Below are 60,948 nucleotides of genomic sequence, written 5' to 3'. Positions count from 1 at the left end.
GAGAACCCTGCCTTTGTAGCCTCTAACAGCTAAACTATAAGAATAGGTAATAGTGGGTGTCACATTGAAAAATAACTACAATATTGGTAACAATGTTGCTTTATTTCTTGGTAGGGTTAAGGTCTACTTTGTATATGCCCTCAAACGGAATGCTTGTAGTTAAATCTGTTTTCTTTTATTTTGTTTTGTTTTGTTTTTTGACAAATGCCTGTCAAGGCTGATCATTTCTTAATCACTTCAAGGACAGGAAAGACTGCTCAGTGGTTAGAACAGGTGCTGCCATATCCTAGAATTTGGTCCCCATCACCCACGGAAGTCAGGTGGCTCACACCTATGACGTCATCTCCAGGACCCAACCTTGTCCTCTGCCCTTCAAGGGTACAGCACTCCCATGGACATGTATGTGCATACTCACACAGAGACTTCCATACATGAAATCGTTTAATCACTTCAGTAGCTCATTTCCTGTTTGCTCTCTTTTAAAGCATCCTCCACGGTGCTGAATAATATTTCATTATCTAAAGAACAGGCAGTCTTTCTATGACTATCCCCAGTTTGAGGTGTAGACACTCCTTAATACCTTCATTGGATTCATTTCTATGGGCTTTTGTTCTTTGTCTCCTGGATAAACACTTACTGACTGAACATGAGAATCCTGTAATACTGTGTACTTCACTGTGATAAATTCCATCAGGAATGCCCGTCCTATCGCTTGGAGGAATGGGGGAGACTGAAGTTTCCTCAGTGTGATCCACAGTGTCTGGGGCTGTCAGCTACATTTTGTCCTGGTGACTGCGCAGGAAAGCCTCATTGTGCTTTTACTGGGCATTTCTCTAATGTCTACAGAAGCTGAGTGCCCTTTTCAAGTGCTTTGCACATGTTCTTGCATATAATATCTGCTCAGGTCTTTATTGGCTCTCTTGTCTCTTTATCACCCAGTTATGACATTTTCTATATCTTCTGTAGGCATGTCCTTAGTCAGTGATCGGCTTTGGACGTGGCCCACCCCAGCCCCAAGTCTGTGGCATGTTTATTTATTTTCTTAAAAATGCAGTTAGGGGCTTGGGAATGTGGCTCCATCTGTAGAGTGTTTGCCTAGCATGCACAAAGCCCCGGGTTCAGTTCCCAACACTATATAAAACTGGACGAAGTGTGCACAGGAGGGAAGGGCAGGAGGATCAGGAGTTTGGAGTCAGCCACAGCTACATTGCAAATTCCAGAGCAGCCCGGGGTAAATGAATTTCTATCTCAAAAAAGTAATAATTTAAAGAATAGGTGTATTTAAGGCAAACACATTGCCAGCTGTCTTAATTACATCTCTGTTGCTGTAATAAGACACCTTGACCAAAGCAACTTATAGAATAGTTTATTGTGGGTTTACAGTTCAGAGGGTGAGTCCACAACCATCATGGCAGGGAGCATGACAGCAGGCAGGCAGGGAGCTGAGGAAGTAGCTGAGAGCTCACATCTTGATGCAGGAGGATGAGGCAGAGAGTCATACCTGGAACAATGCAAGTCTTGTGAAGTCTCCAAGTCAACACCCAGTGATACCGCCTCTAACAAGACCACACCCCTCTAACAAGGCCACACCCCCTAGCAAGGCCACACCCCTCTAACAAGGCCACACCTCCTCTAACAAGCCCACACCCCCTCTGACAAGGCCATACCCCTCTAACAAAGCCAAACCTCCTCTAACAAGGCCACACCTCCTCTAACAAGGCCACACCACTCTAACAAGGCCACATCTCCTAATCCTTTCCAAGTAGTTCCATCAATTGGGGACTAAACATTCACGTCTATGACCCTGTGGGGACCATTCTAATTCAAACCCCCACAGCAACTGGGCCATCCCATAAGTCTTTTAGCAGGTATCATAAGATGAAGCAGACATTTTTATTTGGGTGAATTCCATTCTATTTATTATTTTTCCATTACTATCCATACTACACAGACCTTTCCTAAGAAATCTTAGGCCATCAGACTTAAAAGGTCATCATTTCCTGTTTGCTCTCTAGAACATTCCTAGCATATGACCAGTCTTGTGATCATTCATGAGTCACGAGACACACCAGTGCGTAGTCTCAAGGGCCATCCAGTCATCCAGTGATGGGAATCTTTCCATTGCCAAGGAGGGGGACCTTCCTTTTGCTTTTTCTTCCTTCCTCTTGTCTGACACTGATCTGGAGCTGACAGCTGTGTGTTGGATCTGGATTTGACCAGCAGATAGAAGAGTCTCCCACTGTGGTACATGTAGAGAGTGTGTGGAACAAGAAGGGGTTAAGGGGAGATGGTGGGTGTGGACAGGAAAGACATGACAGGGAGGGGAGCTAGGTGGCTGTTGAAGGCTGGGTAAGATGCAGTGTTCAAGTATGAGGAGAGAAGACCTATGGGGAAGGAAGTCACATGGGCCAAGGCTCGAAGGCTGCCTCCGAGGACATTTCTTCCATGTCAGTGACCAGGGCCAGCCATGGTAATGCTCACAAGCTCTCCTCCTCCATCTGATCCTGGCACTGTTGTGTGAGCTTGGCAGTGCCACCAGAAGGGCAGAGTGCTTTCTCCAAGTGAGCATTTTCTCTAGTCAGTAGACATTAAGGGAAGAAGGCATGCATTCCAAGCATGGGCCTCAAGCAGACCATATTCTTCTGTATCTGTCTCAACCCTGGGATCTCACACAGGCCTCCTGGATACTCTGCAGAGCACAGCCAGCTAGCTCTGGCCATCTAAATGAAACCAACGACCACCAGCCAGCTTGTCAGCTGGGTCATTTAGAAATGAGAGACATGCACAGAGATAGAAATGAGCACAAGATGTATGTGGAAAATCCATCTGGGAGGAGGGTCTCTGGCAGGGGAAGACTTCAGACCTCAAGGAAGATGTGTCATCTGTGGTAGGAAGGGTCTGCTTCAAGCCTCACATCACATCCCGGCTCAACTATGCCAACCTGATACTGAGGCAAAAATGTCCTCTTTGGACTCCAGTAAAGAGCAGATATGGCTGGGCCCTGGCCTCTGCTGACTTCAGTCACTAGCTAAAGGCTTGGCTCCAAGTCTATCATCTTTGCCTGGAGATCCTAGAAGCTGGGCCCCACGGAGTAACCATGGGCCTCATTGATAATGACAGAATTCCTTCTTAAGCAAAATGCATAGCTCAGTACACAGCCTTCACAGAGGTAGGCAGGAGAACCTCACCGAGACTACAGAACCAAGCCAAGGACCTTGCTACCAGTTCCAGGCACATAAGCACTCCGCACAGAGCCCTGCACGCTCTTGGACTGTCACGAATGTTTGTTATACGGCATTACTGTGGCCAAAATAGCTGTACAGTGAATGAGTTTTGTAGTGCATTTACCATGGGCTGTGGGTCAGGCAGAAGCTTGGGGCTCTGCTCCAGCCAGATCAACAAGTACACAACTGTTATTTTTTTTTATTGCCAGGAAGCCCGGCTCTGCCAGGCAACCCTCGGCCATTTAACAATGTCTATGCTTCCAACTTCATTAAGCATCAATTTGTAAAGATGAGACAATTGTGGCGCTCTGGCAGCCTCCAGGGCTGGGGAGGAGGGGAATGAGAGCAAGCAGCTGAATGCAGAGGCTGTCAGGAACCTTAAGGTGTGTGTTAATAATTCATGCCCATCACTGTGCACTTTCAAGCTGGGGCATAAGGTTGGTGTGGCTGCTGTGTGCTCATTGAGCCTGGGAAATGGCCTCAAGGGAGAACAGGGACTTTAACTCTCAACCTGCACAAACTCTCAGAATTACTGTGAAGTGGCCACCACGGCAAGCAGAAATGCCTGCTGTTTCCTCTAGACATCGCTAGCACCGGTCTCTACCACCTTTGCCCGGGGACTCTAGACTCTCCAAGTGAAGGTTGACGAGATGGTGCAGTCTGTAAAACACTTGCCTTGAAAGCACAAGACCTGAGCTCAATACCCATAACCCTGACCCCCCTAAAATGAAGCCAAGTGTGCAACATGCACCTATTATCACAGTGCCCTGGATGCAGAGACAGAGGGAGCCAAGTCTCGATGGCCGGCCAGCTGAGCCTAAATGGTGAGCTCCAGGCCAATGACAGAACCTGTGTCAGAATAGCAAGGTAGATAGTGTCAAAAGGCATCCTCAGATGGCCTTCACTCATGCACAAGCACACACACACACGAGCACACTTTTACACACATTCACACCTCATGCACACACACTCACACACATCTCATGCACACACACTCACATACACACCTCATTCATGCACACATATACACACACTCACTTCATACATACACAACTCAGATACACATATCTCATGCACACACACACACACACACCCCTCATGCACACACACATACACACCTCACATACACACTCACACACACACACACACACCCCTCATGCACACACACATACACACCTCACGTACACACTCACACACACCTCATTCACACACACACTCAGATACACATACCTCATGCACACACATACATGCATGGACACACTTACACATACACCTCATGTACACACATGCATGGACACACTCTACACACACCTCATGCACACACCCACTTGCACTCACATATCTCATGCACATACACACTCATATACACATCTCATGCACATATATACACTCACACACACACCTCATGTACACACATACACTCAGATACACATATCTCATGCACACACACATGCATGGACACACTCACACATACACCTCATGTACACACACATACACACATCATGCACACACACATGGCTGGGGCAAGGGAGAGAATACCTCTCTGCCATCCACTCCCACCTGCCACCTAGGCACAGTCCCCAGCAGAGAGACTCCCCATGAATGATGTATGTGGTCACTGTTCTCCTAGACCCTGCTTCTACACTTAACCCCTTGGGGCTGTCCCATTCCAAAGTCAGAGTGATTGTGCTAAAAATAAACAAGTCACATCAGGGCACTACCACACTCACATCCTCCCACCCTTCACCCTGCTGGATTCTGCTCACCAGTAGTTGTGGAAGACCTAACTGCCCACCCTGGAGCAGCTGTAGACACAGCATGATGTCACCTGCAGTTCTCCATCTGCACGTCCCATCTTGATGGGACAGAATAAGGTGGCTCATGGTGAGGGCTGGTCACTGTGGCTCAGATAAGGCTTCAGCAGGATTCCAAGTTGGCCTCCATGGCTGCTGGTGCCTCTTCTATGCAAGGAGACTCAGTCAGAGTACAGCACTGGGAAAAAGAACGATGAAACCTTGGGAGTTGCATGGTGAGCCTCAGGGCCACTGTCTCTGTACCACTGTCTCTGTCTCTCATCTGCTTCTCTGTGTGTGTATGTGTTATGTGCTGTATATATCGAAGGACACCCATCTGCATGCCTTTGTGTGTATGTCTGTTTGTGTGTTTGTCTCTCTGTGTATACATATGTCCTGTGTATCAAATGACACTCATCTGCCTGCCTCTGTGTGTGTGTGTGTGTGTGTGTGTGTGTGTGTGTGTGTGTGTGTGTGTGTACATATGTCCTGTGTGTCAAAGGGCACCCATCTGCATGGCTCTGTGTGTGTGTGTGTCTGTCTGTCTGTCTGTCTGTCTGTCTGTCTCTGTGTGTGTACATATGTCCTGGGTATCAAAGGACACTCATCTGCATGCCTCTGTGTGTGTGTGTCTGTGTTTTTGTTTGTCTAAGTGTGTACATATGTCCTGTGTATTGAAGGACACTCATCTGCCTGCCTCTGTGTGTGTGTGTATGTGTGTGTGTATACACATATGTCCTGCATATCAAAGGATCAAAGGACACAGTTCATCAAGGGATGGGGCATCACCAATGTGGTGGATGGTGGCTGGGGCCATGAGTTAGCCCATTTCTGTCCAGTATAGCAGCTGCACAGGGTTGTGGGTACCTTAGAAAACAGCTAATGCAAGCTCATATAAGCCGTGAGTTTCGGGTACCTGCCAGGTTGCAAATGTGCAGGTCACATGAAAGAAACAGAGAGTGCATTGTTACCAACTTTATAAACATTAAAACACAAGTAAAAGCCTTTTGTTATATGGGGTTAAACAAATTAGATGTTGACATCTGTCCTAGCCAGTCATTGAGCAGTGATGCTAGTGGACGAGGGAGGTTGCCAGCGTGAGACTTGTCAACAGTGTGTACCTGTTACCTCACCATCACAGCTGCTGCTATGATTAGCTGCTTCCTGCAGAAATGAAACACTGGCTCTCTTTTGCATTCCTGAATGCACATGAGTGTGCACATGTCCACACACATGCACATGTGCACAGAGGTGGATGGTAGACATCTCCCACTATTGCTCGCCACAATTTTCTCTTTTAAATTCTCCACCTTTTGTTTTGTTTCTGAGCCACTCTCTCACTGAGCCCAGAGCTCGCAGTTTCTCAAAGACTGGCTGAATGAGCACGGCATCCTCAGGATCTTCCTGCCTGGTCCACCCAATGCTGAAGGGATAGATGCATGACACCACACCTGAGCTTCCACATGGATGCTGTAGATCCAACTGGTGTCTCTGTGCTCACACAGGAAGTGCTGTCTCCACTGAGCCATCTCCCCGGCTCCATGTCTGACTCTCTGAAGCTGGGATCTACCATTTCATTCGACCACTGTGGGGTTCCAAACAGTAGCAAGAGTAAACATTCATCAGCACCGTGCCGCACAGAGCCACAAACATGCAACTGATGTCCAGATGTCAGAGAGTTTTCTGGTCATCTCTCCCCTGCTTTGTGTGTGTGTGTGTGTGTGTGTGTGTGTGTGTGTTGTGTACTTGTAGCACACCTCTATGTCTTCATGTGTGTGCACATACCCCATCCCGCAGGTGTGACCAGGCCGCAGATCAGGGAGACATGAAGTCCACTAGAGGACATTGTAGCAGTGGAGAACAAAGCCGCCAATCTGGAGACCCAAGAAACATTTCACAGTGGCAGAAAGCCAAGGCTAAAGCAAATGGAAGGGCAGAGATTTAATTTAAACACAATTGTTTCAAGTGCTGCAGACACCAGATCTTGGTTTTAGAAGACTGTTTTCAATGCCAGTCTGCACCGGACTCAAAGGTCACATTTGCCATCTACTTAGCTGTCGTAGGGAGTGAAGTGTATTTATCCCTGATAAGATAATGAACATGCATGCATGTGTACACTTTAAAGCACTCGGCAAATAGAAGCAATAGTTATCTTGCTCCTCCTGACCCATAGACATAGATGTGTGACCACTTCCTTCACTGTGGAATCCCCTGAGCCTGGGGTTTAAGAACATATGCAAATTGAACAGCTGAGTGGCTGGGGAAGAACTGAGGGACAGTGGCTCTGAATGCCTAAGCTTGTTTCTAGCCCACACTTCACTAAGACTTTCTGTGCCTTGGTTTCCTCCTCTGTCACCATGGAAAACAAGCCATCGAGGAAGCCCCTGTGAGTTTCAGGGCATGGAGGTTGGCCTTCAGAAAGGACACAAGAAGTCTCACAAAAGATGGCCTCGGGAAGCACAGCCCTATTTATCTGCAGTGGGAAATTAGATCATAAATCAAATGAGCAACATGAACTCTGGTTGGAGATTTATTAAAGACACAACAACTCTGACAACTCGGCTACTCACATAGATGGGAGCAGTAGAGGAAACAGGAGCCATTTACCTGTGGCTAGACCTGGACACACAAATGCAGCACAGGCTCCAGAATTGGATTTGAGCCACGGTGTGGGGCGGCAAGGCGGGTTGAGTAGGAGGATCCAAAAACAGACTGTGGACAGACAGACATTCAGAGCTCAGAAGTAACCTGGGGCCAGACTGAGGAGCAATTTCAAGGCTCCATATCCTGCAGGCCTGGTATGGAGGGAATGGAGGTACAGGCCACGCTGTATGGTGGGCATCCTAACAGTGTGGTGATTGACAGTGATTGAAGGGCAGGGAAGGAGAGCCACACAGCTCCGCCCCTTCCTGGCTCTTACTGACTGAGCACCACCACATTCACCTTCAAGCTCCTCATCTGACAGTGAGGAACAGAGACATTGCCACTCTTGAGTGTCACCACAAATCTGTGTTTCACTGCATACTCAACTTTAGTGTGTGCACATGAGCATGTGTGTGCATATATGTGTGTGTATGTGTATGGGTGCATGCTTATGTGCCTCTTTATATGTGTGTGCGTATGCATGGACACTCATGTCTCACGTGTACACTCACATGTGGATGTACATTCATGTGCCTCTGTGTGTATGTGTGTGCACACTCATGTGCCTCTGTGTGTATCCATGTGTGCATACTCATGTGCCTCTGTATATATGTGTATGCATACTTGTGTGCCTCTGCATGCATGTGTGTGTACACTCATGTGCCTCTGTGCATGTGTGCATACTCATGTGCCTCTGTGTGCAATCATGTGTGTGTATACACTTGTGCCTCTGTATATATATGTGTGCACACTTGTGTGCCTCTGAATGCATGTGTGTGTGCATGTGTGTGTATCCTCATGTGCCTCTGTGTGCACTCCTGTGTGTGTGCTTGAGTCCCTTCACGCACCCACCCACACTCATGTCCCTAGGGTAGAAGACCAAGGGCTGAGGTCAACCTCAGGTGTTCTTCAGGCCACACATCCATCTCATCTTTTCAAGATAAGGTCTCTCACTGGTCTGAGGGTTCACTAATGAGTCTATTTTGTCTTGTCAGTGAATCCCAGCAATCCCCCTCTCTCCACCTCCGCAGCACTGGGATCACAAGTATGAACCACCATGCCTGATTTGCATGCAAGTTGCAGGAATCAAACTCTGGTTCTCTCTCAAGCTTTCACACCAAGTAATTCACAGACAAAGCCACCTGCCCAGCCCGGGGTTTTAGTCTTGCGGCTCATGAAATTAATGAGGAGACCCCAGAAAGTCTGGCTGCTAATAAGTCCCATTGCAGGTTCTGAGGGTGACTTTAGTTAGATAGAAAAGTTGCCCGAAGTTGTTCTGATGAGTGAGGTGATAAGCCAGTGTCTAGGTGTGGGTTGTAGGCAGACACTCACCAAAATACACACACTGAGTGTCTATTATCTTCTGATACACCCTGAGTATTTTCTCTGTGATAACGCTCAGCTCTTAGATTCAGGCAATAGTGAGACAGTCTCTCCACTTTGCAGAGAGCAAACAGGTATCTGGGGAGGATAAGTCAGGCAAAGATCACATGGCTAAGAAAGGAAAACACTGAGCTTGAACCAAGCTTTGCACCAAGTAAGTAATTTAGGAGAAGCGGGGCTAAGATAAAGCAGCGAGCCCATCAGTCTTCCAAGCCCAGTGCTGAAGGGCGGCCACCAGGGAGCTCCCTGCTCATCATTCCTGACAAGCTTGTCTCGCCTCAGAATTACTGGAATGTCTTCCTTTACAATCCGCTGGACTTGATATGCATAAGGAGCAAGAATATAAAATGTACAACATTTAAAATGTGTGTAACAATGTAGGAAGCGTAAATGAGAGCACAGTTGAATACAGGCATCCTTCGGTGTCTGTGGGGAAGGATTCCGTGCCCCTCTATGGGCAGGCAAAGCTCAAACAAGCAAAGGTCTCTGTTTCAGTGTGGGTTTTTGTTTCAGTTTTGTTTTTTACAAACCTCCCTGACCTGGTGATACACGGACACAGGAACCACAGATTCCAAGCCTAGGTATGGATGATTTGGCACATTTCTCTCTGCACCTTAAAACACACAGAGGAGATGACCTGAGCCCACAAAGACATTCTCCCTGCGGCCAGTTCTGATCCTGTGCTTGCTGTTGGAGGAGGTGTGGCCCTGTGGAAGTAGGTGTGGCCTTGTTGGAGGAAGTGTGGCTTTGTGCAGTAGGTGTGGCCTTGTTGGAGTAGGTGAGTCACTGTGGGTGTGGGCTTTAAGACCCTCCTCCTAGCTGCCTGGAAGCCAATCTTCTACTAGCAGCCTGCAGATGAAGATGTAGAACTCTCAGCTCTTCCAGACCCATGTCTGCCTGGATGCTGCCATGCTTTGGCTTTATTGATAATGGACTGAACCTCTGAACCTGTAAGCCAGTGCAATTAAATGTCATTGTAAGAGTTGCCTTGGTCAGCTGGGCGTGGTGGCACACACCTTTAATCCCAGCACTCATGAGGCAGAGGCAGGCCGATTTCTGAGTTCGAGGCCAGCCTGGTCTACAAAGTGAGTTCCAGGACAGCCTGGGCTATAAAGAGAAACCCTGTCTCGAAAAACAAAAACAAAACAAAACAAAACAAACAAACAAACAAACAAAAAGAGTTGCCTTGGTCATGGTGTCTGTTCACAACAGTAAAACCCTAAGACAGAAGTTGGTACCAGGAGTGGAGTATTGCTGTGACTGGCCTGATAGTGTTTTTGTTTGGAGAAATGTTGATTTGGGGACTTTGGAAAGCAGGAAAATGCTTTAAGTGGGGCTTTGATGGGCTATCCTAGTAGGAATATGGAAGACTTTCTTTCTCAGTATGATTTGAACAGTATAGACCTGGCCCAAGAGCTTTCAGTGGAGAATAATTTCAGAATGTGGCCTAGATACTCTCTTTGTGGTATTCTCGTAAAGAATGTGGCTGCTTTTTGCTCTTATCTGAAAAGTCTACTGGAGTAGACTTATATTAATTGTATTGACAAAGAAAGTCTTTAAAAAGCCCAGCAGAGACTTTGTTTTCTGGTTAAGTCTCATGAAAGCATTTTGAACAAGAGTAGCAAGCTTAGAAAAGAAAAATATGAAATATATGATTCAAGTATTAAAGGGGCACCAGGAAGTGAAATTAAGCTGAATCCCGTGTTCTAGGAGATAACGGATTAAGGGATTTGGGGAAAGATCCTACCCAGCTAAGTTTAGATCCTACCCAGCTAAGTTAAGGCACACACCTTTAATCCCAGGAGACAAGGCCAAACAGATCTCTGAGTTCAAGGCCAGCCTGGTACAAAGCAGATTCTAGGTGAAAAAAAAGTTTAAATCCAGGCTTGGTAGTACATGCCTTAAATTTCAGCACTATGGGAGACAGAGCCATGCAGCTCTCTGAGTTTAAGGTCAATCTACAGAGCAAGTTCCAAGAAAGCTTAGGCAGGAAGGGAGTAAGAAAACAGAAAGCTGGTAATAGAATAAGGAGTGAGGGCAGGGGGCATGTTCCAACCCTCAGCAAGCAGCAGAACATGACGGCTTCAGCCACGTGGCTCTGGCTTTAGAGTCCAGAATAGAAGAGACTACTGGGATATGCTGGTTATCTGAAGCTAAAGAAATTAGCGGTGATTAAGAAGAGACCAGCATTACTGAGCTGAGATCTTCTGGGAAGTGTTTCTGAGAGCACAAAGAAGCTGCGTTCCAGAGACAGCCATGCATGTACCTTGTGCTGCATCTGTACTTGGTAATGTGTAAGAGTCACCCATGTGGTACTGGTTTTGAAGGCATGAAAGGGTCATGAATAACAGCTGAGGCTTGGCACTGGGAGAAGCCAGGAGGGGCTTTTGGTGAAGGTGAAGCCTCAGTTGGAGTTGAAAGCCCAGTACTGAAGGGGTCATGCAAAGGATTTGAGGCTTGGCACCATGAAGAGAGCCTGTGAGAGGCTATTAGTGAAGCCTAGTTACAGCCGAAGACCCCAGCATGTTGGGGATGCCAATATCATGGGATGATCACCAAGAACAGCAGCAGCAGCAGCAGTGGAGTGGATCAACCTGGGCTTAGGGTGCTACAGAGGGCAGAGCTGGAGAAGTAACCCAAGCCCTTTGGAGGAGCTCAGATCATTTGTGGATTCTGTAACATTGAAATTGCCTTGGAGGCCCCAAGATGGTAGAGAATCCAGAGCCATGGGCCATCTTCTGAGGAAAGCTGCTACCAGGGAGTCGAACCAGCTCAGGAGAAAGAATTTTCTTACAGTCAACATAGATGAGAAGGGAGTTGGAGATCTGAAGACCACTTTGACATCAGACATGGAGATGCAGAGTTTGGAGTTTGCCCAGCTGATTACCTGTATTGCTTTGGTAATTACAGTTAAGTGATTGGATGAATCTCAAAAGGGACCTTGAACTTTGGACTTGTAACATTGTTGAAACTGCTATAGACTATGAGGACTTTGGAAGTTGGACTAAATGTATATTTTTATTATGCTATGGGTAGGTATGGCATAATACCTACCTCACAGACTCATATTTTTTAACAAACCTATAGAGGCCAAGGAGTGGAATATGATGGTTTGTATATGTTTGGGCCTGGGAGTGGCACTATTAGGAGGTGTGGCCTTGTTGGAGGAAGTGTGTCCCTGTAGGCGTGGGCTATAAGACCCTCACCCTAGCTGCCTGGAAGCCAGTCTTCCACTAGCAGCCTTCAGATGAAGATGTAGAACTCTCAGCTCCGCCTGCACCATGCCTGCCTGGATGCTGCCATGTTTCCCACCTTGATGAAAATAGACTGAACCTCTAAACCTGTAAGCCAACCCCAATTAAATATCATCCTTATAAGAGTTGCCTTGGTCATGGTGTCTGCTCACAGCAGTGAAACCCTAACTAAGACACCTACTATGGAAAAGATTCAACATTTTCCCCTTAGACTCCATGTAAGAAGAAGCAAGGATCTGGGAGGTGGAGAGAAGAGGAGATGAGAAGAGAATAATTTGAAGTCAGGTGTTGAGGTGGAGATGATGATGATGATGATGATGATGTTGTTGTTGTTGTTGATGATGGTGGTGGTGGGAGTGGTGGCAATGATGATGGTGATGATGGTGGTGATGATGATGGTGATGATGGTGATGATGGGGCTGGAGAGATGGCTCAGCAGTTAAGAGCACTGATTACTCTTCCAAAGGTCCTGAGTTCAAATCCCAGCAACCACATGGTGGCTCACAACCATTTGCAATGAGATCTGACGCCCTCTTCTGGTGTGTCTGAAGACAGCTACAGTGTACTTATGTATAATAATAATAAATCTTTTTTTTTTTTAAAAAAAGAAGATGGTGATAATGACGATTTAAAGGTGTTCCTTATGTATGGGGTATGCTGTTAGTTTATGTCAGTTTGACACAAAACTAGATATATTTGGGCAGAGAGACTCTCAGTTGAGGAATTGCCTCCATCAGACTGTCCTGTTGGCAAGTCTGTGGAACATGTGGGGTGAGTCACCCACGGGCTGATAGCCCTGGGTTGTATAAGAGCGCAGTCTGAGCGAGCCACACTGAGCAAGTCAGTCAGTAAGTGACTTGTTTCCATGGCCTCTGCTTCAGTTTCTGCCTCCGAGTTCCTGCCTTGGCTTCCCTCAATGGAGTGTGACTTGGGGCACTTAAGCTAAATAAAGTCTCTGCCCCCAAGTTAGTTTTGGCTGGTGTTTTATCACAGCAATAGAGATCAGGCTTAGACACGGGTGTTTGGGAAAGGAGTCACTTGAAGCTGCTTCAGCACAGAAGGTCAGAGGAAGAAGGGGTTTGGTTTGACCGTCTCTGGAGGGAGAATGCTGACGACAGAGGGCACAGAAGTTATCTTCGGAGTCCTTTTAGGCGACCACGGATTTGGATTCGATTTCTAAGAGGCTTAAAGGCATATTATGCAAATTATTAAAAACCCTCACGCTCAAGCCCAGATTATGCCACACCTCAAATTCACTAAGCTGGACAAACAAACTGTCCCCACGCAAACTGCCCTCACACTGCTTTGTAAAACGCGTCTGTGTTGACCTAACACAATGTTAGAGCAGCATCATCCATAAGTTGTGAAGAAGGACCTCCCGGTGCGTGGCTCGGCACACACTGTGACCTCATGGCATGTACTGGCACGAACCCAGGGACTTACAGCCCATGTGTCATTCCAAAAACCCTTGATTCTACAAGCAGCGCCTTACCATAATCTGGGCTTGAGCGAGGGATTCTATAATTTGTATAATATGCTCTTTAAGCCTCTTAGAAATGAAACCCAAATCCGTGGTCACCTAAAAATTTCCTGAATTTTTCAAAGACTGCCTCATATTCAAAGGGCATCAGGACCCAAGTACATGGAGGATGACGGAAGCGGATGCTGTCCCATGAGGGGGAGGAATCCACGGATCCTCAGGAAAGACTGATCTGGCACAACCCAGGAGCCAACGGAGTTCAATGGAGCCCTGCTAGGAGAGGATCAGAGTACCAGGCTACAGGATATCACCTTATGACAGGACGAGTCTTAGAAGGATTTAGATAGATTTTATTTCCAAGACAGCTACTCTGGCTGCAGAGGAGTTGGCACATTGGAACCTTGGGAAGGGGTGGGGGACAGTATGACAGAGAGAAGGTGGCACTGACAGAAGGGCCAGGACACTGACTGGGTTTAAGTGGCACATTACAGGTGGATGGAGGTGAGGTGGGTTCCCAATCTGACTGCAGTTGGTTGACAACGTCAGTGTGTCTCGTCGTCCTGCACAAGGAGTCCTCAGACCATCAAGAAACTCTGCAACTGCGGAGACAGTTCTAGTCGAGCTATTTCTGAGTGCCCCGTCTCCACCCACACCCTGAAATCAGTGTCTCTCCTGGATGCTCACAGCTGTATCCGCACCCCACCCGCCCTGTCTTCATCTCAGTCCCATGCAAAGCTGCTCTCAGCTCTTTGCAAGGTTCAATAAAATGAGCTCAGAGCCCACCCAGTTTCCGAGCTCTGTGTGCTTGCTTGCTCAGGTGTGTTCCTTGCCAGGAAAATCTGCCCAGGCAGCAGAGCCCCATGCCAGCATGTGCTTCCCCTCTCCCGCCCCCTCCCGTTGCTATGATTAATTTGGATAAATGTGCTGTGGAGAAGCCGGGAGAGTTATGTTTCCTCTTGTGGATCAATTTCAAATTCAGAGGCAACTGCAGGAGAAATGGAGTGGGGAGATGGGGCTCCCACATTTCAGAGCAAAGGTGCCAAGGAAGTATCCCCACCTCTTCCTTCCAGCTTGTCAGATAAGCAGGGCTGAGGCCCTGAAGAGAAATCAGGCTTATGTTGAAACCCCCCACAGAGTTCAGAGAAAAGGCAAGCGTTTGTTAGATCTGATTTCATAGTTTTCCAGAGCTATCCCCATGTCTACCGGGATGGGTGGAGTGGAATCTGTCACTGCCACAGACTGTGGGACACTATCTTAGTCTCCTCTATAAAATGTATTGCGATAATGACACCTGGCTCATCCAGTGTCTTGAGGATCTACATGAGATATGACACACAGACATTGCATTTAATGGGTTGGGTAAGAGCACTTACTGTTCTTTCAGAGGACCTAGGCAGTTCTGGGTGGCTCGCATGTAACTAGAGCTCTGAGGGATTCCATAGGTACCTGCATGTACAAGATGTGCATATGTGTGTGTACTCAGATACATAGATAGATGATAGATAGATAGATACATACATACATACATACATAGATAATAAATATATGATAGATAGATAGATAGATAGATAGATAGATAGATAGATGGATGATTGGTAGCTAGATGATAGATAAATGATAGATATATAGATAATTGATAGCTAGATGATAGATAGATGACAGATAGATGATAGATAGATATATAGATTATTGATAGATGATTGATTGATAGGTAGGTAGATAGATAGATAGATAGATAGATAGATAGATAGATAGATAGATAGATGGATAGTAGATGGATTAAGAGAGAGAGAGAAATCCTTTTTGAAATAATGCTGGCGAAAGAGCACAGTGATCAAGAACAGCTACTGCTCTTGCAGAGCCTGGGTTCCCAGCATCAATGCTGGGTGGCTCACAACAGCCTGTGACTGACTACCTGGATGGAACAGACACTCTTGTGGTCATTAATCATTACCCTGGCACCTCAGCTGGAAGCTACTAAGCAAGACTGAAAGCCCAGTGTCTTGTGTCTTTAAAGCACTAAGTTCAACCAGGTAGGGGCCATTGTAGAGCTGTTCCCACTGCATCCCTGGCCTGGGTCACAGGCAGCAGCCTTCAGGGACATGAAGAGAATGTGATTCTCTCACTTGCTTTTTCTACACATCGCCTCGTGAGTTCTGTTTACCAGGGTGGGGAGAGGTGCACTCTGGACTAGGTTGGCGTGTTTGCAGCCTGGAGCATCAGAAAGGGACTTGTCTGCTCTAATCCTGGAGAGTGGGGTTGCTAAGGAGACAATTGTCATGTTTCATCTGTAAACACTGCGAGGCTGTGGCAGAAGACAAGAACCGTTCTTTTGGGAAGAGAGAAACCTATTCCTTGTAAAGCAGGGGAGTGTGGGCGAGGGCAGGCTTTGCTCACTGGGCTTGCTTGGGAAAACTAAATCGACAGGATTGTTCTGTCCTCTGATTAACAGACAGCAAGCTTGAGTGACTGGAAAGCCCCTGTGTGCTGCTTTCTTGCAATAAGATGTCAGGACTGAAATAAGATCAAGGGTCTGGAAGGATGGTTCAGTCGGTAAAGTGTGTAAGCATGTAAGCGTGTAAGCACATAAGTGTGCAAGCGTGCGACCATGTGAGTGTATAAGCATGTAAGCATGATGACCAGTATTCAGACCCAGCACTCACGTGGTTGGGTGTGGTGACACATATTTATCTCATTGCTACAAAGTCAGAGGCAGGCAGATCCCTGGAGCTCCCTAGTCAGCCAGCCTAACTTACTTGTTGAGCCTCAGGTTCATAGGAAACCCTGTCTCAAACAAAAAACGTTGGCATTGTCAGAGGAAGATCACCTGTGATGTCCTGTATCATTCATATGCACGTGCACGCTCACAGACATGCAGCATATAGACTCATATACACATATATGTACCACACACACCCATGCACAACACACATATATACATATATACATACACTACACATACATCCACACATGTACCACACACATGTATCATACACATACACGTATACATACATATATCACATATACACATACACCATGCATGCACATGCACCATACACATACATACATACATACACTAAACATACATACATACATACATATACTACACACGTATATACACATGTACCACACACATACATACATACATACACTACACACGTATATACACATGTACCACATACACACACACATATATTACACACATGTACACATATGCACCATACACATACACCACGCATATATACACATACATACATATACCACACACACATACACACATGCACCACACACACACACATCTACCGTGCATATATACACAGGCACCACTCACATACACACACACAGACATTCACCACACACTCATACACATACATGCACTATGCACACACACACACAATATTTTTGAGAAAATAAAACAATAATAAAGACCGACTAGATGGTTTAAGAGACATTCCAGGCAGATGGAGTTTTAGTTCTGTGACCGTGGGTGTAGGCAAATCCAGGACACAGCTACATATTTGCACAATTTGGAATTGAGTTTCTCTGTGACTTGAGGCCCAGCCACCTAGGACAAATGTCCTGCTTGTGCAGAACACGGCACAGACCTCAGAGTCTGCAGAAAAAGTGGGAGCCAGGAAGCATCAATGACTAGCTCAAGGTTAAAACAGTTATCCAGAGCCCAGGACCCCTGACTTCAAGTCCTCCCTACCTCTCACCACAACAGGTCGGGGTTCAAATCCCTTCCCTGGAGTACCCGTATCATGTGATCTCCCACACTGCCCTGACCCACCCCTCCCACCCTGCAGCTTCTCTTGCTTTCAATGACTAGGCATCTCTCTTCTGCAGCAACTTGAGCTTCTTCCTGGCCCAGGTGGCTCCCAACATTTCAGGCCCTGCTGATCCCTGCAGAGCAGAGGAGGGAGGAAGTGTGAGGAGATGGACAGCCACCTAGGACAAACGTCCTGTGATTTGGAAGCCTTTGGTGACAAACACACAAAGGGCCAGGTAAGAATAGCTCGTTGGAACTGTATAAATAGGAACCTACTGGGCCTTCATGCTCGCTGCTACAATAATGAGCATGCCTGCCTTTTGCTAACAACATTTTAAGTCAGTAATTGGCCCAACAGGGGACACAGACTGTACATGGAGCTACAGAATAGCACAGAAAATCCCAGAAAGGCTTCACCTCCCATCTGCAGAGCTGCCTGCCAGCCACACCCCATGGGGCTGCATTCCTTCATTGAGAAGGAATGCTAAAAGACATTCAACACAGATGGGGTTTGGGGGGGGGCCTCCCTCCCCGGAGCCTCCTCCACATCAGAACACTCTTTGATATCCCTTTCCTCCCTCCCCTGGGGTCCCTGCTCTAAAGGATGCAGAAGCCCAAACTGCTCTGATCTGCTCAAAAGGATGCATTTGCCTTGGATCTGTGGAGTGAGTGATTGCTCTAGTAATATGGAGCCTCTGAGAGATGAGTGGACCGTCTCATGTGAACTAATAATGCCATCAGTCAGAAGAGGACTCTGCGGATGCCCATCAGAGCCCAGGGACAGGGTTCACAGCCTCACCTCACCCAACCCTCTTGAGGTTATCACAATGCCCTCAATTCAAAATAGAGGACACAGGGCCACAGAGGGATCTGGAGCTGGCCAAGCCAGCTCTGAATTCGGATTTACCCCCAAAGTCATTCTAGCCATAGCCCAAGCTCCTTGGGGGAAGCGCTTTCAATTTCTTTTGCAAGGTTAAATCTTTTACTTTGTTCTCAAACTTAATAATTAATGCAGCAGAATTTGAGAGAGCCCCAAAAGCCTACTCATATCAACCAGTTAGCTACAAATACAGCCGTTTTAAACCTCCGTTTAAACTGGAGTCCTGTGTTCTCAGCTCTTTGTGGTTTATGGGTTTCAGCAGGTAATCATGAACACACCAAGGGAGGAGTTGATGAATAACAAGCTTGTCGCCACCTTCTTCCTCTACACCCAGGGCAGACATTAGTAATCAATCAAGGATGTCTTTCCTGCTGGAGCTTGTATATAGCTACAGGCAGGGACTCCCAGTGAACTAGATTTTACAAAGAAATAAAACCTGTTTATTTACACTGTTGAAGACCCTCTGGGTGACATAAAGGATGTGCAATGTGACTGTCTATTGTCAACATTTTTATTGCTTACAAGAAAATTCTTCCAATCCAAAGTAAATTGTTTTGCAATATAACATAGGTACTCCTATTCGAGGCAAGCAAAGCCGGAAGTGCTCCAGACTTTTCTTTTCTTTTTTTTTTTTTTTTAAGCCCATTGTCTTAGTCAAGGTTTTTGTTCCTACAAAAAAACATCATGACCAAGAAGCAAGTTGGGCAGGAAAGGGTTAATTCAGCTTACACATCCACATTGCTGTTCATCACCAAGTGAAATCAGGACAGGAACTCACACAGAGCAGAAACCTGGAGGCAGAAGCTGATGCAGAAGCCATGGAGGGATGCTGCTTACTGGCTTGCTTCCCCTGGCTTGCTCAGTTTGCTTTCTTATAGAATCCAGGACCACCAGCCCAGGGGTGGCCCTGCCCACAGTGGGCCCTCCCACTGTTGATCACTAATTGAGAAAATGCCTTACAGCTGGATCTCATGGAGGCATGTCCTCACGGGAGGCTCCTTTCTCTGTGATAACTCCAGCTTGTGTCAAGTTGACACACAAAACCAGCCAGTACACTCTGATTTTCCAAAACTTTTCAACTTTGGGCCAGTTTAGATTTGGGATTCTTAAACTTAGGATGCTCAGCCAGGGTTTTGGCAAACATTCCCAAGTACCAGAAAAGGGGGGAGGGAGGCTTGAAATCTAAACAGTTCAGCTCCCAAGCACTTCTGAGGTTTGACTTGCTCTCATGCTGATAACGGGGGAGGTCATAGGTGATGATGTCTGCCGCATCAAGATCAACCAGGGGAGAATACATGGGTTCACCAGCAAGGCACACAAGGGGTATCCATGAAGCTGAGGAGGACGGAACTCAGTCAGACCAGAAAGAAAGGGCAGATAGACAGATGGACAGCGGTGGAGTCCATGGGCTTCAGGGCCTAAGTCAATCCTGGTGGAGGAGGTAAACTTTGTTCATTTTTAAAGGATGTGGTGTAGCTTGCTGGTAGAATGTTTGCCTAACATTCATAAGGCTCTGGGTTTGACCCCAACCATTTATAAAGAAACCGTGGTGTGTATCAACACCTCTATACAGGATATCTCTTCCCTTGCCCTTCCCCCTTCTACATGTGCAGCCGTGGCAACAGGGAGAGCTGCTGGTGGGCCTGGCAGAGTCTGGCTTTGATGGGCAAGAGAGTATTAGAGTTTGTAAATGTGATGGTGACTCAGACAAAGACCTTGTCCGACACCTCTAGATGCTGTGTGGTCAGCAAGTATTACACAAATTCTTCTGAGTAAGACAGTCTGTATCCTCACCTCCCTAGGGGCCATGGTCACAAGGATGGTGATTCTTGGGGACATTTCCAGGAGAACCAAAGAAGGTGTGGAGGGGGAACCAAAATCAGAGTGAGGGAGACATTACTGAGGAGATCTGATGAGTCTAGCCTGGGCCACCTAGGCTGGGAGATGAGGGCATCTGCAGACGCCTAAATGAGTCCAAGAGACTTTTCTTTAGGGAGGTGTATCTTTTTTTCCCCCCTTTCGAGACAGGGTTTCTCTGTATAGCTCTGGCTGCCCTGGCAAGGGACATGGAAAAGTCACCATTCTCCGAACCTGTATCCAAGGCAGACATTACCAATCAATCACAGAGCTCTTTCTCATGCAGTGTGGAGTATCCTTTCGGTCGACAGGGGGAGCTCAGATAGGTATTAGCTGTGTACTGATCTTGGAGACCTGGACAACACCTCCCTGAACTAAGCTGTGATCAGCTACTTTTGAATCTATTCCAGCTTGGATCTATTGCTACTGCCTTCCAGCTCTATCCTCACCCCACCCCCCCACCCCCAAGAGAGTGGTTCACAGAATTATTCTCACAATCCCGCAGACAGCATCAGCCTCATTAAACCAATGAAAGATCAGCCCTCTACTGGAGGTTTATTATGTGCGACTCAAAATCAACCCCCTGCTGCTCACGCCCTCTGTAGAGGCTTTGGGAAGAAGAAATTACGTGTTGCCCCAGAGAAGGAGGGAGGAGGTGTGGGCTGAGGTTGCAGCATGTCGCACGTCTTGCACGTCTTACAGATTTGTGTAGTGACAGTGCAGAGGCTTGTTGTGACAGCCTGGGGCAGACGCTGCAACTCAGAATCTTGGGAGACTCCAGTTAATGCACACTGAGGTTTTAAATGTTCTATCAACCTGTGACCCGTGCGACTAGGGAACAAACATTTCCCCCAAGGACTGTCATTGTAAAGAGATCACATACCTCCCTGGCACACAACCTCTTTGACCTCTTCAGGACAGGGATCCTGTCAACAGCCCAACACCCCACCTCCCCCCAACACATACACCTCTTGGTGTCTCACTTCATTGTTATGATGAGGTAGTGCTGAGTTCTAATGTGGTCTGAGGCTTCTCTAAAGGAGAATGATATGAATTGAGTAATCACTGAAGTTGTTCTAAAAGAGCCTTGGGAGAGCCTTGTTCCTCCTCCCACTGTGGATTGAGAGTCTCAGCCATGCAAGGAGGCCAAGGAGTCAAACAGCTAAAGGCAGATAGAATCTTCTGGAGCAGAAGCCATCGGATAGAAGGACATTAGGACTGCGTGACAGAAAGCTGGAATCCCTGGCCCTGGTTTCTGAGCCCCTGGCCCTTTATCTATAGCCTGTCCATTCTGTCATCCTCATAATAACATGAGCTAATAACTGCCATCGGCCCCTGTTTAATTCATTTTAGCTGAAGCTAACTTGAGTTCACTATTTCTCACGAATGCAGACTCCTGCCTGGCAAGGAGAAAGTATGGGCTCCACAGCTTGCAGCAGGCACATGGTGCAGGTTCAAGGTGGCCCTGCTGACCCTGAGTCCTTAGCTGGCAATCCCAAGGTCAAGACCTGTGGCTGGTATTTCATCCATTGTGTGGGTCCCAAGAAGCAGGGGTTAACTATGGGGCTGGTGGCACAGAGACAAGACATCCACCCTTCATCTTTGATATCCAAGCATCTGGCTACCAGCTTGGTACCCCAGGACTTGACAATTCAACCACTGGGGGGAACTTAGGCAGGCCACCAGGCTTCCTTCTCCTCACCCCCAGGTTGTGCCAGAATTGTATTTTATTTGGATTTCTGTCTCTTGAGCTGATTCAAAACCAAAGAGATCCAGCCACAGGTGCTGTCCTCTGTCCACCCGAGACACAGCATAGGTTGGCTTGAATGGTCCTCCAACTGATAAGCCAGAGACTGCAAGGCCTTCCAGCTGTGCAACGGTTCTAACACAGAGATCTCTCATGCAGAACTGCAGAAGAGAACGGGGATCCAGGGTAAACAGTCTGTGGAAATGAGGAACCAGGGTGTGAAGGGGGCAGTCGGTGCTGCCTTCCCTCGCCAGGCTACTTAGCATCAGCAAGGAGCTCTGGTGGCTGGCTCTGTCAGTCCCCACACCATTCTCTGAATGAAGGGTGAAGACAGTTGACCCCACTTGGCAGAGAAGACTATTAAGGCAACAGAGACTGCAGTGATCCTAGGTGTCAAAGGTCACAGAGGGAAAGGGCAGCTGGGGGGCAGAAGGTGACATGCCTGGCTGGAGCCTAACTTTATTTGCCTGTCACATGGGCCGAGCTAGTTGTTTCTCTTCCTGGTTAACTGACATTCCTACTTTTTCCAGCCACTTCCAAGCACTGATGTTTGTCACTCTGGCAGGAAATGCCATTCAGCTACAAGACACGTTTCCATTCCATACCAGTCCTTTCCAGATGTGACCTGTAGAAACTGTAATAACAGAACTTAAAAGTGAACAGGGTTGGGCTGGAGAGATGGATCAGCGGTTGAGAGCACTGACTACTTTTCCAGAGGTCTTGAGTTCAATTCCCAGCAACCACATGGTGGCTCACAACCATCTATAATGGAATCTGATGCCCTCATCTGGTGTGTCTGAAGACAGTGTACTCACACATATAAAATAAATAAATAAATAAACAAATAGTTTTTTTAAAAAATGAATGGGGTGGGGAATAGAGACAGATAGATCTTCGAAGCAAATTGGCAAACCAGTCTAAACTTAGCAATGAACCACAAGTTCAGTGAGATACCCTGTCCCCAAAAAACAAAGGTGGACACCAATCCAGGAAAGATGCCCCACACAGTCAGAGCAGGGAAAGCATGTGACAGACTGACATTCAGGGCTCCTTCCAGCTGTATTGGTCAGTTTGCTGGCTTGTGTCCTGTTAGGACATCTTAACACGCCCATGAGTATTGAGGTGTCAGGAAGTGGTTAGGAACGCCGACGATAGTCCTGGGAAATACCCGGTTCATAAATAAAATTTCTCACTCACAAGTGAACTCAAACACAGCCCTTCAGACATGCTAACGGTCCCTAAAGAAATCTGATGTTGGATTTAATTGAATGCCCACGGAAGAGTCTCAGTGAAGGTATTGTTTACATCAGGCTGGCCTGTGGGTGTGTATATGAAAACCGTCCTAACTGTGTATATTGATATGGGAATACCCAGCCCCCCATGGTTGGCACCATTCCCTAGGCTAAGGTTAGAACAGCATGGCAGCAGTACAGACAGTCAGGAGAAATGTAGTCACTGATTGTTTAGCTGAGGACTGATGTGTCTGCTCAGAATCAGGCACTGATGGTCGAGTGCCAAAACCAGCCATGGCTACACCAAACCTTGAATTCCAGTCCTAAATCTTACCATGATATTGGCTAAGAAACCACCTCCCAAGCCCGTTTCCCTTGTTGACATGAAAGTGGGACCATAATACATTGGAAGTTGTTGACAGCCCAGGCTGAATCCTCCTCTTCTTTTGTGATTTCTGGAGACCTGGACAGCATTTGACAGCATGTCATATCAAACCTGGTAAGTTAACTTTAGAAAATCCAGGAGTCCAGGGCTGGGCTGTGGCTCAGTGGGTGCAGTGTTTATCCATCACTTGCGAAGATATAGGTTCCAGTCCCCGCACAGCATAAACTGGGCATGGTGGTGCACACCTATAATCCTAACATTTGGGAGGTGGAGGCAGGAGGTTAAAGAGAGTTCAAGACCACTCTCAGCTGCAGAGCAAGTTTGAGGCTAGGGAAAGGAGAGGAATGAGGACCTGGAGAAGGGGTGGGGGCAGAGAAGAGGACCAAATGAAGACAGAAAGAAGGACCAAAAGAGAGGCTGACTTGGAACACATTGGGGGGAGAGAGAGAGAGAGAGGGAGGGAGGGAGGGAGAGAGAGAGAGAGAGAGAGAGAGAGAGAGAGAGAGAGAGAGAGAGAGAGAGAGAGATGGGCTGTCCTCTTACATGCTGCCAGGCTGCCAGGTCACCCATATCTGGCAATGGTACAGGCAGTAATCTCCATTACTGACAGGTGATGATGTAATTGTTGCTAGGTTCCTGGGAGGAGCCTAGCAGAATTTTCTGTAGGCCAACAGAGACCCTGTCTCAAAAACCAAAAGGCAAATAATCAGCCCCATTGGGCCCCATGACCATGTAGGCAAAGACCCAGTTCTCAGGGATGCTCCAGTCTCTGAGATCCAGATTCCATCTGATGTGTTTATAAAAAGATAAAGAGAAGGGGGGTTATGTTCTGTGAAGGTGGAGTGAGATATGGAGGAAGGGGGTGCCTCTGCGGGTCCATGGTGAGGCATCCCTTCCTTCTGAGGGACCAGCCACATGAAGGTATAGTATAGAATAGAGTTTATTCAGGGCATGGGGAGGGGAGTCAAGAGAAGGAGGGAGGGAGAGAGAGAGAGAGAGAGAGAGAGAGAGAGAGAGAGAGAGAGAGAGAGGGAGGGACAAGAGGAGGAGGAGGAGGGGGGGAGGCCAGCCATGAGCACGTGGAGAGAGGGAGGGAAGGAATGGGGAGAGAGGGGGAAAAGGAAAGCAAGAACAAGAGAAAGCAAGGGAGGAAGAGAGCAAGAGAGCTAGGAGGGGCAAGCAGCCCCTTTTATAGTGGGTCAGCCCTACCTGGCTGTTGCCAGGTAACTGCGGAGAGGGTCATACCTGGCCGTTGCCAGGTAAATATGAGGCGGAGCATACCTGGCTGTTGCCAGGTAACTATGGGGCAGAGCTTAGACAGAATGCTAACATCATCCCCGACCCTTCCCCTCCCACCCTATCCCCCGCCCTCCCAGCCCAGCCCATCCCCCTCTGTCTCAAGCCCAGCCCAGTCCACTCAGCTCTTCGCTCCTGAACTATAATGCAACCTGGGCCATGTTTCTTGAACAGTCTCTTTTCTCCTCTGACATTTGAGGGGACTGACCGACCGCTCCCTTCAACAGTAGACCACATGGTGAGAGGGTCAGGAGAATCTGACCCCATGAGAAGGAACCCTCAACCAGGGGAGCGTTGTATTATTGTAGCCTCCTCTGAGCTCTGGGTGTCTTCTCAAGATGGAAAACCTGGCAGTAGCCAGGTCCAGGCACAAACAGGAGGTGGCTGCCTCCCTGCTGTTCTGCCAGACCAAAGGAGAAAGAAAACCCCTGTGTGAAAACCCTCCTCGGTGGCTTTGATGTCCCTCTTCCAAGAGACACCCGGAGAAAGGCTGGGGGGGGGGGATGGGGGGGTGCTGGAGGCGATGCCCTTCCTGACTGCTAATTATTCTCCTTCTGTGTAAATGATTATCTGGAAGGGAAAAACGGCTGAAGACTAAGGAGCTGGAGACGCCAAAGACAAAAGGCCGTCTGGGATTTGTGGAGTCCCCAGGAGCAGTCCTAACAGGAAAGCCACGCCACAGGGTCCTCCTTGTGTGTAAAGTGCGGTTTTCAAAGTCCTGGGCATGGCTGTTTTAATAAAATCAGAGTTCTGCAAACTGGAGTGTGGGTGATCCCCCATCCGTGAAACTTCCTCCAGAGACTCTATAGTAGAGACTGGAAGTCAAGCAGAAGTCTCAGCTGGCTTCGGAGTCGTCCAGCTCTGGCTTGGACTTGGCTTCTCTGCTTGTTAGAGGCAGAATCGGGCTCTTCCTACTGAGGGACTGCGCAGTAATGCTCACTCAGCTCGGAGCACCTCCAGACACGGACCCTTCAGTGATACCATCACTGCCGCTGAGGGTACCCTAGTGTTCCTATTCCTGGGCAGGGTCAGACAATGTCTATTGCGTTTTATAAAAAGATAGAGAAAAGACCAGAAAAAGGGGGTGCCTCTGCGGGCCGTGCTGAGGCATCCCTTCCCCCTGAGGTACCAGCCACGTGACGGTTTAGTATAGAATAGAGTTTATTCAGAGTAGAGGTCGAGCATGAGCACATGGAGACAGTGTAGGGGAATGGGGAGAGAGGGGGAGCAGGAGCAAATGGAGAGAGTAAGAGAGAGAGGAGGGGGCGAGCAGCCCCTTTTATAGTGAGCCAGGCATACCGGACTGTTGCCAGGTAACTGTAGGCGGAGCCTAGACTATCTGTACCCCTGGTGTGTCGCTGCAGTCTCCTAAAGGTTTACTTGTTGGGCTGGGTGTTGTTCCGCAGTGCGTGGTCTGTGAGCGATCTGGCTGAATGGATGTCCGAATAGCTGAAATTTACTGTCCGGTGGATACAGTCGGAAGAATGAGTGCTAGGAGCTCTATCTTCAAAGACCTTCCCTCTCACATTTGTTTTTGTTTGTTTGTTTGTTTGTTTGTTTGTTTGCGTCCCTCCCTGCTGGGACACTCTGCCTCAAAGCCCACAGGTCCAGAAGTCAGGGAACTGAGGGACAATGTCTGTCTCCCACAAAGTATCCCTGGGGTGGGGGACTTGTCACAGCTGCGGGACTGACCAGGCCACCATTTCTCTGGGATGCTTTAGTCCTGGATCCTTGGCACAGGCAGTGTTGAGGTGTTAAGTAACCATTGGTGAGCATTCATTAGAAGTGAGCCTGAGGGCTCTGGTGTGTTGGCATTTCTTCTAGGCTCCGCCCCACCATTACCTGGCAACAGTTAGGTGTCCCTGACTCAATATAAAATGGGCTGCTTGCCCCCTCATCTCTCTCTTGCTCTCTTCACCTCTTCCCCCTCTCTCCTCATTCCCCTCCCCCTCTCTTTCTCCATGTGTTCACACCCACTTCGTCTCTCTCTCCCTCCCCCTCCCCCCTTTCTTTCTCTCTCTCTCTCTCTCTCTCTCTCCTCCCTCAACTCCCCTCCCCAGGCCCTAAATAAACTCTATTGTATACTATATTCATCCTATGGCTGGTACCTTGGGAGAAGGGATGCCTCAGCATGAGCCTGCAGAGGTACCACGTCCACATATACCATAGGGCGCCTCCATTAAACATATCCCTGGCTTCTTTTTCTTTTCTTTTTTTTTTTTTTCTTACAAAACACAACAGGGTGAGCACTGAGCCTTCACAATCCCTGGTTGGAAAAGATCTGAGTTGCCTATTCTGCAGTCTCCCAGTTGCCAGGCAGGCTCAAGTGTGTCTCCTAGATCCACCAGGTGACTCTGGTGGCTTCTTTCTTCTCCCTGCCGTCACCCCTTGACCTCACTGTGAGGACTACAGCCACACACCCCCACCTAGACATCTTTCCAGAGCTCAATGGAGATGACAACTGTTGTTTTTATAAAGAAGAAAAGGGGTCAAAGATATGGTGAGGTAGGAGGGGTGCCTGTGCAGATCCAGGCTAAGGCATCCCCTCCCCTTGAGGTACCAGCCACACAATGGATATAGTGAAGAGAGGTCAGCTCACGGCCTTTGGAAAATTCCACCAGGCCCCAGAACATGAAGGTTCCTCCCCTCCTGGAAGAGAGAAATCAGATCATGGAGCACTGTAGGCATTCCTCCCTTCCTGAAGGGAGGAAGGCTGATTACACTCCTCAGAAAGACCACAGTGTGGGACCAACCGTTGGCCACCCGTAAATAAAGGAAGCCCTTGCTACCTCATTCCCTAAGGACCACTCAGTTTAAGTCACACTGTTCTGCAAATCACATTGTGCCTAGTGGCTGTCGCTCTATTCTACCCCCTGAAAACTATATAAAAACTGGCCAAATGGGCTGCCCATGTCGTCTCTCCTTTGGGTGCAGGAAGGCCCCAGCCTGCTGGAATAATAAACTCCTCTTGCTTTTGCATAGATTCCTGGCTCCATGTGGTTTACTCAGGGGGCCCCTGGTAGCTAAGGCTCACCAGAGTCTTACAATAGTATGGAATAGAGTTTATTTAGGGAATGGGAAGACAGTAAAGACAGACAGAGAGAGAGAGAGAGAGAGAGAGAGAGAGAGAGAGAGAGAGAGGAGAGATGGAAGGCTAACCAGGAACACATGGAGAAAGGGGAGAGGGGAAGAGAAGAGGCAGAGAGTAAGAGAGCACAGAGGAGCCAAACAGCCCATTTTATAGTAAGCCAGACATTACATGCCTGTCATGGGATGGAGCCTAGAAATAATGCTGAACAGCAACTGCCTGGAGCTCTGGTCCAAAAGCCACTTCCCGGGGAGGAGGGGACACCAGCCCTGAGGATCTCAGGATTGAATGTGAATAATGGCCCCTCTCTATGTTGTACTCAGAGCCCATAGTCAACTGTGATGGTATTTCCTGTTGCTCAGCATCTGCCCCCTGTGCTGAGCTGAGCACCTGCAGGGGTCTGAGGACTGGACTTACTGAGTCTCTGCTTCCTGGACAGAGCCTATGAATGCCCAACTAGAAGCCGGAATGTGGCTCAGTTGGGAGCATGCTCACCTAGAATGCAGGAAGCTTATAACCCACAATTTGACTTGGAGTTGTTCGTTTTATTGCTGCTCACAGACACCCCTTCCTCAGACTCTGGTGGCCTAAAGTCTATTAGCCAGACTGCTGAGGCTGGTCTTTGGCAGACCTTTAGATCATTCCCCACAAAGGCAGAATGGAGGCACCAGAACCCAGGAGTCAGGGAAGCTCCGGGTCATAGATGCTGTTTTGTAGAGAAGAAAAGAGCCAATCCACATGGGCAGAGAAACGTGGGGTTCTGGGAGGGAAGAAAGGGAGGTAGACATCCAAGTAAGCTGGGAAGACCAGGCCATTCTTTTCTGAGTGGCCTCAGGGTCTGGGAAGCAGAAGGGAGGTGTATAAACCTCATCCTGCATCCCCCAATCCCATCTCTCCCTGCATTGGGGCAGCCACTAGCAGGCATCCAGAGTCTTCATGGAAGACAGCAGAAGAGAGAGTGAAGAGGAACAGGCCCAAGTGGGCACAAAAGTTCTTCACAACCAGATGCCTGGGCGTGTGCAGGAAAAGGAACAAGCTTAAGGCTATCTATCGGCTTCTGCAAACCAAGCATACCATATGCGAGCTGTGATCCTCTGTAGCAAGCTCCCAGACAGCCTTTTCTGAGGCCACTGAACCCTCCTGACAAACAGAGCCCCAGCTTTGTGTGAGCACAAGTGACTTCTTCCTCTCTCACGGGCATCAAAAGTCAAAGGTCACTCCAGGCTCAGATGTTCTTGTGACCCGCTCCCTCCGCACCCCCCGCCTGGCACAGGGATAGCACTGTGATGCAGCCACAAGTCTGGGTCAGGTGTGCAGTTCTCTGGCTTCAGCTGATGAACCTCTGCGGTCCCATCCATCAACTGCACCCTGAGGGAGCACGACAGGATGGGCCTCAAGGGAAACTGTGAGTCCTTGTGAGCAGTGTGGGATATGATAAAGGTGGACTTGAGCTCAGGACATGACTTAGAGGAGGTGGGAAGGAGCTGATCCGCTTTCTATCCGCTAGAGGAGGCCTCGGGTCTACTAGGATGGCTTGTTGTGGGGTGTCCACCAGAGAAGAAAGCTCAGACATGGGCTTAAGCCAATGGAAAGTCTATTAGCCAGCTGGCACTCCACTGGGTGTTTGGGTTCCCAGTGTAGCCCTGAGCCTTTCTCAGAGTGAGCTTTTAAGCACAAAAACCATGCCTTGGGTTGGCACACTTCAGTTAACAAGACCAGTTAGCCAGAAGCAGGACTATAGAAGCTGAAAAGGAAGGTTAGTACATTTAGACACTTTTCCAGGACTGTGGGGTTTGATGGATTAGGTCTTTGTTTTCGTTTTGGCATTAAACTCTGCCTGTCATCCAAGTTTTATGGCCTGAATGGTATTTCCATCGTGAGTTGGTTGGACTAAGATCTGAGGCCCTGTTACATGGCAAACATGAACCCCAACTCTAATCCCAGGCAAATTTGAATTTCACATACAAAAACATTAGTTTAAGTATCTCTCAGATATCAGATGGGAAACACATCAAATATAACTCACATTGGTTTGTGATTGGAATTATCTTCCCTGTTGTTCAATTCATCTGGCAACAGTGGGTGAGGAGGTGGGTCTTAATACAAAGGCTGAAGGCTGACCACCTGCTGGCTGCCTGTGGGTTGCTTTAAGCACAAGAAAATTCTGTGTGAGTTCCAGCCATCTACCCTGTATTAGTCAAGGTTGTCCAGAGTCACAGAATTTATGGAATGTCTCTCTATACTGACGGAATTTATTGTGATGACTTACACAGTCTGCTGCATTCTGACTAACCTAACAATGGCCAGCTGTGAATGGGAAGTCCAAGGATCCAGTAGTTGCTCAGTTCCACGAGGCTGGGTGTTTCAGCTGGTCTTCTGTAGAAGTAGGTTCCGACAGATGTGCTGGCTAGTAAGTGCACGCAGGGGAAGAAGAGCGAATCTTCCTTCTTCCAATGTCCTTGTTTAGGCCTCCAGCAGAAAGTGTGGCCCAGATTAAAGGTATATACCACGACAATGCCCGGATCTGGGATTTGCTTTGTCCCAGGTTGATCTTGAACTCAGAGACCTCCTTGCCACAGTCTCCTGGGATTAAAGGCATGTACCACCTTGTCTGGGCCTAAGCTTTTCATGGCCACTATGCCTCAAGATCTCCATGCCAAGATCCAGGTCAGACACTTGTATCTTCCAGCCTCAAGATCTGGTTCACAGGTGTGTCTTCCAATTCTGGATTGTAGTCCATTCCAGATATAGTCAAGTTGACAACCAGGAATAGCCATTACACACCCTGTCCTGGGATACAGCCACAGGGTTCTGTATAATTCCCCTGCCCTTCTGGTTCACTGGATGTCATCAGTCACAAATGTGGCTTCTTGCCTGGTCTTTTGAGTGTGAAGCCCATCAGTGGTGGCTGTCCCTGGGATTACCATGTTCAGTCCTGTAGAACTTCTAGACTGAGAGTTTCTGCAGCCAGCGGGGTTCTCTGGAGGTGAGTGTTGCAGTAAGTTCCAACTCTAATAAGCCCGTGTAAAAGACACACAACCCAGTTATTGTATTTATAAGGTGCATGCCTAGATTGGGCAGATCTACTACTACACGAATCTATTCCCCAGCTAGGAGATCCCTTGCTACTTGTGGCTTCTCCAGCCCACGTGGTCCTGCTCTGTCTTCCTTCCTCCTTCCTCTCTCTCTGAGACCTCCAGTCCTACCTTTCTCTTCCACTGCCCAATCACAGGCTCTAAACTTTATTTGACCAATTAGAATGGGGCAAAGGCTCCTATGAAATCACCTAAGTATTGAGAGACCTAAGTTTAAACAAAGTATCAGGTCCCAGGGTGAGATGTATCTATCCAGCTGAAACTGCTGGGAGACACCAGTCCTACTGTATTCTTTTCTGCACTTTAGGGGATACAGTTTCAAAGGGTGATAATCACTCCTCCTCTGTAGCAGCAGCTAATTAATAACCAGATGTTCCCCATAAACCTCTTACAAAATCATGTCATGCCAAGGCTTGGACACTCCCGCTTGCATTTTTTTCCTATAAAAAAACCCTTCCCCTAGACTTTGTGGTTGCTTTTCCTATCCTGTTGCATCTGGAAGGTTTGTGGCCCAATCTCGGGCTTGAATAAAGACTCTCATGGGCTTGCATCAGAGTTGTGGTTCCTGGTGGTCTCTTTGGGTTTCTTCCTTTCTTTCTTCCTTTCTTCCTTCCTTCCTTCCTTCCTTTCTTTCTTTCTTTCTTTCTTTCTTTCTTTCTTTCTTTCTTTCTTTCTTTCTTTCTTTCCTTCTTTCTTTTTTTAACCTGGGCTCAACATTATGTAATCTACTCCTCCTGGGGGAGGGGGGGGGGCAGGCCCTCTTGAGGGAGTAGAATTAACATCAGAATATAAACAGCACTAGGGCAACCCACAATACCCACAACCCCTCTGGAAAGTGACAAAGAAGAATGAATACATGTGAACTGTACGGGACCTTGATCTTGACATGGCTTTCTCCTGCCCTGTGCCCTGAGCAGGCATGAGCATCTTGAATCTTCCTCCTGCCATTTCGTTTGCAGATAAAACCCAGCTCCTCCCCTACCATGAAGCACTCTGTGGATGGGCTCACTTCAGCCCATCCCGAACCTTCTCTACCTTCTAGTCCATGTAGACACACCAACATGCAGACACACCAAGCTTCTAAATATTTCAACATGCAGACACACCAAGCTTCTAAATATTTCGGATTTGCCAACGGCTTGCTTCCCTGGAGTCTGAAATAAGTGCCTTTGGCTTCCAGGACATTTCACTTCCAACTTCATTGCTACGTGCTGCATCCAACTTACCTGTCTTCCCTTGGCTGTGGTGGCTCTCCTGGGTCCTAGACAGACTCTGTCAGACAACAGCCTGTCTCGAGGAACTTGAGTCAAAGTTGTTGGGAGAGGACACAAGGGCGGCTTTGCAGGGCACCCTGGCTGAAGACTCTAGAAATGCTCCCTCTTTCATATTTTACATTACAGTTTGAGGAACGCTGCTGTGTGTTCTTTGAAAGGCTGGTAGAATCCTGCACTGAATCCATCTGGCCTGGGCTTTTTTTAGTTGGGGAATTTTTAATTACTGCTTCTAGTTCTATCTGGCTGGTTGCTACAGATCTGTGTAAATCTTTTTTTTTCCTGTCTTGGTTTCACTTTGACAGGTCATTCACATCCAGAAACTCATCCTGTTTCTTTCAGATTTTTTTCCAGTTTAGTGGAATATAAATTTTTATTTTTATTTTTTTTTAATTTTTTGGTTTTCTGAGACAGGGTTTCTCTGTATAGCCCTGGCTGTCTATAAATTTTTAAAGTGCATCCTCACGGCTCATGGGATTTCCTTGGTGCCTGTTGTAATTTTTCCCTTTTCGCCTCTAATTTTATTAATTTGAGTTATCTCTCTCACTACTTTTTCATTAATTTGGCTAAGGGTTTGTCAATCTTGTTAATCTTTTTTTTAAAACAGCTTTTCATTTTATTGATTTTTTTCATCTTGTTTTATTATTTTTTTCCACAATCTTAAATGTTTCTCTCTGTCTACCACCTTGTGATTATCTTGTCTTTGATTTTCCAGTACCATAAGTTTTATCATCAGGCTTTTTACTGAGCTATCTCTGATTTTTGACACAGGCACTTAAAGCCATAGATTATTTCTATTTTATTTTTATTTTATTTTATTTTATTTTATTTTTATTTTTATTTTAGGACCACCTTTGGGTCATACCTTTATATCATGTTGTATTTCATTTACATTTAATTCTAGGAATCTTTACCCAGCAGAACTTGATGTTGAGACCTGTTGCTGAAGACATTGGTCTCTGAGCTTTTGCTCAGGGTCAAGGAGAAAATCAAATTGGTAACTGACCTGGAGATGTCACTCCACCAGACAGTACCATGCAGCTACCACGAGAGAAAATCTATCCACGGTCATATCCATCAACGAACTTACTACACTAATGACCAGCATGGCAAGATATACCCCTATGGGCAATAGTGGCATGAATGTTATGAGACAACCAACCACTCGTGTGCATTTAAAACCCCACTCCATAGGAGGAAACAGATTGTCTTAGTTAAGGTTTTACTGCTGTGATCAGACACCATGAGCAAGGCAACTCTTATAAGGACAACATTTAGTTGGGGCTGGCTTATAGGTTCAGAGGTTCAGTCCATTATCATCAAGGTAACATGGCAGCATCCAAGCAGGCATGGTGCAGGAAGAGCTGAGAGTTCCACATCTTCCTCTAAAGGCTGCTAGGAGAAGACTGGCTTCCAGGCCGCTAGGATGATATCACACCCATAGTGACACACCCACTCCAACAAGGCCACACCTCCTCCAAAAGGCTACACCTCCTCCAACAAGGCCATACCTACTCCAACAGGGCCACATCTGCTCCACCAGGGCCGCACCTTCTAATAGTGACACTACCTGGGCTAAGCATATACAAATCATGACACAGATATACTATAAAATCATGCAGAAAATGTTAGGGGGAGCTCAGAGGCCCCAGAGATTAACCAACTCTCAGCACAAATCACATAGGTTTCTTTGTGTAGTGCATGACAGTTAACAGAACCTCACAACTACTCAAAGTACCAAGAATATGTTTCAGTCCATCCACACGTGGATCCGTACATCTACATTGTCTACTGTACCCCACTCCCAACATAGCTCAGGGGCCATAGTGAGAGAGGCAGAAAGACTGTAATAGCCAGGAGTCTGGGAAGACCAGAGCTAAGGGGTGTTTTCTGGACATGACTGGACCATTACACTCATGAACTCACAGCAACTATGGTGGCGTATACAAGGCCTAAACATGATCAGGTCATGCAACATTCCAGCATGGAGCAGGGCAGCAGCTCTCAAACCCCACAGCTGGGAAGCCATTAGCAGTCAATAGTTGCTAGGGCAAAGAGAGTTTTCCTTATGGAAGTAGCCCCTGGTAGGTGGTCTGGACCCTACACCTACACTCTCCATCCCAGGAAATCTCAGATTAAACTTTTGTTTAAGCAATGTCAATAGCCATGTGTGGTTTTCATGCCCGTATCTACAGCCATCTGTGAGTGACAGTTCCCAGAGAAACCTCAGGGCTGGTTGTAGTAGATGAATAATTAATGAATCCTGGTGTGGGGTTCCTTCCCGCCTTGGACCATTTATGTTCACGGATGAAAGACACACACAGCCTTATATTTTAATATGTCTTAAGCAGCACAATAGCTGAGCAGCTGCCAACCCTCCAACAAGCCCACACCCACTCCAACAAAGCCACACTTACTCCAAGGCCACACCCACTTCAACAAGGCCACACCCACTCCAACAGGCCTACATCCATTCCAATAAGGCCACACCCACTCCAACAAAGCCACACCTACTCCAACAAGGCCACACCTTCTCCAATAAGGCCACACTTACTCCAACAGGGCCATACCCATTCCAATAAGGTCACACCTACTCCAACAAGGCCACACCTTCTAATAGTGCCATTCCCTGGCCTGAGCATATACAAACCATAGAGCTATTAGAATCTATGTGTATGTTGTTACTTAGTATGCTTCTTCTGGGCTGCTCTTGGCTCCAACCAGGCAACCCTCTGGGCCAAGTTCTTGGCCCAGAGGCCTTAGCAATGTTTCCAGATTCTCTATTCCATGTCTGCTCTGCATCTCCCACACCCATGGTCTCTATCCCAGGAAAACCCAAACACTACCCATGTCTCTTCTCCCCGGCTATTGGCTGCCGGCATCTTTCTTTACCAATCAGAGTTAACTTGGGGCCAGGTTCCCAGAAGCTATGTGCAAACAGTTTTGGAAGATCCAAATTAACACTAGAATGCAAGCAGCATCAGGCCAACCTACTAAGGCTGGGAAGTAGTAGGAACACTGCTCAGTAGAGGAAGGATACTGAGGTCCCAAGAGGCAGGGAACATGCACTGCACACGGTCACTAGCAACTATTGACTTGTAATGGCTTCCCAGCTGTGGGGTTTGTATCTCTATGGTGACTCAAATGAAAATGGCCCCCATAGACTCACAGGGAGTGGCACTATTAGGAGGTGTTGCCTGTTGGAGGAGTGTTACGGGGGGGGGGGGGGGCAGGCTTTGAGATTTCAGGCACTCAAGCCAGGCCCAGCGTCACCGTCTCTTCCTGCTGCCTGCTGATACAGACAGAACTCTTGGCTCCTTCTCCAGCACGGTATCTGCCTACATGCCGCCATGTTTCCTATCATGACTAACGGACTAAACCTCTGAACCTGTAAGTCAGCCCTAGTTAAATATTTTCCTTTATAAGAGTTACCGTGGAGGCTGGAGAGATGGCTTAGTGGTTAAGAGCATTGACTGCTCTTCTGGAGGTCCTGAGTTCAATTCCCAGCAACCACATGGTGGCTCACATTATATCATGGGATATAATGCCCTCTTCTGGTATGTCTGAAGACAGCCACAGTGTACTCATATACATAAAATAAATAAATCTAAAAATAATAATAATAAGAGTTACTGTGGTCGTGGTGTCTCTTCACAGCAATGGAAACCCTAAGTAAGACAATCCACATCTTTCTCTGCCTCGACTGTGGCTCTCACATTGCTTCTCTCTGTTAGCAGTGTTGGTATTCTGCCTGGACTCCACCCCACAGATACCTGGCAATGGCCAGATATGCTCCTCACCATGGTTACCTGGCAACAGCCTGGTATGCTCCTCCCCATGGTTACCTGGCAACAGCCAGGTATGCTCCTCACCATGATTACCTGGCAATAGCCAGGTATGCTCCCCACCATGATTACCTGGCAACAGCCTGGTATGCTCCTCCCCATGGTTACCTAGCAACAGCCTGGTATGCTCCTCCCCATGGTTACCTGGCAACAGCCAAGTAGGCCTGGCCCTATAAAAGAGGCTGCTTGGCCCCTCCTCTCTCTCTTACCCTCTTATGCTCTTGCCTCTCTCTTGCCTTTTGCTCCCTTGCTCTTCCTCTCTCCCCATCCCCTCCCCCCTCTCTCCACATGCTCATGGTCGGTCTCTACTTCTCTATTCTCTCCTTCTCTGTCTTTCTCTGCCTCTATTACCCTCTTAACTCCCCTCACCATGCTCTCAATAAACTCTATTCTATACTATACCATCGTGTGGCTAATCTCTCAGGAGGAAGGGATGCCTCAGCATGGGCCCTCTGAGGCATCCCATTCCCCCAAACCCCACCAGAACATATTCTTATAGCTCTTTCTCTTGTTTTATGATCACAGCAAGCAGCATGTGTATGTAGCCTTAGATTGATAAAGACAAGGAGTAGAGCCTCTGGTGATATAGGGCTGTAACCCAGCACTCAAGAGTCCAAGCTTGAAAAGCTAAGAGTTCCAGGTTAGGCTGGGCTGCACAGTGAGACCCTGTCACAAAATAAAATTGAGGGGTGTGGCCCAGCTCACATTGAAAGAATTGTTTTATCAATGAATCTAAGCCCTAGAATAATATCCCAGAAAAGCTGCTATTCCACGGGCGTGAGGGCCGACCTTTAGGGAAGACTCTGGCAAAAATGGTCTTGGGCTGGGACCAGGATTTCAAACTATCCCTTCCTACACAGCAAGAGTGATTGTTATGAGACAGCTCATACAGTGGAGTTGTGTGTGTGTGTGTGTGTGTGTGCGCGCATAAAACATCTGCCCTCCTAGGCATCTGGAAAGTGGACAGTTGCTGGACAGCAACACACATAAATGCAGGACACCGCATCTCAGGTGGGGTACTCCAGCCATCGCAGGTGTAAATAGGTGGCTGGAAGAACATGGCCGGTGTGACCCCGTGGGAGGGGACGCACATGAACCTTAACATGAATTTCTCTGGCCGCACTTGTGCCCTTGTCTTTCCGCGGCCACCTGATAGTATCACCTCGCCTTCAGTACAACCACGTGTTGGGCCCCGAGGAGAGCAATAAGAGAATCTGAGAAAGAGCCAGAGAGTGGAACACAACGAGGAAAGAAATCAAGAGAAAGACCTGGGCAAGGCTGGAAGAGAGCGGGTGACTCACCTCGGGTGCCTGGCTCTAAGGCTTCCCTGTGCAGCCCACTTAGGGAGAGGAGAGGGCAGAGGGCATGACACTCCAGAGTCCAGGTGCTGTGGTGAGCCATCGGGATGGGTGGGTGAGTCCCCATGGAGTCAGCAACCCACCGGATGTCAGCGGTTGCATTTACTTGGCCCTGACACTCGCTAGTTGAGATTCATTGGGTCCCTTCTGCAGGGTGACTCTTGGCGCCCCACCCTCAAGCCGCCCCGTAGTCTCTTTTCCCGGATAATGGAAGCAGCTCCCTGAATGGATGGAGTGAGAGGCTGTGCAGATCCCAGTCTCTCCTCTAGCCCGCCCCTCACTCATTCCACGAGCCCCTGGGCCCCTACCATCTTCTCTATCTATAAAATAAAGGGGCTGATTCTGAAACCCCCAGCATCCTTCAGGGCGTAACAGGTCAAAGACGGAGCTTTTCTCAAAAGCAGGCTTTCAAAACCTCTCCAGCTTCGCCCAGATCAAACCCACCTCTTGCCCACTCTCAGCCAAAGAGATACACGGATTGCACAATGGCAGGCAGGCAAAGAGCATGCTCAGGCCTCTGCGAGAAAGCTGGCCTGCAGGGGGAGGGGCAGGGTGCTGAAAGCCCTTTGTTTAACTGACCACGTGAGCGGACGGTAGGGACAGAGACTGCATAGATGAGGGTAGATGCTGTAGCCTAGCCTCTCAGGAGCTGAGCGAGTGACTCTCAGAGTTTGGTGAGCCAAAGAAAAAGTGCAGCTGGAACATGCCAGGGTGTGGCGGGACTGTGGCCAAAGAGTTGCCGCCATGTGTGGCCTGGCACTGGGTACACCAGATTTGTATGAGGTGTGATGTTAGCTCCAGGAAAAAAGAAAGGAAGGAAGGGAGGGAGGGAGAGAGGGAGGGAGGGAGGAGGGGAGGGGAGGGGAGGGGAGGGGAGGGGAGGGGAGGGGAGGGGAGGGGAGGGGAGGGAAGGGAAGGGGAGGGGAGGGGAGGGGAGGGGAGGGAGGAAGAGAGAGAGAGAGAGAGAGAGAGAAGAAGAAGAAGAAGAAGAAGAAGAAGAAGAAGAAGAAGAAGAAGAAGAAGAAGAAGAAGAAGAAGGGAAGGAAGGAAGAAAGGAGAGAGAGAAGGAGGAGGAGAAAAGGAGAGGGAGAGAAACAGAGAAAGAGAGGTGCATAGGGGTGCAATAGGCCTCTTTCGGTGTCTGATCCAGCAGTTCCTCGACACTTTCCAGTCATCTGTGTCTCAGTGACATGTTTGACATGTTTGTCACTAATTCATATGTATCTTTGGCTCTATTCTTTAATAGAACATCTCCCTGAAAAGCTCTTATTCACCCTTCAAAACCCTTCCACATGTTTCTCTGCTATAAATATTTAGCGGCATGCAGTTCCTCAAACAGATGAAAACAGCCAAGACTCTGAAAGAACGTTCTCCTCCCCAGCCAGCAGGGGGCGCCACATGAGGCAGATGCGCCCTAAAATCCCCTGAGCGGATGCTGGTGGTTTCCTGGAACATCTCCTAGTGACCATCCACGTTCACTCACTGCATGTGTTCCTGAACATGACAGAGTTGCTGGTGACCATGACAACCGCACACCATGGATGTCAGACATCGACCACTGGGGGTCTGGCTCACTGTGTGCGGGTGTCGGTGGTGTGCAAAGGAGATGCGTGATAGTGTGTCAGGATGGGAGAGAGCAAGCGCCACTCTGCCTTTGGAAGTCAGAACCTCAGTAAACCTGGTGATAGTTCCCTTGTGGGGATTGATTAGCAGCCCCTCTGCATTTGAGCCAGCACCTATAGACTTTACACACACACACACGTGCACATGCACACAGACACGCACATACCACTTAAATGTCACACACATACATCCACACCATGAATAAATGCACACACATGCATACACACACACACACACACATTCATGCACTCATGCACACACCCACACACACCACACATAAATGCACACACACACACATACACACCATTCATAAATGCACCCACACACGCACATGCACACCAATACACGCATGTGCACACGCACACACACATACATGCACACTCACACAAATGCACTCGCATGGGCCCCTACATTCCTGCACACACAAAGCCCTTCTTCCAGGTCTCCTGCAGCATCTTTAGCCTGCACCCTGTTCCCAACACCCACCCCATGCTGCAGTATCTATCTCCTAACCTGCAACTGTTCTCCTTCAGTAGCTAGCTGCAGACAGAAGGCAGCTGCATCCTGCCACCCTGGACACACTTATCACCAGCTTGTTAATTAGGCCAGAAAAAGCCAGGTCAGAACAACAGACAACTTAATAATGCTAGGCTCAGAGACTGCAAGGACTAGCCCAGAGTCACACAGCTTATCCATAGCTAACCTCATCCTTACCTAACATCTCTGTCACAGTGTAGGACAAGCTCAGTTGCTATAGAGACTGAGATGAAGGGGGGGAGGGTGTCCCAGACTCCACCCCACCAAAGCCTTCAGCAACTTCCCCTTCCTGGTGTGGTTTAAAACTCAATACCAAACAATTTATTGCTTAATAAAGACTACAAACTGACTTAGGGATGCTTGCCTGTTCCTAGCAGGTACAGAAAACCCTTGTTTGCTACCCAGCTCCCTAAGTAAGCATTTCCTGAATAAATAAATAATAGATAGATAGATAGATAGATAGATAGATAGATAGATAGATAGATAGATAGATAGATAGATAGATAGATAAAGGCAGAAACCGGAACCCGGATCCTCGCGCTCCGCACCACCAAGCCTCTTTATTATGACATCCATCAAGGATTTCTTTCAAAGCCAGGAGCCACCGGCCCAGGAAGTGTGTCAGCCAGGTAAAACGACCCCTTGGGAAAGGAGGATGGCATCCGGGACAGCCCCAGCTTAGATGTCCCCGGAACTGAACGGAAAGTGGGGCACTGCTCTGGGCTCTGCTTTGAATCGTGTCTTTCAGGCATGACCGCCACCCGTCCTGATCATTTACCCAGGCGCCCCGTGCCTTTCCCTTTTCTGCTGTGTTCCGCTCCCCGAGGGCCGCGGGGGACCCGAGAGTGACCTGCTTTCCTCACAGAGATTATTCACGGTGCTCAGAAACAGCAGGGTGGGCTTGGGGATCAGACTGCCCCAGCTATTTCTACAGAAGTGGGCCAGGAAACCGGAGGAGAGCAGCGTAGGCCCGGTAGTTGCGAACAGGACAGCTCGCCCTGACCCTGCATGACTCCTCTCGCCAGCTAGGGATTGTCACAAGCTGTTTCTGGGTGCTCACAAGTGGAGGATACTGGTCCCAATAGATGTGGGATTTTCACGGGCGAAATGGCCACTTCTCGGCCCCTCCGTGGGCACTGACACCCGAGTTAGAGGACAGAAGTGCATGCTGGGTGACTGTGGCCGCTGCTGGACGTGGTCACTGCTGGATGTGGTCACTGCTAGGTGCCTGTGGCTTCTGCTGGGCGTGGCTTCTGTTGGGCGTTGCTACTGCTGGGTGTGGACACTGCTGGGCGTGGCTACCGCTGGGTGACTGTGGCTTCTGCTGGGCGTGGCTACTGCTGGGTGACTGGCTTCTGCTAGGTGATTGTGGCTTCTGCTGGGCGTGGCCACTACTGGGCGTGGCTACTGCTGGGCGACTGTGGCTACTAGCCAGATAAGCACAGGCTAGACACTGCCCTGAAGTGTTTTAGCTTCATGACACCCTCGCAGTTCCCAATGAGCTCATAGTCTGTTTCTATCCCTTTTCAGAGGTCAGCAAGGACAACGGAAGTGACGTGTTATCAGAAGTCACTCTGCTCACAGGGTTCTGATGGCTGGATCGTAGAACTTACTCCTTCTCTCTCCTGCTGCCCTTCCTCTTGACAGGGATGCGTGCTGGCCTTTTTCGGCCACTGTGATACTGGAGCAATCAGTTTGTAGGAGGAAAAGGCGTCTTTCCACTCACAAGTTCAGACACGTCAGTCCACGCTGGGAGAGGCAGAGTAACACAAAGACAGGAGCCAAGAATATGGCGGAGAAACTGGGATGAGAACCAAATGTGTCCTTCAAAGGTTGGCTGCAGTGACTTCCTTCCTGATTATGGCAGCGGTAGTGGTGATGGTGATGATGACAGTGGTGATGGCAATGATGATGCCAGCCATAACTCCTGTCTTATGTACATATTCACTCATCTGTCACAATAAAGGCTCATGATAAAAAAAAATTAACTCCACAGCTCTCCAACTTCCACACAAACCATTCCTATGGTGGGGAAGCCTTATTCATCTCTAACTAGTCAGCTGAAGTCACCGAGTTTGTGGGAATCTTCTTTGTGCTGTGTGTATGAGTGTAGTGTCTCCCAGAAGGATGAGAAGGGACTGCATGGAGCTACATCGCCAGAAAGCATCAACAAACCATCGATGGTTCTACCTGGAAAGGGCATTCCCACAAAGACAGTCTCAGACAGAGCAGAAGGGGTTAGAGGGCAGAAGTCAGACAGCTTTGAAAGAGTTTTCTCTGCACTTATGGGACCTGATGAAGACTCTTCCCTTCTCCCGGCCTTGATTTTCTCATCTTCAGACTTCTGTGGGTGAAACCTTAGCCAAAAAAATTCCATCAAGGAAAGGCTGACTTATAGAATACTATACAGCCCTGAAAATGAATAAGCAGTAGCTATACATGTTAACACCGATGAGCCTCAGGGATTATTATTGACCCAAAAAGATGAACAAGCCCGTGGTGTGTATCAACCCAAAGATGCAAAGGTCAAAACAAAGCTAAATGGTCTGTGGAGAGGTGGAACACAGGAGCCACTACGAATCACATGTCTGCAGAGCGTTCAGAAACAGACCTGCTTTCCCTGAGTGAGGGAAACTATTAAGCCTCTCCCACTTCTGTGCCTGGCTGGCAATGCTTCCTGCCTAGCAGCAGCCTTGGGCAGAAACAGGGTCACTGTAAGCTCAAAGCACAAAGCCTGTGTGACACCCAACACCCATGAGAGACGAGGCACCGCCTGCCCCGGCTTTTCTGCCATTACTCTCTTCCGCTGTCACTGTTACTGAGAAACAGAATCTCAACGATGATACGAAAAAGCAGAGAAATTTTTAAACCCAAATCTTCTGTTGTGGCTTCTGCTAGGAGCTCGTGAATTATTGATGCCGCCTTTCCCCTAAGCCGAGCAGTGGGTCCGCAGCTGCGTGCGTTGTTATTATTATTAGCCTTTAACTGGATGCTGTTTCCACTGTTGGGTCTGCATGATATATTTCACAATAAAAACTGTAAGACGTTAAGCGGGATTCATTATTGAAAAGGTCCGGCACCCCTGCTCCCCGACTCCAACTGAAGCTCAGACTCTGCTGGCTGCTTCTGTGTGACACATCTCCCTTCACGATCGGATCCTCGCCCTCTGGAGAGAGCCAATGAGCCTGGAAGCCGACCCATCCGTCATCCTCGGGCGGCATGTTTTACATCCGTCTGCAGATGAAGATAAAGGGTGTGTGTGTGTGTGCTGTGTCCTCTTTAAGATGGCCTGCGGGATAAGTGTGGGAAGGATAGCATTCGTAGTTTCCGCACACGGGTGAAGCCTGCTTTCTTCCAGAGTCCCAGTAGAGAGCCAGATATGTGGGAAAGCAAAAAACCCAGAGCTTGGGAGATGCAGTCTGGCCAAGGACATCCTCCTGTAAAGAGCATCTGCGGCTCCCGGGATTTTCCCAGCAACCTGGAGGCTACGATGTCACCGTAGTGTTTGAGCTGTTTGAGCTCTGAGACATTATGAAAATAATCAGTAAGACTTTGTGACTTGGGGGATGAAGGATGCTTACCAGGACCTAGGACCTGCCTTGCAAGCATGAGAACCCGAGTTAGACACCAGACTCAGAGGGACTGTAGCCCCAGAGCTGGGAAAGTGGAGACAGGGGAGTCCCTGAGGGTCACCGACAGCCTACTCAACAAGTACAAGTCCGATGCAGAGAGAGACCCTGTCTCAAAGCAAAGCAAAGCAAAGCAAAGCAAAGCAAAGCAAAGCAAAGCAAAGCAAAACAAGACAAAACAGACCAGGCATGGTGGTCCATTCACACTGTCAACTCCCTCAGTGAGGAGTCCAAAGCAAGTAGATCTTTGTGAGTTTTAGGTTAACCTAGTCAACATATCAAGTGCAGGGCGAACCAGAGCTACACAGTGAGACTTTGTTTCCAATAAAACAAACAAATAAGAAAACCCAGGATAGATGGCTCCAGAGGAACTTATTCATACTAAGACTTATAGGGAGATATCTTCCCTCCAAGCTGTTAGAATCTACTTCCCCATCCATTACCCTGAGGTAGGGCTTGTCATGTCTTTCTGGGTATCTCTTACTCCAGCTACTCGTGGTCATGTTTTTGTGACTCACCTGCTTCACGGCACCTTTTCTTCTCTCTCCACCTTTTCTCTCTATCCCTCGTGCTTCTGACTCCAGCTCCAAACCCAGGAACAGAAAACCTCACCTGTCTTCTGCCCAGCTATAGGTTGTCGGCATCCTTATTCAACCAATACACTAAGGAGAAAGGTCACATGTCATTACTTGAAGTACTTGAGTACTTCTCCTCTCTGAGTCAAGCAGGGCCAGTATTTAGCATTACAATTCATTGTAGCAGACCAAACCTCAACCCCACTACCCAATGGGCCTCCACACCCCGCATCTGCACGCAGTCTCTCTCACAAGGAGAGTTTACGAAGCCCCTGACCTAAGCAAGGTTCCGTTTCTCCACTTGGTGTCTGGCAAGCCCCAAACAACCCTGTGCTTCAGCCTCTGCCTCACAGCCACACAAATGGAGGTTCTGGAAGGTGCTGGAGCCTCCATGAACAATGAGGAGTTCTGCGACTTTTACTCCCAACCACAGGTGACTCTTCTACAACTTTTGGAGAGAAAAACTATTCTCAATCCATCTTATAGGATAAGAAAACTGTGTCCAGAGAAGACACGGTCCCTAGCAAAGTGGTACAGTAAGGAGCTTCAGAACTCCTCCACTGCAAAGACTTGGCCCTGCCTTGCTCTGCACTTTCATGAATGTGGGTGGGGGGGGGTGGATGGGGTGGGGAGAGCAAGCACTGCAGGATGCAGGCAGCCACAGGGGCATGGAGCAGGGAGACTGCTTGCAGTGTGGGCAGATTTCCTGGTAGGATCTCAGAGTAGAGGAAAGGTGGTGCAGACAGGGAAGGCATTTGGGGTCTGGAGTGTAACTCAGAGAACAGGCTAAGGAGCAGCTTCGAAGGCCACCAGTGAAGGGAGTAGAGGTATTTGTGAGAACAATTTATTTGTCAGGGCATGGCTAAGAGAAGTGATAGAGTCGGAAAGGCAGTTGCAGGTTTCAGGCAGACTGATTGTGAGGAATTCTGGAACAGTTATGGTGCCTTAGTACCCATAAGCTGGCATTCTAAGGTTGGGTGGGCTCTCTGTAGACACATTCTCTTTCCCCAGCCCTCCACCCACACACTCACCCTGGCACCTTCCACCCAACTAACTAACCAGTCATCCACTCATTTGCATGTCCCACCATTCATGCATCCATATATCCATCCACCCACCCATCCATCCATCCATCCACCCATCCATTCATTCATCATTCATCTACCATTCACCAATCTATTCATCTATCTATCATACACACACCTACACTCACACACACATATGCACACATGCATGTGCACACACACTCACACCCAAAAGCATGCACACACATACATGTACATTCAAAGGCACACATGTGTGTGTATGCACATATACACACCTGAGGGCTCATACAGGAACATTCGTGAGTTCTGGGTGTGTAACAGCCCTCTTTGCATCATGGTAAAAATGGACTCATAATGATGTTTTGGCCTCAACATGACTTGGTTTCATTCTATGACATTGTGTCTGTGGCAGGCAGCCTCTCCCATCAAACCAGAGAACAAAAGGAACAGACTGTGGCTGCCAGGGAATTAAATTGTATGGGTCCACAGCCACAGAACTTGTATGTGTGCTTACAAATGTGTGTGTGTGTGTGTGTGTGTGTGTCCATCTGATAGGCTTTGCATTTCCCCCATCCCTGAATGACTACAATGATCACCAAATGCTGAAGCTTGCAATAATTATCCAGCACTCTGCTCCAAAGTCACACACACACACACACACACACACACACACACACACACACACTTGGGGAGACAGAAGTCTTCCTGGGCATGGTGTGGGACAAACTGTACCATCCACATCTAATTCGGGATCAAGGGAGTCATAAAGCTGGAGGTTAGACTTGAAAAGAACATGGTTAGGGACGGATGGTGGCAGTCAATGTAGGTAGGCTGTTAGACCTCATTGTGAGGACTCCTAATTAGGTGATTCAGTTCTGAGATAAAGGGTTATTTTTAAGCACAAATAGCTTTTTCTGTAATAGATGTTCTTTCTCTCAGGCACAGATCCAGAGGACAAGGGAAAATGTCCCAGTGACCCAGACAGCACAGGACTCTGTGTGCTCACAAGGCTGGGCAGCACCCAGGCTCCACACACCCAGGGCTCATAATTACCCACTCAGGGGACTGGGGGCTGAAACAAGGGTGGAGTGTGCAAAGAGTTGATACTTCAGAGCCTGACCACAGCACCTTGTAAACAGCACCCAGAGAGCCCTGCTCGAGAAAATGTCCATGAGAGAGATGGTACGGATCGATTAGCAATGCCTGCCATGAGCACTAAAGGGGATGGTGGTATATTTAACATATAAGTTGCGGGATCCATAAGGACCTACTGGAGGGATTGATTAGCCATGTCTGCCATGGGAAGAGCAGATCTCTAGTGGATTTGTTATGGACCAGAGGCTTGTGACCTGGGGTAGTTGTGCAGTCCAGATAAGTAGGAGTATGGATCAGGAGAGAGTATAAACCCAAATGTTCTAGCTTCCTTCAATACTGTGATAACACACTCTAGCCAAAAACAATTTAGGCGAGGAAAGTGTTTTCATCTTATTCTTTCAAGTCACTTTCTCCCATGGAATCCACGGCAGGAGCTCCATCAGAGACCTGAAGCACATCATGGATTAATGCTTTTGGCTGGCTTACTCACTTATGCATGCTCAGCTGGAGTTCCTATGTGGCCATCTGCGCAGGGAATGGTGCCGCCCGCAGTGGGCTGAGTTCTCCCCCACCTGTCAACAATCAAGATAAGTCTCACAGACATGCCCACAGTCCAATGTGATCTAGGCTATGCCTTAATGGACGCTCTCCTGGAGATGATGCCAGGTTGTTGTGAAGTTGACTACGTTAGAGCTCACCAGGACACTGTCACAGTGTGCTTTCCTGTTGCTTTGAAGGAAGAAAGACTTTATGTGGCTTACTGGTTACAGTACATTACCAAGGGAAGGGAGGGAGCTCGAGGCAGGAACCTGAGGGCAGGAATTGAAGTGGAGACCATGGAAAAACCACTGCTTACTGGTTTGTTTCCCATGGTTTGCTCAGCGTGCTTTCTTATACAAGCCAGGACCACAGCCCAGGGATGGCTCCACCCACAATGGGTGGGGCTCTCCCCCATCACAAATCAAGGAAATGGCCTAAGGCTTACCTACAGGCCAGTCTGATGGGAGCAATTCCTCAGAAGAGGCTCCCTCTTCCCAAGTGGCTAACCAGACACTGATTCTCTTGATGTCCCCCCTTCAGATCCTCTTCTTCTTTCTCTTTGCCCACCTTATTCTCGTCCATGCAGCAAGAGAACTGTTGCCACCCTGCTAATGCCTGAGCGAATGTCTTTGGCAGTCTCCATGGAAGGTAAGGGCTAATGCCTGAGCGAATGTCTTTGGCACAGTCTCCATGGAAGGTAAGGGCAGTTTTAATATAAATAGCATTAGTTCAGTTCTTTCACTTATTTATTTATTTATTTATTTATTTATCATGTTTATGTGTGTGCATGTGTGTGTGTGCACATGCCTGTGTAAATGTATGTGTGTGTAGGTGCACATGTATATAGGTGCATATGTTTAAGTGTGTGTGTATGCATTTGTGTGCATGTTTGTGCATGTCTGTATAGTTGTGTGTGCATGCATGCATGTGAATATGTGTGTGTAAGTGTGTGTATGCATTTTGTGCATGTGTGTGTGCATGCGGGATAGTGGGTATGTGCATGTGTGTATGTCCATGTGCATGTGTGCATGTGTGTGTGTACACCTGTCTGTGTAAGTATGTGTGCATGTGTGTATGGGGCCATGTGTGTGCATGCATGTGTGTGCACGTGTATGCATGTGTGTGCACCTGTATGTGCGTGTGTGTGAACACATGTCTATATAAGTGTGTTCATGTGTATAAGTGTGTGTATGCAGTTGTGTATATGTGTGTGTAGGCATGTACACATGAGCATGCATGGGTACAGATGTGTATACCCATGACTGGGTGTGGATATGGAGCCCAGATGTCATGGGTGCCTTCATCAGGCATTCTTCAGCTTGTGTTTTTGAGGCAGGATCTCTCACTGAACCTGGATCTCACCCACTGAGCTACCCTGGCTTGCTGGCCCCTAAGGATCCTGTTGTCTCCCCTCACTGATGCACACTGGTGTAATAGGTTTGTGCCACCGTGGCCAGCTCTTTCACATGGGTGTTAGGGTTAACCTCAGGTCCTCGTGCTTGCTGAACAAGCATTCTCCCAGCTGAGCTGTCTCCCCAGACGGTTATTAGTTTTTCTATCTTGCCAGCAGTGTGCCAGGGCTCCTGCGTGGTATCACTGTGTGTTTTAAATTGTTGGTTTCTCCTATTCCTGTTCCACAGAGGAGAAACTGAGGCTCAGATAACAGGAGCACGCACAGGTGACAGGGCCTCTTCTGAGGACTGTGGCTTTGTCAGGTCCAAAGGAAACTCCAGTCTCCCAAAGTCCAGAGGCAGTCCAAATATCCTGAAATGAGCTTTGAGAGGACAGCAGGTTATCAAAGGAAGGCCACAGGCACACACGCTCCAGGAACAGACCATGAAATCCAGAACAAGATCATAAAATCCCCTCCCAAAGAACAGCCTGGGGGTAATCAGAAAATGGGGAAGTATCTTATCTCAGAATAGACCATCTGGGCTGGGCAGCCCCAGCTCGTCCTATGGTTAAACGTCCATGACATAGGAATGCTGACCACTGACCACCTGTGACCCCCTAGCATCCACCAATGAAATTTTAGATTACCTTGAAGTGGTCATCTCAGAGCCATTGGAAAATTCCATCAGACCCCTCCCCTCTTGGAAGAGAAAGGCTGATTACATCCTTCAGTAAGACTACTGGGGGCACTGGTCATTGGCCACCCCTTGATACCTCATTCCCTAAGGACTAGTCAGTTGAAAAGTCACACTGTTCTGTCAGTCACATTGTGTCTAATGGCTGCTGCTTTGTACAAAACTGGCCAAACGGGCTACCTCTGGGGTCGCTGCCTCTCGTGTGTTAACAGGATGACCCCAAAGCACGGGAATAATAAACTCCTTTTGCTTTTGCAGCGATCTCCAGCTCCATGTGCTCCACTTTGGGGGCGGGGGTTGTCCTCGGTAGCTAAGGCTCAGTGGAGTCTCACACCTAACCTATGAAGGGTTCTTCTGGAGAGTTCCCCTGGTTCCCTATAAGAAGGCCTGCGTGCCTTTGGTCTGCGGATGCTGTTGCAAAGAATGGTTGAGTCCCTGCATGGTGAATGTTTCTACAGAATAAGTGCTCTCTGTCTTTGTATGCTGAGTCTGGGGTCTTCCTTCAGCGATTTTCGGACCCTTACAGCTTAGCCTGGACCATGGGGGTGGGGGAAGTTGTGGAAGTTAGACCTTTCTCCTCACCACCATTATGGCTGTGCCCTGCCCCCACCCCCTCCTGCCTCTCTCCGTGTTCTCCCTGGTTCCACCACTTGCACATGTGTGTGATATGTTTGTGTGCCATATATGTGATACATAGATGTGTTTATGCAGTATATAAACTCTGAGTATTTGTATGCAACTGAGCCCAAGTGTATGTGTGCCTGCATGTAGGTGGCTTGTGTACACATACATCCATTTATGTGTATATTCAGTGTGTGTGTGTACACATGTGTGCAGTATATGTGTCTGTATGCATATGTATGTGGTGTGTATAAGTGTGTGTTATGTACATGTGAATGTGTATGTGTGTAGTGTGAGTGTGTATGTGTGTGTAGTGTATGTGAGTGTGTGTGTGTATGTACATCCATTTGTGTGAATGTTAAGTGTGTGTGTGCACATGTACAGGCTCCAGTGTGTAACCCACCCCTTGTTCTGGAGTAACATGAATGCCACTGTTCCTGGCTTTTCCTGTAGCTTCTGCCTTCCAAACACAGGACCTCCAGCTCAGCATGTACTTCACCCAATGAGCTGTATCTCCAGCCCCTGGAATGTGGCCTTTAACCCACTGTGGCTTTGGCTACTTTGTCAATGCCTTGTCTGTGGACGGGCAGCATTTCTCTGTGTGAAGTGTGGAAATTAAGCCGGGTCAAGGGTCACAAACAGCCTGTAAGCCACTTGGCGCCCAGAGACTGATTCTGGCCTGGTGGTGTCGATATATTTTAGTTGAAATGCTTTTCAGTCGGGTTCCTGGCAGCCCTGGGACTCCTTGGTGTCTCCCGTCCACTTGGGCTTCCCGAAGCTGTCTGCCTCCAGAGGCCACTTGATTTTAATTAACACCAGCTGGGAGCTGTGCTCAAGAAGGTGAGAGCTGTGGCTAGGTGGCTTGGTGAGGGGACGGGAAGCCCCTGACCTCACATGTAAGGTGTTTTCAGGGAAAGGAGGTGTCTTTGTTTCATTCCTGTTTCTATGATGAACGCTCTGCTTAAGGGAAAAATGGTTAATTTGGCTCACAATTCCAGGTTGCACTCTGTCCGTTGCCGAGGGGAAGTCAAAGTAGGCACCTGAAGCAGGTCACATCACATTCACAGTCTAAGAACTGAGACCAATGAGCGCAGGCTCACTTGCTGTGCTCAGCTTGATTACTCCTCTCTTACATCATCTGAGATCCCAGCCTAGGGAATAGTGATGCCCACAGTGGGCTTAGTCACAAACATTCGTTTATTCAAGCTCCACAGACAGCCTGAAGTAGGCAACTTCTCACTGAGATTCCCTTCTCAGGTGATTCCAAGTTGTGTCAACTTGATAGTTAAAGCTGACTTACTGGCTCAAGGTGTGTGTGGGGAACAGTAAGAAGTCACACATTGCCAAGGGCCACAGGGTGCCAGGGGCTGGTAGATGACATTTCCATTGCCACTTTAATGTCTGTTGTTGGCTTTGCTACCTGTTGTTAGGGTCTCTATTGCTGTGATGAACATCATGACCAAGAAGCAAGTTGGGGAGGAAAGGATTTATTCAGCTTACACTTCCACATCACTGTTCAACACTGAAGGAAGCCAGGACAGGCACTCACACAGGACAGGAACCTGGAAGCAGGAGCTGATGCAGAGGCCGTTGAAGGGTGCTGCTTACTGGCTTGCTCCTCATGGCTTGTTCATCTTGCTTTCTTATAGAACCCTAGGACCACCAGCCCAGAGATGGCTCCACCCACAATGGGCTGGCCCCACCCACAATGGGCTGGCTCCACCTACAGTGTTCAGGACCCTCCCCTACCAAATTATTAATTAAAATAATTACAGATATTTAGTTTATTCAGTTGATAAAATGCCCTACAGGCTGGATCTTATGGAGGCATTTTCTCAACTGAGATTTCCTCCTTTCAGATGACTCTAGCTTGTGTTGTGTTGAAATAAAACTAAGCGGCACAATATCATAAGGTACAAACTCCTAGAATTCTGGAATGCAAATCCAAACAGCCACAAACAGTACCCCAGGAAGTAGTCACAGAATTTCTCAGAGACCCTTGATGAGTCCAGGGCAGCTATTGTCCCCATTGCTTTGGACTAACCCTCCACTGTGTTAAAAGTCAACCAAACAAGGCCTGTGCCTGGTCCCTACAGGGCAGAGAACTCCTGGACCCCAGCCGCTTCATTCAGGACAGCATTTCTCAACTTACAGATCGCAACCCCTTTGGGGGTCAAACAATGCTTTTACAGGTGTCACCTAAGACCATTGGAAAACAGATATTTACATTATGATTTATAACCGGAGCAAAATTACAGTTGTAAGGTAGCAAAGAAATAATTTTATGATTGGGGGCTACCACACCATGAGGAACTGTGTTAAAGGGTTACAGCATTAGGAAGGTTGAGAACCACTGATCTAGAACGTTCTAATTTCTGAAGCCTCCCAGGCTACAGGGAAGGAGACCCTGCCACCAAACCCTGGTCTCATCAGCTACAGCAACACCACAGCCCTCACTACCTGCAGACCTGACGGAGGCCATCTGACTCTCCACTGTGAGACAGAAGCCATGGGGTGTGCACTATACAACAGGCAGTGTTTGGGTCCCCCCCTCCCCATGACTTCTCCAGGTTTGACTGAAGGCGTGGGAGGAGGCTTCACAGGAAAACTAAGAGTATTCTGAAGGGCAGGGTCTGATTCTTTCTAAATTCAACCCTACTAGGGGCAGGGTTCTCTAGAGAGTGTTTGTTTGGCATGAGCTAAGACCTGGGCTCATGCCCAGTCTCTCTCTCTCTTTCCCTTTCCCCTCTCTCTAACACACACACACACACACACACACACACACACACACCCCACAGTCACGTGGTACATCATCATGCCTGACCCTACTGGGCTCCATGGCCCACTAAGAGGGGTTTTCTCCAGAATGGAGTAAAACATGAGTTCTCTCTTCTTTTCCCTCAGTCTGAGAGCACAGTGGTTCTGTTTGTGACAGACTGATGACTTCTGAATAAGGAGAAAGCCACAGTGCAGATGCCAACCTGGGTAGGGTCACAAGGGCTGTCTTATCTCTGGACACACTGGCTTCTTACACCAGCCTTGGGTGTGAGCCAGGGAGCAATGACAGGCACACATCACAGACATGACCCTGAGGTTTGGAGCGGGCAGGTTCGCTGGTCACAGGCCACACGGCCACACGGCCACACGGCCACACGGCCACACGGCCACATGGCCACACGGCAAGTTTTATCAGAGTAGGTCAGATCTGACCTTTCCCTGCCCCGTCCTCCTCGATGTCCCTCAGGGCTGGGTAGGAGTCATTCATAGACAGAAGACAGCCCTTAAGGACCTCCATGTGGGTGATGACTCCTGGTCTCCCTTGCTTAGCCGGCAGGACAGGAGGCCTTGGGGTAAATGTGTCAGCTTGGATCCCCCACAGGGCCTGCTGACCTGGGGCAGTCAATGAGGCCACTGAGCATCTAGCTAAGTGACCCTCTCTCTCCTGTCAGTCCCCGCCCCTCTTCCCAGCAGGGCCTCTTCCCCCACACGCTGTGGGGGTGGAGTAACCGAGGCTCTTTCTCCTAGCACTCTGGAGAGAAGGCACCTTCCTCATTTCCCAGGTAAGTTTCCATTCCTTTCTTCTCTCCACCTGATGCTGTAATTGGGCCATTTTCCTGATTCCTTAATTCAACAGCTCTATTTCAGAATCATTCCTGGCATTGTCATTCCTCCCTCCTCCCTCCTGCCCCCTGCCCCTCCTTCCTTCCTTCCTTCCTTCCTTCCTCCCCTCCCTCCCTCCTCCCACATGCTCCCTCCCTCTTCCCTCTCCCTCCTCCCCTCCCTCCTCCCTAATCCTGCTTCCCCTCCTCCCCCTCCCTCCCCTCCCTCCCTCCTCCCTCATGTTCCCTCCCTATTCCCTTACCCTCCTCCCTCCCCCTTCTGCCTCCCTATCCCCTCTTCCCCCTCCCTCCCCCTTCTCCCTCTTCCCTCCCCTTTCCCCCTCCTCCCACACCTGCTCTCTGTGACATCACCACTTTGCTCAATGCAAATCAGAGCCGTTTTCTTCCCCCACCCCCCACCCCCAGCCCTTGTCCACAATTGATATCCTTAGTGGATTATGATTTGGAGCATCTTTGACTCGCTTTAAATCCTGTCAGCAAACGCCTCCTCCCAGTGCAGGATGAGAGATGAAGCAGGAAGCTGAGGCGAAGGAATTTCAGAACCCCTGGCTTTGTTCCTGGGGATTCCTACTTAATAAATAAAAGCAACCTGCCTCAAGGTAAAAAGAGGGAACCGAGACCTCAGAAGGCAGCAGAGATGCTACGGGTACATTGATTCAGCTCACGCGCCATGTAGAGCATCGCGGCCCACGGGGCTGTGACATCAGCAGAGTTGGGCTGAACTCCACCTCTTCGTGGCTGTGTGACCTAGCATGCTGACGTTACCTCTCTGAACCTTCATCTTGTGTTTGCCGCTTGGTGGTAGTGGTGGAGTCCCGGTTGCTAAAACACTAACGAGCTTCCATTCTCAGGGACGGTATTGGCCTGGCTAGAAGGTGCGGAGCATTCTGGGAAGTATTCTACAGTCCTCCAAAGGCCAGTCTGAGGAGTATACCTACCTTACAGGCACAGACATGAAGGACCAGAGAGGCTCTGACACTCACCTAAGGTCACACAGCTGGTGTGTGAACTGTGCAGGAACTGATTCAACTCCCACTCCGGCCCCCCCCCCCCCCCCCCGCCTTCTTCTTGTTTTTAGTTGAGGACTTGCTTCTTAGCCAAGGCTGCCTGGAATTAACCCTCCTCCCGCTCAGTCTCCGGAGCTCTGGGAGAGCAGGCATCTTCCCAGCCCAGCATGACACCGGTGTTAGCACCCAAGGACCAAGGCAGCTGCGTCAAAACTGGATCCAACTTAGAGCGTGTTCCTCGAGCTTGAACTCGGCTCGCTGGCTCTCTCAGACCTCAAGGCTGCTCCGGTCAGCAGTGTGGCGCTCCATGGGCTGAAGTTAAGGGACATGCACAGAGCCACGTCTGGGGGGGCGGACACGAAGAAGTAGTCTGGGAAGATGAATAGCCGGAAGGGGTACAGCATGGGGTTCCTGAGGGCATCGGCTGGCAGAGGCCCAAGCCCAGGAACGGCAGACAGCCTGCGCCCCACCCCCACCCCCTGTCCTCTCACAGTGAATCCTAGAATTGTTCACAGGCCTAACGCCAAGGAGGATGAAGGGAGGATGGCGGGCAGCGGGCATCAGTGGCAGACACTTCTAGCATGGAGGAGGCCTTGAGTCCCACGCCTAAAACCCCTGTCTGCACACACATGGATGTACACAGCTACCTGCTCACACAGACACAGGCACATACACATGCGAACACACACACAGGCATATGCTCACATAGAGGCATATGTACAAATAGGCATGTGTTTACACATACACATACACACAGGCATATACACACATACTCACAGGCTAATACACACACAGGCACACACACAGAGGCATTTGCTGACACACGCTCGAGTGCAGGCATGTGCACACACACAGACACACACAGAAGCACATGCACACATACACAGGCACACAACGAGACACACACAGACATGTGCATACAAACATAGACATAGGCACAGACACAGGCATGTGCACACACAGACACATAGGTACACATACAGACCACACATTCAAACTGAGGTACTTGCTGACACATGCTCACACAAAGGCACACGCACGTGTGCACACACACACACACACAGAATGACTGGAGGCTGCAGAGCATCTATAGAATTGGCTGTCATTTGACATTAAAATAAGAAACCTGACTTGCTGGTTCCCTTACAAACCACGACAATGCAGCTGGCCAACAAAGGACATTGCAGGAAACGAAGCAGATGTTGCCGGACCACCGACGTATGCAGTGCAACAACTCATGCAGTGTGCCCCTGCTGCTCTCTGTGCCCAAGCCGAGGGGCCCAGGTCCACCAGGCTCCAGACCGTGTGTGTGTGTGTGCGTGTGTGTGTGTGTGTGTGTGTCTGTGTGTGTGTGTGTGTGTGTGTGTGTGTGTCTGTGTGTGTGTGTGTGTGTCTGTGTGTCTGTGTGTGTGTGTGTGTGTCTGTGTGTCTGTGTGTCTGTGTGTGTCTGTGTGTCTGTGTGTGTATGACTGGAGCTGGAGGCCGTGAAGGAAGTCAGATTCCACACAGACACACACTCAGACATGGGAACACCCAGAGCCCTGGGCTCTTTCGAGCTTCCTTACTGGTTTCTCAATCTGACTAATCCTAATTCAGTGGGAGCCGTGGATTAAAGGTCGATGTCTCTTATCTATCATGGCTGACATCAGGGACCTGGCTCTTAGTCCTCTGACCTCACTGCTGTGGGGAAATCTTTCTAGTTTTTAAAAGAGCAATGTTGCCAATGATGGTGGCGGTGATGATGGTGGTGATGGTGATAATTGTGGTGACAGTCATGGTTTGTGTGGGGATGACGGTGGCCATGGCCATGGTCATGATGCTAGTGCAGACCGTAATGATAAACCGGTTTACAGGGACAGTCAGACATCTCTAGCCATCGCAGTCGGCTTTCCCCGCAGCTCCCTGGGGCTATGCCACAGCTCTGTTTGTTCCATCGATGGGCGCACAGAAGACTGAGTGGTCCGCTCCAGGGCAGACCCACATCGGAGCTGTGACTCAAAGCCAGGAAACCGGGCCCTCTGTGCTGGCCCCGTTGCGGGTAAGCCATCTCGGGCAACGAGCAGCTTTGGGGGTGGGGGTGGGGTAGTGAGTCTCTGGAGTGTTCGCTCCGCGGCATTGGAAGTGCCGTGCGCAGAGCGGGGAGGCCGGGTGTATTCAGTGTTGTGTTTGTTAAATATTTGATCTGGGAAAATTAAATGGCATCTTCTCTCCAGAGACCCGTGGCTGATGAGACCGTCCCCGGGTGTAAGCTCGAGAAGGAATGAGGCCTATTGGGCCGGCTGTATCAGCTATCACGTGACCTGACCGAGCTGCTGTGTTCTTGCTGATTCTCCTCCATATCTACCTCCTGACCCTACAGCTTCAGCCTTGAGCCGGTTCTCAGCGCTGGTCGCCACTGCAGATACCAGTAACGCTGCCTCCAGAATCGTCCTTCGTGATGACAACGCTGTGAATGGTGACAGAGTACAAGACACGGGTTGGGCCCTGCACACGCCTCACCACACCTTGGACACTGAACACGCCTCATCACGCACTGGACACTGCAAGTGTCTCTAGTAACCCCAGTTATCTGTGTGTATCTCAGGTATCATTTGCCTCAGGCCTAAGTCACAGATCTTTGTGATATCGCACCATTGTATAGATGAGCGAAAAGGCTCTTCACAGGGCTGCACCATTAAGAGGAATGTCTGTGTGTGTGTGTGTGTGTGTGTGTGTGTGTGTCTGCTTGTGTGCATATGTGCGAGTGTGTGTATGTTCATGTGTCTATGTATGTGCATGTGTATATGTACGTGAGTGTGCATATGTGCATGTATGTGAGTAGTCTATGCATGTGTGTGCATGTGTATGAGTGTATATATATTCATATGTGTCTCTGTGTGCATGCATGTGTGATTGTGTGTGTATGTGTGACTGTGTGCATGTAAGAGTATTGTGAATATATGTGAGTGTGTGCATGGTGAATGTGTAGGCATGTGTGTGAGTGTATGTGCATATGAGTGTATGTGGGTATGAGTATGTCTACATAGTGTGCTTGTGGAAGTCAGAAACAAACTTTGAATGTCACACCCCTGGCATTTCCCATCTTTTGTTGGAGACAGTGCCTCCCATTGGCCTTGTATTTTGGTGACTGGCCACCATTCTGTGAGCTCAGGGAATCTGCCTTGCATCTCATCACCACAGGGTCAGACTCACACCACAGAGCCTGATTTTTACATGGATTCAGGGAGTCGGAACGCATGTCCTCCAGCCCCAGGTCTGGAATTTGAACACACAGCATGGGGCAGATCCCCAACTTAGCCTCTTAAGCACCGAGCAGCCCCACCACCCATTCCTGACTTCTGTCACAAGACCCTTGACTATGGCACACAAACCCCTCCAAAGCAGCTTTCATGTATCCTGGCATCTGCTTTCTGCCACATCATGCCTCCAAGTTCCCCACATTCCAGTCTCCAAACCCTCTGCTTGCCTTCCCAGCCATAGCACATCTGCACACGCTCTTTTCTCCATGACCATCTCTGTTCCCAGCAGTCAGGCTCCCACACTGCCCTTAAGTAGAGCTGTCACTTCTGACACAGCATGGTGAGCTCTTCTTCTCCCTCCATGTGTGCCATCAGAGCACACTGTCCCAGCCTGGATCTAACATGTTGACTTGTGTTGTTTGGGGGCCAAGAAGAGAGTAAAGTTCAGGGCTGAGAGCCTACCCTTGATCCCCGACCTGCCATTGTGATGATTAGCTTTGATGCTCAGCTTGATACAGCTGAGACTCATCTGCGGAGTCTCTCTCTCTCTCTCTCTCTCTCTCTCTCTCTCTCTCTCTCTCCATGTGTGTATGTGTGTGCATGTGTGTGTATGTGGGTATGTCTGTCTCCCTCCTCCCTCTCTTTATGTGTGTGCATGTGTGTGTATGCATGAATGTGCATGTGTGTGTATGCATGTATGTTTGTGCATCTGTGTGTGTATGTATGTATGTTTGTGCATATGTGTGTGTGTATATGTGTGCACACATGTGTGTATACATTATGTTTGTGTATCTGTGTGTATATGTGTGTGCATGTGTTGTGTGTGTGCACATGTATGGATAAATGCACATTTGTGCATCTGTATGTGCATGTATGTGTATGTGCACACATGTGTGTATATACATGTATGTTTCTGCAAGTGCATGGGTGTGTGTGTGTGTGTGTGTGTGTGTACATGTAAGGATTGTCTTAACTAAGTTAACTGATATGGGAAAACCCCATTTTTTGTCCCTGAACTATGTAAGAGTGGAGAGATACAAACAGGTAAGTGAGTGTGCATGCATTCACCTCTCCTTGCTGTGGACCGTGGACGTGGTATGACTAACCCGCTTTAAGCTCCTGCTACTGTGATTTCCCTGCTGAGATGAACAGTAAGCCAGAATAAAGCCGTTCCTCTCTCCCTTGGCTGTTTTTGTCAGGGTGTTTTAGACAAGTGATGCAAACGGAATGAAGCTGCATGTTCCTGCGATCCCACCTTGTGCTTTCTGAACCTTTGTGTCCCTGACTGCAAAGTGGATAAGGCGCAAGGTGACCCACATTCCTGGACCACTCTGAGGATGGGAGAGAGCTTTCTGGATTTTTGAGAGGAGATCCAGGGCTGGCTGGGTGCCTGTGCTCTCTGCTCCAGCCCTCTCCCACAGCTGTGGCCAGGCACAGGCTGAGTTGCAGAATCCTCTCAAGATGCCTATGCACCCAGAAGTGTGCAAGAGTGACCTAGCTGGGGCATAGCAGGGTCTGTGTGAACCACAGCCTCAAATATGCTCTGTGACAGGGGCTTCTTAGACCCAGCAGGGAGGAGTGGGGGGTTGGGCAGGCCACAGCCTCTTGCACAAACCACTTCAGAGTCTGCAGAGAGGTGAGCAGGCTCAGCCACTCGAGCCACTTATGGGCTCCAAGGACAAAGGAGTTCTTTGAGAATGTCAACAAGAATTTGAGAAGGGCAAGCACCCATCTTGATCTTCTACTGGAGACATCTCTTGATGGCCGCCTGTTGAGAGCTGCATGGTCTCAACAGCACAGTGTGCCTAGAAAAAGAGCCTCCTGGGCATTTGAAAGAGCAGGTCCAGGCATGCACCTAAATCCCGTGCATTGAGTCATGAGAAACACAGTACACATGATACAAAATACCACACACAAGAAACACTCCTCACACTGCCCGCTGCAACCAGTGTGTCCCACTGTACCCGGTGCTAACCCTCTGTACCTGGTGCTGACCCTCTGCCTTAACCAGTGTCTGCTCAGCATCTTCTCTACCCTCTTCCTTCCCTTTTGGTCCAACTCTTGCCTGTTGCGAAGCTCACAATGTTCCCAAACCAGTGCTGCCTGTGCACCTGATCTTCCTTCCTGTCCCCTCCAGGAGCTCTCCTCAGCCAGCACCAAGGATGCTCAGGGCTACACTTGAAGATGAGCCAAGAAACATGTTGGAAAGAAGCTGCCAGACACTACCAAATATGTTCTCAGTGTGGAGGAGATAGGATCTAGCTGATAACTGTCCAAAACAGAGACTGTAACCCTGGCACTAGCTCCCCACACCTGGTGCTAGCTCCTCACACCTGGAGCTAGCTCCCTACACCTGGTGCTAGCTCCCTACACCTGGTGCTAGCTCATCACACCTAGTGTTAGCTCCTCACACCTGGTGCTAGCTCCCCACACCTGATGCTAGCTTCTCACACCTGGTGCTAGCTCCTCACACCTGGTGCTAATTCCCCACATCTGGTGCTTATTCCCCATACCTGGTGCTAGCTCCCTGCACTTGAGACTAGCTCATCACACCTGGTGCTAGCTCCCCACACATGGTGCTAACTCCCCACACATGATGCTAGCTCCCCACACCTGGTGCTAGCTCCTCACACCTGGTGCTACCTCCTCACACCTGGTGCTAGCTCCCTACACCCAGGGTAAATTACTCACACAAGAGGTGAGATTCCTTCACCTGGTGTGAATGTCCCAGTTGGCATGAGCTCCCAGTACCTGGGGTCTCCCCAAGCCTGGTATGAGCCCTGCCTGGTGACAGTGCCCCCCTACCTGGTGTGATCCACATTCCTGGTGTGAGTTCCCCTGCTGACGTGAGCTCTCTGCATCTGGTGTGAGCACCCATCTTCCCTCTTTCCAGGTGGGAGTGTTTCTTCAAGTTGATGATGGTTTCTGGGTCTCCCCTCTCCTACACCAAGCACAACCAGGGAAGGGCACACACAGAGTCCTCTCTGGCAGGACTGGGGCCACTGGCTCACCCTGTGTTTGTCTTTCATCTGTTCCTTCTGGCCTCTGCAGTCATTGTCCTCACAGGGTCCCATCCTGAAGCAAATTTCTGTAAAAACACCCAGGGAGTGCCTGCCCGTTGGTTATATCAAAACTGGCTGTTCTAGGGGACATTAGTGTTGTATTGCTGCTGAGAGTCATGGGAGAATGTGGCAAGCTTTAGTCTTCAGATCTCTCTCTCTCTCTCTCTCTCTCTCTCTTTCTGTGTGTGTTCCCTTCCCCCCTTCCCCTTTCCTCTTCACTCTCCTTTCCATGTTGCCCTCCCTCTCCCTCTCCCACTCCATTCACCTTATATGCACTTCACCCATCTTACATGCTATGAGGAAGACCAAGCCAGCCAAGCTGAGAGACCCCACAGAGCATCTCACACAAACCAAGCAGCAGCTGCAAGCTCTGCTCAGAATCGGCCATTGGGAACATGCAAATGGGGCCCTAGCTTCTTTTAATCCAGACCAAGGTCTTGGGCAGTAGAGACAAGCCACTGTGCTGTGCCAGGGCCTAAATTCCTGGTCCCCAGCCTCTGAGAGTCCAAATGGCCACCTATGTCAATCAGGATGACTTGTTAAGAAGGTCACAGCATATGACGCAAAACTGGGATGCAAAACCAGAAACACCCAGAATCGGCGCATATACACTGGTGGTCCCTCGTGGGGTGACCTGCTCTTATTCATGCCTAGGTGAGAGCTTTGG

The 60,948-nt window shown here is 48.7% G+C and overlaps 1 long non-coding RNA gene across 2 annotated transcripts, besides 1 other annotated feature; it reads right to left on the bottom strand.

The window, feature by feature from the left end:
• Positions 1-1,350: 1,350 nt before the first annotated feature.
• Gm30529 (predicted gene, 30529) lies at positions 1,351-32,742 on the bottom strand. Of its 2 annotated transcripts, NR_166515.1 has the most exons (4): positions 32,353-32,742; positions 30,058-31,011; positions 4,991-5,216; positions 1,352-1,501 (listed from the first exon to the last, which is right to left on the bottom strand). It is a non-coding gene; the product is annotated as a predicted gene, 30529 (long non-coding RNA). The 2 variants fall into 2 exon arrangements; NR_166517.1 differs by lacking the exon at positions 30,058-31,011 and having other exon boundaries at positions 1,351-1,501.
• Positions 16,804-18,894: an enhancer, noted in NCBI's record as "VISTA enhancer mm1731". NCBI's record gives its function as "enhancer in: neural tube[5/5] | hindbrain (rhombencephalon)[4/5] | midbrain (mesencephalon)[5/5] | forebrain[4/5] | branchial arch[4/5] | facial mesenchyme[4/5]" and the evidence as "EXISTENCE:transgenic organism evidence [ECO:0001131][PMID:17130149]".
• Positions 32,743-60,948: the final 28,206 nt, after the last annotated feature.

The sequence above is a fragment of the Mus musculus genome, chromosome 5 (genome assembly GCF_000001635.26).
Source record: "Mus musculus strain C57BL/6J chromosome 5, GRCm38.p6 C57BL/6J".
In the NCBI taxonomy this organism is placed as follows: Eukaryota; Metazoa; Chordata; class Mammalia; order Rodentia; family Muridae; genus Mus; species Mus musculus.
The sequence above is the reverse complement of the archived record's forward strand: the minus strand, read 5'-3'. Positions and strand labels throughout refer to the sequence as shown.